Source organism: Neospora caninum, chromosome XII (assembly GCF_000208865.1).
Source record: "Neospora caninum Liverpool complete genome, chromosome XII".
Taxonomy (NCBI): Eukaryota; Apicomplexa; class Conoidasida; order Eucoccidiorida; family Sarcocystidae; genus Neospora; species Neospora caninum.
Window position 1 is genome coordinate 3,109,549 of NC_018398.1, and position 68,204 is coordinate 3,177,752.

Here is a 68,204-nt window from a genome sequence, read left to right on the forward strand (position 1 = left end):
TGCACTCACAAGCGGACTGGTCCGGTGATGGAGGATCGGTAGACGAGGACGTGAACAGATTCCCGCCGACGTCACCGTCACTAGTCAGCCCACAAAAAGGACGCCAACGACAAAGAGCTGTGTAGGTGCGATTCTGTGTGTACGGGTGTGACAGCCAGATCCGCGAAACAACTGTCACGTCTCGCTGGTCGCGCAGTTCCTCTCTGGAGGCGGAATTGCGCGCGAGGTCCTGACTCGTTGCGGCTTCAAGGCTTTCCTTCCACTTGGCCATTCCCGCAGCGCCAGGCTTCGAAACCGTCGACTCGCCAAAAAAATCAAGACAAACACTCTAGTCTATCCACGAAAAGGTCTAACACGCGTCTTTCTGAGTCGCAGTGCAATCAGAAGCCTCTTGTTTGGAACATTTCGCGTTTTCGGCACCCCGGTGTTCCCCTCGCGGGCCGACATTGCCTGCCTCCCTCGCAACTCAGTACATCGCCACGACGCCCCAAACGCGTTGGTATACGGTGCATACACTCCCGCACGCCCCTGCTCATTGTTCCTCTGGGCTCTCTCCATTCCCTTCCCGCCCTCGTCGCTTTCGCGTTCTGTCCGCGAGGCGCCCAATCTGCCGCAAAACACAGCTGCCGCTCCTGTGCCTTCGCCCACAACTGTCGCTCGCACGGCGCCTCGTTCATTCGCACCGCGCCACGTCACACACGGAACACCACGAGAACGGAGCGAGGTTCGTACGTCGCGAGCCCCGTGTGCGCCGCGCCGCCCTCTCAGCCCATGTGCCCGCCTTGCCTCATCCCGGCTCCAGGTGCTCCAGGATGCATGCCGGGGCCTCCGCTCCAGAACTGCCCCGGCCCCAGGTGCGCCGGCAAGCCCTGAGCCTGGGCCCCGGCGGGCCAAGAGGTCCCCATCCCCCCCTGACCTGCCATGAGCCCGTGAGGCGCCATCATCTGGTGCATCGGCATCCCAACCGGCGGCGCGTAAACGCCCGGCGCGGCCATCATGGGCGATCGCCTTCCAGGCTCCATCCGCCCGACTGCCTGGTACGGCCCCGCGGGCCGGGGGCCTCCAGCCGCGACGCCCATCATTGCGACAGAGGGATCTACGGGCGAGAACGAGGGACTGGGCCCGAAGTGCGCTCCAGGCGCCGGCGTCTTCATCCCGCCGTGGGGCGCGAAGCCAGACCCGCCAGGCGCTCCGGGATCGCCGGAGACTCCGAGAGGCGGGTGGTCGACTCCACTCGGCCCGACCGGGTTGGGGATCTGCGAGGCGTCGAATGAGGCGCCAGCGGCGCCTCCGGAAGCCGCCGCGCCGGGGGCGAAGTTCGTCTGCGGAGCCGAAGCGCCGGAACTGAACGCGAGAGGAGAGGCGCTGTTCTGCGTCGGCGCAGGCGCCTCCTCCTTCTTCTTCACATGGCGACTCGCGCCCGCCGGTCGAGGCCGCTGGCTGCTGCTCGCGCCTCCAGTCGCTGGGTTCGTCCCCGCGCGAGGCTTCGCCGAGCGACTCGCGGCACCGGAAGACCCGGCGCCGCTGCTTGGCGCCGCTGGGGCGCCTTCCGCATTCTGCGAAGCGCACAGGAAAACATGCACCGAGAACGGTGAGAGACAGCGCAGAAAAGGCGTGAGAGGTCGAGAGACCGTGGGCGCCCGCGCGAAGAAACGACAAGGGGGAGGCGCGCGGCTCCAGTGGAGGAAGAACACGGAGGAAACCCCCGCGAACGGAAAAAAAAGACACCCCCACGCATGAAAAGATCTAACCCGAGAGGGAGGACGAGCACGTCCGCCTGCAGAGGTATTCGCTTCAGGAGGTACGTTCATAGGGGGAGGCAAGTCGCATAATCCGCGCTCATGACTCTCGTGAAGGTCAGGTGAAAGCGAAGTTGCTCACCTCGCGTTGCCTTTTCCGCGGATCCGGGATGTTGAAAGAAGACAGCACCTTGCTGCACCACACGACAGGCAAACACAGACCGCGAGACCGTTGGTGCAAATGCACAGCCGCCTCGCCACGGGGGCTCGAAACCGGAAGAAGCCACGTGTGTGTGTGTGTGTGATCGACCTCAAGAAGAGTGTCAGCTCCGTCTCCGCCAGTGCATGTACAGTCAGGAAAACCGCATCTACGCCTCTACAGAAACCGCAGGACAGGCTCCGACACCCAGGGAGGCTCGGACGTGCAAACGGGTTGAACGGACCCCGACAGCCGGCGTCCGGGCGCGCCTGCGCACACCCGTGCATGCACTGTGGCCGCAGCGTTCGCCCAGGATCGCAGAGTAAGATCGACGCAAATAAATGCGCGCCCAGCGTGCCCGACGGAGGCTACAGCTGCCTCCCTCTGGCAACAAGCTGACTGGTTACGGCTTGCCGGTTCTTGTGTGCATGCGCTGGGCACGACTTACCAAACTTGGTCTTCGTAGGGGACATTCCGCTTTTGCAGGTAGCGCTGGACGGCGCGCGGCACCCAGGGCTGCATTGAAGACACGAGAAATGGAACGAACGTGGCTGTTCGGGGGAACATGACCAAAAGTTTGCCTCGGCTCGATCGATCGCCCACACCCTTCAGGGGTGTCCCGACACCGTCACTGAAACGCGGAAACGCCGCGTTGCCGGCCTTTTGCGTCTGAGAGAAAGGCAAGCGCCCGCCGAAGCTCCGTCCTCCCCCTCAGCGCAACCGAGACGGGGCGACGGTCTTTTGTCCGAGCAGAAAGTGCACGCCCTCGCTCGCTCACCGAGGTGTAATACGCGGCTGTGCGCTGTCGAGTGTGGTAGTCGTAGACGAAATCCTCGTCCAGCAGTGCCTCGGAGATGTCGGGCAGCGTCGGCGACAGCTGCTGGTTCAGGAACTGCGATCCACCCAGAAGCGAGCACACCCGGACAGGTTTTGCCAACATGGGCACACGCGTGTCGAGCGATTCCCCCAAGAAGCGCTTCAAGGCCTGCAAGCCATCCGCTCTTGGTCCTCACTAGCTCTTTTTGAAACACACGCTTCACGGCGCCAGTGTGCATTCGGATGCTCGTCAGCCGCAGAGCTGCCTACACGCTTGCGAGACAGCGGATTGTCCGTTTTTATTCCCCCTCTACCGGACTCTTTTCTTCTCGTTTCTTTCCTCCTGCGCGGCTTTTCGGATTCTCCTCGCTCTCAACAGGCTGCCCTTTGCTTTCTCCCCAAAGACGGGGAGGTATCGTCGTGCGTGCAAGTTGGTAAGACTGGAAGCGCCACCGAAGTCGCGAAGCCAACTCACCGCCAGCGGGTCTTTCGCGAAGCCTTTGTAGAGGTTCAAGTACATGACGCGTTGCTGGAGCTTTTCCATCGCCTGCTTGAGTTTCGCGTCGATGTCGTCGCTTTGCCGCTGCATGCGAAGAATGTCTTGCAGCAAGTGCTGCTCGTCCTCCGTCTGTTCGCCTTTCCCTCGCCGTTGGGCGCTACCGGGCGCCTGCGCGGCCCCAGGCGCCTGACTCGCCGCGCTGACAAGCTGGAGATGCTGCGTCTGAGTCGCCAGCTGCTGAAGCACTTGATGCTGGCTAGACAGCCAAGGGTCGAGGCCGAGGACGCAGCAACTCGTCGTCATGTTCTGAAGCATCGTCTCGACGGCGCACGACCAGAGCGCGGAGGTGGCGGTGAGCGCAGAGAGGCTGCCACAGCCCGCATGCGGCGCGCCCGGCCCGCCGACGCTCCACCCCGCGCCTGCGGTGTCTAGACACTCGAGCGTGAAATCGTAGGCCTGCTCGTTGTCGATCCAGTCCCCGCTAAGTTTCAGCGGATGCGAAATGCACACGGGCCGCGGCGGCAGCAACTGGCTCCGCAGCAGGCGCGGCAAGTCAGCGAAGCAAAACTGCTCGACGTGAGCTCCAAAAACCTAGAGTCACAGAGAGCAACGGAACCCTACGACGATCTCTGCGCGAGGCGCAGTGCAAACACGAGAGACCGTCCCTGCGTTTCTTCGGTTGAGTCCGCAACCCCTTTGTCAAACGTGAAAATACAGACATGCGCTCAGACACAGATCGATAACATGAGAGATACAGATGCATATGCACATATACATCTAAACAACGAGCTATACAGACTGACATGCATATATGTCGATACTCGGGTGCAAGTGGCGCAATATAATTATATATATATATATATATAAATATATAAATATACAAGTATATACGGTTCAAGGTTTAGATATATACATATATATATATATATGCACCCACCCACACACACACACACGGCGGACGCGAGGGCGACTGTGATTCAGCTTCTTTAGGATTCGACGCTTTTCGCCCTCCAGCCTTGAGTTCTCTCGTTCGGCGTGAGTGACGAGAGTCGCCCACGATCTTTAGTCGGCCCTTACTGCTTGCAACGCCGCGTCTGTGCGAGCGTAGAGAATGCCTCTGGGGTCAACGGTGGTTGTTCCGGCCTTCGTCGCACTTCCCTCAGAGGCGGCAGCCGCTTTCGAGGGGTTCGGGTCTTTCTCTGTCTTGGCCTTTTCACCCTTCTCTTCCGCAGGCACGAGCAAGTTGTTTGCCATCACGTGGGCCCAGACGGCGCGCAAAATGCCGCAAAGAGACAGCTGCTGCCTCCCGCCACACAGCGTTGACAGAGCGTCGCTCAACTGAGAAAGAAGACAAGAGACATGGCGCAGAAGAATTGGAACAGCCCAAGTCACGGCGCGGCGGAGACAGCCGAAGGCTTTCCGGCCAGATGCGGGGAAACTGAGGACGGCAAGAACGCGCGAGAGGGAGCGAAGAAGGAAAGCGAAGGCGAAAAGGACGACAGAGGCCGCAAGGCTCACCCGGAATGTGGGCGTTCGGTAGTTGATGAAGAAGAGAATTTTCAGGGGCATCTCCCGGCTGCCTTTGCGCTGTATGGACAGCCCATCAAAGAGCGAAGCTGCGAGAGAACTCGTCGTTCGACTGTCCCACACGACGCTCTCCTCGGGAGTCAGAATCATCACCCGCGAGAAGAAGGAGGAAAATCGGGGGGTGAAAACACTGGCGCCAGGACCTCCGGCGCTGTTGCTCCCCGCATTCTGCTCACAAGCACAGAAACAATGCCGCACGAGCGACGGCTTCGACTGGTTCCGAGCCGAGAGGGACTTCACCTTGAAACTGTGTGTGGGTCTCCAGATTCGAACCCGTGCAAAGGACGAGACAAAGCCGAGAGAAATCGAGACGGGCAGAAACAGCGAAGGCTACAGAAAAAGAGGAGTGAGACAAGCAAGGCAAGAAGCTCGGGGGAAACGCGCGCCTGAGCGGGTTCTCAGCCCTCTTCTCTTTCGCGTTCTCTGCCCCCGGCTTCCCTTCCCTCTCTCCCCCATCTCTTACGTCTTGTTTCTCCATGCTAACGGCTTTGATGTACAGACACCAGGAGGGCGGCGGGGTGTGGACGTCGGACGTTTCGACCGGGCCCACGCATGCGTTTTTCTTCCCTTCTTCGCCCGGAAAGCCACTCGCTGCATGCGCCGCCACGCGCTCGCCCGGGGCGCCTGCGACTTCGCCGCCGGCGGACTGCGCATTCGCCAGCGTCGCCGCAGAGAGCGCGGCAGCGAGTCTGTCAGGCTGCGGCGCATGCATGTCGAATGCGGAGTACGGTGGCGGTTGGTTCTCGTGCGTGTTGTAGATGAAGACACGGAGACGGCGCCGCGAAAGAAGTGTTGGAAGAACCTGAGGAGGAGGCAGAACCGGCGAAAGACAACTAGCCGGGAGTCCAACGCGCTGCCGAGACACCCCAAAAACTCCAGGCTCCCCACACGCCACTCCTACAGGCACGGCTGGGCCCGCAGGCGTCGCGTCTCAGGTTCCTTCTTGCGGGTTAAGCTGCCTCGGCTGCCTTGCACTTGTTCGACTTACAATGCGGCTACTTGTTTGCAGACAGGGGTAGCAGGTGTCTCGCAAACTCGTCACCAACTGCTCGACGGATTCGTCCATCTCACGCTGCAACTCGCCCAGAGCCGCGGATTCTCTGTAGAGTTCCGGGCACACCTCGCGCACCTGCGCAGTCGGACGGGGTCGAAAAAGGTGCGAGAAATCCAGCTAAAACCGCACCTTCTTGAAAAGGCCATCGCACAAACGACATTGCTACAAACGACGACAAACATTTGCACACCTTCTTTCAACATCCACAGACATACACACGCATTATTTCCACAACTACAGAGAGAGATGTATCTGCGCATATACGTCTACGGTGAGCACCACGACCTGTAGATAGGGCGATAGCAAGAAACAGCTGTGCACACGTGTCGAGATGCAGAGACCCGCAAAACCGTTTTGCATTTTTTTGACATTGATCTGCGGCAATGTTTCACCCTTTAGGCCCCCTCCACGTGTGTCTCTCCGCGCTTGCAAAAGGGAGAGTGCGTCCCGCCTTTCGCCCTTTTGTTTGGAACCATCCCGCCCTTCTGCTTGGTGCGGTGTACGTACACATTCCGGGACTTCGACGCACGGCACGAAACCGTTCCCCTTTCCCTCCCGTTTTCCATCGGAGAGTGGCGAGGCTCCTGTCGGTTTCCCGCCTGCGCCAGCAACGCTCTGTCCTTTGTGTCGAAGAGCGGAGGCGGTCCCTGACGCCCCCACGACGCTCGCGGGAGGCTTTCGCGCGCATGCAGAAGCCGAGGCGCCCGCCAGCGCCCGCGAGCTCGACGAGGGCGAAACTTCGTTCTGCTGCGAGGCTGGAGAAGCGCCGCCGCCGTCAGCGAGACCGGGGCCAGCGACGCCAGCTGAAGAAACCGTCATGGTTTGAGAAAGTGAGAAGGAAAATCGGGGGGAGACGAGAACAAGAGAGAGGAGTTCAAGGCGAAAAAGAAACAGAGAGGGCTGTTAACGAGGGAGGAGACGGCGGATACGGAGAGAGAGGAGAGGCCTGCTAAGGACGAACAAGGAGCTGAACAAGGAAGAGAAAAGGAAGGGATACCTGGAGAGGATCAAAGAAGATGGAAATGGAAACGAAGAGAAAAAAGAAAGGAGGGGCGAGTGTGAAGGAGGGGGAGAAGAGAAGAGAGTCTTCTCCTTCCCCCCCGAGGAGAGAAATCAGGTCGGAGGCGTTTCCGGCTCTGGAGAGGCTTCCCGGGGAAACGAAAATTTGTCTTTGTTTTTCAGACGGGAAGAAGAAACAATGAAGAGACACTTTGGTTCTGTCGTCGCACTGTTTACACCAAAACGCCGCAGAGAACGCCACGACAGCACGCGTTTTCTCGGGAGAGAGCAAACGTGGAGAACAGTCGACAGGCCCGAAGAATCCCCGGCGGGAAAAACGGTGCAAGACGAGGGATGCCGCGGAAGCTTGTTTCGGGCGAAAAACAGGAAACATCCACTTCTTGCATATCCGTCTAGCCTCGTCTCTCTTGTATAGCCCTCTCTCTCGAGCGATGCACGTGCATGCATCCGCAGTCCACTGTCGCCCAGGAGTGCGAAGATCCCAGACACGCAAACAGCCTTTGCACAACGAAAAAAAGCGCGGTTCTCTGGCGCCTGCTCTATTTGGGTGTATGTACACCTCAGACGCACTCCCGGAGGGAGGCTGAGGGCCCCGCTTTTGTTCCGTTGGAGAGGCTTGGAATTCGAGGGAAGAAGCTTCGTGGATAGCTCGCTTTCTTGCGCGCGAGAACAGCCTCGGGTCTGTCTCGTGCCGAGGCTTTCCTGCGACTTCGCGCTCCGCGTGAATCCAAGAAAGGGGTGCGCTCGCGCAACAGAGGGGGTGTCTCCGCTCACACGGACCGTGGCGGGGCGAGAGAGAACAGAGAGAGAGGAGAGCCGTTGTCTTGTCGCCCTTTTCTCTTTCAACTTTCCTCCTTCCCACTTCCTCAGTCTCACTGCCTCTTGCTCACTTCCCCTCCGCTTTCTGTCAGTTTCTTTCCCCCGCCTCAGGGGGGACACCCAGAGCAATCACACGCGGAAAAACACAAGAACCCTGGCACATTTGCCGCGTTTTCACCGTGGTTTTCCTCCCAGGGGAGAAGCGGGCCCTAGATGCGGGCCCGCTGGCCTTTTGACTCTCTGCATGCGCGCCTGGAGAGACATCTTCTCCTCGTTTCAGATACCTCTTCCACACACATATACACGTGTATACGTCTATGGGAATGCATCGCTCTTCAGAGGCCTACATATATATATATATACATATATATATACATATATATATTGGAGGCATGCATGAACATATCTACATATAGATATGCATGTGAAGCTCGATTTTGGTACGGAAGTGGTTTGGTGTGAGTGCTCGTTTGCCTCGCGAGCGACCGATCGACGGTGTCTCTCCGAAGGTGCGCTTGTGTGAGCACATTTTCCCTGGCGAGGTGGGGCGAGCAACGGAAAGGCGGAGAGCTCGTGCCGACGCTTTCTGTTTTGAAATCTTTTGATGCTTCTCGCGAATCTGAGAGACATCTCCACATCTTGCGGCGCGCGTCGTGCTCCTTGCCTTTTTTCATCCGCATATCGGTCCGTCTTCAAACACGTATCTCCGTCTTTGTCCTAAAGTACTACCCTCTCATTTTACACTTGCCAGGTCGCCTTTTGAACGGTTTTTCCAGTTTCCCGTCGCGCTGCTTGGATCTGCCTGCGCCTGGAAAAGCCGGCGATTCCCGATTTCTGCCGAAAAGATGTCGCCAGCATCGGCGTCTTTGCGACTGCTTTCAGCCGCATCTGCCGCTGCTTGGAGGCGCAGGACGCGAGACTCCCGCGGGGACGCGCCGGAAGACTGCGCGAACGGCGAAACGCAGCGACTGAGGGGAGACGCTTACGGGCTCGGCGCGAGAGACATCTTTCAGACTCCCTTTTCTCGTGTGCAACACGCGCCGACAGGTGCCTCCCTCGCCGAGACGAAGAAGGCGCGCTCGCTGGCCGGAAGCGGAGAGACGGAGCGAGACGGTTCCGGACAGCGACTGAGGATCAGGCGAGGAGCACCCAGGCCAGCGCGGCAGCTGACGCGGGGTGTATGTACGCAGCTCCGGACGCTCGAGTGCGGAGTCGGGTACAGGCGAGGGGTCAAGCGCGAAAATCAACAGGGAAGCGCACGAGCCTACCAACCGTCTGCGTGGTCTCTCGCTCCCCTGCTCGAGAGAAGAAAGACTTTCTCTCATCTCCGATCCCAGCGACTGGCGAGGGACCCGCCAAGCTCGTCACGCTTCTCTGCGGCTCTCTGCGCCTCGTCAACTTCGAATTCTTCTTGCTCTTCTGTCTCCGGTCCTTCTCCCTCTCGTCCTTCTTGTCCTTCGACTGCCTCCTCGTCGCTCTGGAGCTGGCTTTCTCCCTGGAATTGGAAACAAAAAAGGGATCCCGCGCTGGAGATGAACAGGACATTCCTCGTTTGCGTGCAGACGCACGACGGAGAACGCCCGGCTTCGCTGCGAATTCGCCAAAGAAAGCCTGATGAAGGACAAGGTACTCCCCCAGACGAAAACCCCTCTTTGCGACTGCCAAAGTCTTTCGCTTCAATTTGTTTCTCCCTCTCGCCTCAAAACAGCCACACTGGACCGCCAAATGCATCTGACCTTCCATATATATACATATAGATGTACCTTCACACACATGTGCAAACAAATATGCATAGAAGCATATACATATACATGTATATATATGCGCGCAAATATACATTCCTACGTATATTCATACAAAACCACAGATAAACATATATGTATATATATATATATATATGCACGTTTGTAGGTGGAGAGGAAGAAAAGCGAGCGGGGCGGTTTCCTTGGTGATACCTTCCCTTCTCGGTTCCTCGCATCTGAGCGTATATGTGCGCGACGTGATTGAAGCATTCTCTGGACGTGGAAGAGGTTTCCGGCTCATGAGACGCGTTTTGTGCCTTTGGTGTTCGCCTTTTTTTTGCAGGCGGAGGGCTGTTCGGAGTGGAGGCTGTCGCGGAAGGGACACTCGGTTTCGGGGACGCCGTTTGCACGGAGAAGCCGTTGCTCGTTGGCTCCTCTCAGGGGTCGTTCGCAGCGGAGGTTTTTGATTTGCGTGCGCTCCTCGAACAGAGACAGAAACCGTCGTCGGCCGCTCTCGGACTTGGATCCTGTCCCCCTGAACTGTGTCGCCCGTTCGCCTCCTCCGCCTCGTCCCCGGACTCCGCCACGAAAGGCGAGCAAGCGGCGGCGTTTGTGCCTCCGTTTCTCGATCTCCTCGCCTCTGCACTTTTGGCCAAACAGTCGGCGACAGCGTCGCGTTCGTCCCAGAGCGCCGCGCCGGTTTCCACCAAAGAGGCGCAAGCTCTGTTGGCCCTCGTGTCCCACTTCGCCTCTCGCGCGTCTTCAGAGACTGCCTCGTCACCAGGCGCGGCGAAGGCTGAGGAAGGCGAAGGCGCAGACAGCCCTCAGCGGCAGCTTGCGAGGCAGCTGCAGCCTTTCCTGCTTCCCCAGTTTCAGCACGAGAGCGAGGAGGATATCGAGACGCTCATCTCGCTCCTGCGTCTCGCAGTGTTGCCTTTGCCGTCGGGAGACTCAGAGAGCAAACGCGACGGAACGGCAAGCGACTGCCGCGCCCTGCGTCGCCCCTCGAAGACGCCGAGCGAGCCTGCACCAGCGCGAGTGGGGTTCTTCCCGCTTCTCCTGGTCCTTTCCGACGAGCCGACGTGCTGTCCGAACGTCGTCTTGGCCTTTTCGGACGAAGCGAAAAACCCGACGGCAAACCTTGAGCAACTGAACCTCGCGTACGTCCTGCTCGCCCCAGACGCCCCATCCAGTTCCGACTGCCATGTCCCTGGCGCCTCTCGCCCTTCCTCCTCGCCGACTGCCAGCGTAGACGCTCGAACGACTGGAGAGTCTACGCACGTAGCAGAAACGGCGGCGGGGTGTCTGGGCCCCGACCTCAGCGAGGCGGCTGTGACGCGGCAGTTGTCCCTTCGCGTGTCCCAGAACAGCTCGCTGGAGTCTCTCTACGCGCCGACCTTCATGAGGGAAGCGCGGCGTCGGCGCCGAAACTTGGGCGCCGTCTCCCGCGCATGCGCTTGTAAGAGGTGCACGCGCGCGCCGGAACTCTGTCGGAGTTTCAACTGCCAGTCTTGTCTCTCATCGGACGCAGCCGCGGGAAAGAACGCGAACCCGTCCGCCTCCTTTCGGCCCGAGATGCCTCCCATCGTTTGCCCCACCAGCCCCTCAAAGACCCGCGCCCTCGCCGACACCCCCATGCAGTGTCTTCGGTGCGGGAAAGAGGTGAGATGCGAGGGAACTAATTGCAGTCGGGGGGTGCGAAACTGAGTCCACGCTTACCTTTTTTCCGCGTTTCCCGCCGGTAAAGATGGAACTCCGATTCGCGGTGCCGGCTCGGAAAAATCGCGAGTGCGAAGGCGCTCGAAACCTTCGCAGGCGACCCGGGTGATCTCGGCTGTCGTTCTGTTTTGCGCGATCCCCATACCGCCAACATGCAGAAGCATCTAGCCCCGGATCCGAGAGGGGAGGGACAAGGAGACGAGTCGTGTGCGGATGGTGCACGCGCGTACAAGACAGAATTGCAACGGCGGATGCTGGGCATCTGTGCAGGCTTCCGAGGAGACCAAGAAGCGTTTCGAAGCGGCGGAGCAGAGCCTCTTCATGTCCCTCATGACCGCGGCCCACGTGGGTGCCGACGCGCGGCGGCGCCTCCCCTCGACTGCCTTCGACGCCCTAGCAGACGCTGCAGGTGAGAGAACGTTTTTGCCCGTGGAAACCAAGAGAGCGTCACTGGACGGTTCCTCTCCCGGACGCTACGCGTGCCGCACGCGACGTCCATCTCTCGCCTGGCTTGCGAAACTTTCCCGAGCACAAATTGTTCCACAACCAAACTGAGGTCGAAGAGGGAACGCAGCCAGGCAGGACGCAAGCGCAACACCACAAACCCGCAGCCCATCCGAAATGAGCATATCCACAAGAATCTATAAATGTATATAGGAAACGCATATTTAAGTATTCGTGCATCTTGTGCATTGGTGCGGTCCCACGAGCTCGCCTCTCAGCGGTATAGGACGGGAGCGTCCCGGCTTGTGGAAGCATCAGCCAGAACGGTATCCCTCCGCGTCCGTTTTTGTCCCCTGAACCGCCCTTGTTTTTTCTCGCCGTTGACTCGCCTTCGCCCCACGCGTGCGAGTCTTCTCACGTCTGTATCCGTTCTTCGGTCTGTTGAAACCAAGTCGCCAGTTTTGTCTCTCGTCTCGGTGTGCGGCGGGCGTGGGCCGCCGCGGTGCCTCCTTCACGTTCTCGTGCGTTCCAAAAGCGCCAAGGCGTCCTGGGCTTTCGGTTCGATTGTCGCAGTCGGCAGCGACGCAGAGAGCCGTGCGCTGATCGCGGACTCCCACTTCCTTCGTGTACGCCAGTTCACCCAGGGACTGTATCGTCTCGTTCAACAGGCGGCCGAGAGACAGGTATGCGCGCCGCAGCGTCTTTGACACTGTCACGTCGGGAGAGGCCGTAGACGCCCTCGTGGCGGTCGAGCTTTCGATCTACACATGCATGGCCTGTCGCACCCTCTTGGGTCGAGAGGGACTGAGGGCCGTCAGACGCAGCGCGCACTCTGGCTTGCCTTTCCTTCTCAGCCGCTTGTCTTTGCCGCACTCAGAAGCGCACGTGTCCAGCGACTTTCGTGATATAAAACGGGGATCGCAGGGAAACTGTACGGAGGCACGAAGGGGCGTTGCCGCCCGAAGGCGACAGCGGGAGAACGACGGGTCCGTGCGTTGTGAATCCGCGGTTCACCCTGCCTGCCGTGTGTCTTCGCAGACGAACCGGACGGCTGCCGGACCCACGCCGGGGCTGCTTGCTCGGAGCGAGAAGCCAGAGCTCCTGCGGCGGCGATGCGACGCTGTCATCCAGGCAACTCGATCGTAGGATTCTTGAGTTCCTTTTCTTGGCTTCAGCGCATGGTGGCCCAGCGAGCGGTGGTGCATAGGCGTGCTGAGTGTGCCTGCAGACATCGGTTTGCTGTGTTGCGTAGGCAGCTGCATGTGTGCATTCTTGCACGTCCGATTGTTCTTCGAAAGATTGTGAAAGGGGGAGCCGTGAGAAAGGCGGTGTGTCGCTCTCCCTGCCGTCTCGCTGCCGATACAACTCGAAGGGCTTTTCGAAACTTTGTGGGTTTTGTGTTTCTGCGAAGGGCCGCTGCAGGGGTTTCAACTCCCGCGAAGCGCCGCTGTGACCCGACGGGGCAGTGGTCCCAAAGTCCAGCGAGGCTCGTTTCGCGGTTTCGCTTCGATCGTTTTGCAATTGAACGTTTCTGCGTGTTTGGCTGTTCTCCACATTCCCATCACTCCACCTGTCCTCGCCAAGTTCCTGGCATCCCGTTTACTACCTACTTCAGAACAGGCGCAACGAGCTCAGGGAAGGGACAACGATATGGGCGCTCGCATTTCGTTTCATGGAAATCGACTTCTAAACCCTCAGTGCAGACTGGTCCAAAAATGGAGCCCTATCCTCCGCACAAAACGCCTGCGTGTTCAGTGCATATGCAGCGGCGAGTCGAGCCGACCTTTCCGTTTGCACGCCAGCCTTTTTAGCGCCCGTCCTCGTCGCTGGTTGTGTCTTCACTCAGGGTCGTGGGGTATCACCCGGATGAGGCCAGACTGCTCGAGAGCCTCGCCCTGGTCACTGGAGAAGAGGAGGACTTCCAGCGCGCCTACCGCAGGTGAGAGCGCACAACGCTCCGTTGGCTTGGCTGTGTCTCACGAGAGTGGTTCCAGATTGAAAATGCGTCGCCTTCGCCCGGCGTCTCTTCACTCGGCAATTCGAATGGAGGCAGTCGCCGCGCGTCGTGCGAAAGGCGCCGCGTGCTGCAGGCCGGTGTGGAGGTGTCCGCAATGTATCGTGTTGCCTTGCCACTGAAAGCCGTGTGGAGATCCGGTCGTAACATTCGTGGTGTTGCGGAGCTTAGTCGGGGCGCCGTCGGCGATGCTCCGCAGGCAGAGAGGGTCGGCTATAAGGGCGTCGCTTCCCGCATGTGTTGCAGCCTCGCTGTGGGCGTGTGCGAACAGGCGTCAGGCATTCTACAGAGGCAACGCAAGGCAATGCGTCCCGCCGTACGAAGTTTGGAAAAAGAGGCTGCTTGTAAGTCAAGCCTCCTCGAGCGCTGCTGCTTCGCCGCCAACAAGCGACGCAATGCGCGCTGTAGAATCCTCAGCTTAAAGCAGCGACACACAGCGGAGTCTCGTGGGTGCTAATATCCACTCTGCCAAGATATATGTAGCTATGTCGCGGGTTCGGTCTAATGTGTCCCCAATAGCGCTGTCCGGGACTCTGGGCGTTCTCTGCCTCTGCGGTGCGGGGAGCTTAAGGCCCTGAGGCCAGGCACGCGGAACAATGTGGGGGAAACACCGGACACACTTTCGACACCTTGGCGCCCGCGGAGCGTGGAAAGGTTGAGATTTCGGATCGTGATGCTGTCCCGTCCTGGATCGGGGCTCTGAGACAAAGAGGACACGCGCCGTGGCTACCCGAAATCGATCTTGCGTGGGCGGAGAGCTCCGTTCGGTCCGTTGCTCCGCGGCGGAGATTTTCCCGGAAAAAACGAGAAACGACGCTCTGTGTTGTTGCACCGTGTGCTGCATCGCTCTCCTAAGAGTTGCGTGCCTGTCCGCTTACGGATCAGCCAGAAAAAAAACACTCGTTAAACAGACTTTTCAGATTCGGCACATCCTACGGTTTAGAGGAATCGCTAGACTTTCGGAGTCGAGAAGCAATTTCCACCACCGCGGGTGCGCCGGCAGAGAGGCTTGGTTTGATGCACCGTCGCAGTTAGCCATGTTTGGACCGCGAAGGCGTAACAAAACCTGCGCGGTCGGGCGCAGTCGCGCGCAGCCGCCAACGTCCCTGAACTAGTTCGCACTACACAACCACGGGAACGGCGACGGGGTTTTCTTCCCACCACCGGTTTGTGCATCGGACGTCAGCAGAGAGCGGAAGTTTACGAGCGTTGTCCGAATGGTAGGAGCGACGAGTGGAGTGTGTCGCCTTCTGGAAATCTCGAAAGTATGAAAACAATCTCCAGGCAGGGTGGCGACAGGGTCAGACAGCGATTGTGTTCTCGAGATAAGAACTAACGAATCGGTTTCGGACGGTCTTGCTCGAAAATTTGGCGAGCCTGGGGTCTCCGCCAGGCAGTTCAGATCGAGAGACTGGCTCCGCGTCTCCGGCCGGATCGGCCCACATTCGCTCGGCCATCGAAACAGCATCTGCATGTAAACTAGGTAGTGGAGAACGACTTCTACAGCTGTTCGTCGGCGCATACTTGACCGACTGGAACACTTGGACGTGAATGCCCGTCTCGACTCCTCTCGTTACAGATTCGCATGCACCGAACATCTCGGGTTACGCTCACTCACGTTCAGCGTCTATTTGGCGGAACTACTGCGCGAATGGAAACCGGCTAGATGTAGTTGCAGTGCATCCTCACAGGCACACAGCGACGGTTCACACAGCGGAACCCAGAGCCGTTTTCCGGAACGGCCGATAGTGATGTCTATCGGAGCTAAGGTCGGCAAACGTAGATTCGTGCGCTGGACTATCGCATTCGACGAACGGCGTGCGGCAGTCGTGCAGCTTCCGCACTCCTGAGGCGTGGCTAGGTGAAACTGGTCGTGTTCAGGCGTGCACACGAACGCCGGCTGGACGTTCGTGGTGGCGCATGGCACTGAGATGTACTGCCTTTACAGTTTTGACTCACTGGAGGCGTGGGAGCATGAACCATGTCAGTCCCCTGAACAGAGTTCGCTTTGTGGCTACCAGGCCGGTACACCACGCCGCCTGTCTCTCCGAAACCAAGCATAGGAACGGGCACATCAAATTCGTGCGGCATTCGCCGACATTCGCCTCGTCACCTGACGAAGGGGGTTTTCGCGTCAAACAACTCTCATCCGGCCGTCGCCTCGGCAAGGCGTCGACCGTTTCGCTGGGCGAAAGTGGGGTACGTCCGTACAGACGTCACACTGTGATCCCAGAACAGTCCTGCACGCTTGGCGTTCTTTCCACGCCCACGAAATGCGTGCATGCGGTCGCAAAACGAGTGTGTTCGAATCCGCTGCCGTTTGCAGCTCGCCTCCCACAGCGGCGCCACGAATGGTGCGCACACCATCTGACCTGCTGTTTTTTTGTCCGGGTCATCGAGCCGCAGGCTCTTCCTCGGGGATGACAATGTCTGCCTCTCCGAGCTCCTCTGGCCCAACTTCGTTCGCTTCAATCCACGCTTCTTCGTTGTCTCGCTCCTGTCCCTGCGAGGCTTTCCTCCGCCCCCACGCGCGCCTCCGGTTCCGCGCAGTCCGGTGCGTGTAGACGAACGTCGCGCCTTTTGCGGCGATTAACACAGCGGCAGAAAACACCAACCCGACCGAGTTGCTGAGAGCCGAGTTCAGGTGCGCCGTGGCTCTTTCGTACGAGGCCAGCGCACGACGATCTGTTTTCGAGAGGACAGCGCGAACTTGGGCGACCTGTTCCTCATCGCCGCTGGCGCTAAGAATCGTCGTGAGTTTTGCTCCGCTGTTCACTTCGACAGGCGCTGGTTCGATGAGGGCTCGGTACACTGTGTCAACAACCTTTTGGGTTTCCGGCGCCTCTAGCCACAGGGAAAGCCGGTGAATAGAACTCACCATCCCAAAAAGAAACACAACGAGAGCGGATGCAGCTACTCGCTGAACCTTTCGCGCGCGTTCTCCGTAGCGCTCGAAACGCGACGCTTGCTCCTGAAGGCGGAGGCGCCGCTTGGCCTCTATGGCTGCAGGGCGAGGACAGAACGCAGAAGTGGACACAGGCAGAGTAGACACGTTTTTCTCAAGCGCTGGACAGTCAGCCAGGCGCGGAGCCAGGAAGCCCACGCGAGAAGCGGCTGACTCGATGCCACAAAACACACGCCGCGTGTGTGTGTGCGCGACTGCTGTCGTCCTGCAAAGCTCGGAGGTATTTAGGCGGCGCAAGACCCGCTGAAACGCTTCACACGCGAATCGAGAGGAACGGAGTGTGTGGCTACAGAGGCGCGCGGCGTTTTGGCGGCGGGGGAGGGTACGCGTTTTCCTCACCCCGTGAGCTGCACTGTGTGAGAGAGGCGCGTCCACGGCCCATCCTGTCTGGGACTGAGGACGGCAGGCGTGGAAACGCACCCGTCGAGAGCACGGCGACTCTGGGTGCGTGCGTGGAACCTGCGACTGGCAAGCTCTCACCTTTTCTGACGAGCACCGGCCTCTGGACTGAGACTGCCTTGTTCCGAGGTATCGCGACGGCGGGTTGGTTCGCCCGCGGACAGAGGACCAGAAGGCTTGACCCGGCTTTCACAGATTTGTCGGAGCCGCGAGTGAGCGGCAGGATCGGCGCGTTCGTTGCGGGGCCCAGGAGCGAGAGACCACGCCCGTACGCTTGCGCCACGTAGCCCCGGCTGCCACTGAAGGAAATCGCCCGAACCTCACCAGCAACTGCCGCCGCTGCGACGCCTCCTAAAAACAGAGACAGAGACAGGCAGCCGGACGTCTTTGGGGTGAAGCTACTAGAGGCGAGAAAAAGAAGATTCGAGAGGCCAGAAGATCACCTGCGGACGCGCGGGGGAGAACCTTCAACGGATATTCGTCGGCTGGGAGTCGATCTCCGCGACGCGCTCACACTCGTGAGTCACCGCGGAAACGTGTGCCTGCCCACGTGACGGAGCAGACGGTTTTGGGGGACGCATCCGCTGGATGCGTGTGCTCTCCAGCTGTGTGCTGCCTTGACCGGACCGCATCCTGGCCTCCCCGAAGCGCCGTCGCTGCTACGCCTCCACACCTGTCCCTTCCCTCTCTCAGTGGCGTACCGGTTTCGCAGACCACGGTCCCGTCGGCGTGCGTGAAGAGCGACAGCTTGGTGGTGATATTGAAGACCACCTTCTTCCGCGATCCGGCCGTGGCAAGCGCCGCGGCGTTCGCGGAGACACCCTTCAACTTCCCTCCCTGGCGTCGCCATCCACGCGCGCTCTCGAGCAAGTCCTCAGTCTGTTCGACTGCGTCAATCATGCTAGGTCGGGCGTATAGCGCGCCTCGTGGGCGGCGAGGAAGCGTCACCGTCGCCGCGCCTTCCTCGTCGGGAAGGTCCATCGTGGACGTTACCGACGGTTCGGCATGGCTCGAAATCGCCTGTTCCAAGCCGAGGGTTTGGACGGCAGCGCCATGTGGAGCCCCAAAGAGAAGAGGATCCACGACAGGCTGTGCGGCGTAGGCCCCGACGACGGCGGCCGAAGGACCAACTGCGGAGAACAGTAGAGAGTCCGGATGCCCGACTCTACGCGGCGGTCCCCAGGTGACGGAAGAAGGTGGGAAAAACGGTGTGAAGGCAGCAGAGAGGACAGCGACGAGTGAGAAGAGAAACGGTCGAGAAACCGCAAGCGCCAACATGGCTACCTCAGCCGCAGAAGACTTGTCCAAACGGAGGGAAGGCTGGGTTTTTGACAGGCGCACTCGACGAGCCGGTCGAGCACTCTACATCCGTGCAACTTCACCGGCGACTGTAAAAAAAACACTCAAACCTCAGGCTCGTCAGGAAAAACATCCTCGCTGCACAGGGAAACAGACAAAATGCGGAAGAGGAGAAGGAGAGTCGAAACAATCCTGAACTAGACAACTCCGACACGGCGCCAGCGGTCGCTGCGACACTGCTGTCGGAAACGGAATGAGTGGAAAACCTTCCGCCTACGGGCGAGTACCACTGTGGAAGAACAGAAAAAGAGTCGCCTTTGACGAAGAAAAGCGAGTTGCCGCATCTCTTGCTCGGAGCCTCTGAAAGCCGTCGGCGACAGAGCCCGAGAGCCGTTCAGCACACGGTTCGACGGGCAGCGCGAATTGGCGCCTTCGCAGTGGGGCGTGGCTGCGCTGCCGAACCCGTTCGCACAAAAAGACGTCTCTTTTCAATGAACTTGTTACACCAGATGAGACGATGACAGAGGACCTTCCCAGTGAGCTGGACACGCCGGGAAATATGCTGGAGCGATAGCAGGTTTCTGTCAGCATCAGGAGGAATTTTCGCACACGCGCTCTCTTGTACCGCTAGGGGAAGATGCAACGCACCGGCTGCAGTGCTCAATCTGATGGTTTCAGTGTCGAGGACTGTCGCGTTCGTCCCTGATGTTCTGTGCGTTTCTATACACCACTCGTTTCCTTCGTTTCTCCCTGTAGAGGAGACGCCTCCGGTCCTTCAGCGACGACGGTTTCCTCCCCGCCCTGATGCACTAGTCCTGGCAACCGACACGACGCGCGTCGATCCCGATGAGAGTCCGGGACACAGACTCGAGTGTTGGAATTCACGCATCTGTGATCTGTTACCCACGTCGTCTTGACCCAGCGCGACCCATGTTGGTACAGGTGAACGAGAGGGGATATAGGAATCCAGATCTCTTGGTTTGCCCTCTGTGAGCGACGTACCCACCCACGAATGCGTTTGCAACGCTTCGGGACAGTGGTCTATCTATAAATCGCCGTACGAAAAAAAAAAGACGAGAAAGGAAACCTTTGATCAGGTTTGAACCGTATACGCGGGTGGTCTCGCTGTTTGCACCGCTTCACTTCCGGTAAAGGCTTCGACGGGAAAACTGCGGGGTTCCCGTCACGTGCCGTAGCCGCTGTAGCCGCTGTAGCCCGCGTGGAAATTTACTGAACTTCTGTTGTTTGGAAACCGCATGCGTGTGAATGATTAGATCTCCACAGTAGTCAGAATCAGAAAGAACTCGCCCGACCAACATCAACGTTACGTAGCAGCTGCGAGCACTCTTAGGCGTCTGCTCACACTTCTCAAAAGGCGGGCCTGGAAGACACAACGCGATACAACGGTGGTCGCGTCACGGCGCGTTCAAGATCCAAAGCTCTCGTCTTCATGCGGGGGCTTGCAGGCAACGAAATGGTTGCGTTCGCTTCTAAGCCGCGTAGGATGGGGACTCTCGCTCCTCCTCGGCTACCTCGCTTCGACAAAACTACACTTTTTTGCCGCACACAACGCAGCATTCGAAGCGAGTTTGCGCTGTTCCAAATCGAGGCAGTTTGAGCGGAAATGACTGTTCGCGAACGGATGTGTGTTGACACTTTCCGCTGGCCACACAAAACCATCAGAAGCTTAGAACTGCGCGCCCCGGACCTGAGCGCAGTTCTTTGCACCTGTAGAAGGTGGACAGCGCCGCCGTAGTAGCCGCCACGTTCTTCGCGGGACGCGGGCATCAGCGCTGGGCCATTCGGTGACTGAAACCGAAGGAGAGACGTTTTCCTTTCAAAGATATCGTGTATCCGTTGTCAGTCTCGCGCTCCATTTAAACCGACTACCAACACTTTCGGTGAACGGCGATCAACACGAATAGTGTCAAGGGAGAAACACAAGCAGAGGATCTAACCACGCCGTTTTCGCCGGAGAGACGAAAACAAGCGAACAGACAAGCAACCGGGAGAAACGAGTCCGCCAGACTCGCGAGAGTCTGTCAGCTCCCTGCATATCCCAGTTGCTGCATTTGCCGTCTGAGCAGCATCTGCGTCACACGCGGATGGGCAAAAAGCGGGCCGGGGGCGTCGGCATCTTCTGCGAAGTCTGCCGCTCCGTTTCGACCGACAGGAAAAGGCCAGTAATCAGTACGGTCTGAAGGGAGAGCGAACTCTTCAACCAGGCACGTTCCGCACGAGCCGCTTGAACGAGACAGGCAAGTCGCCCCGACCCCGCCGCGCGCGTCCACGTCAGCGGGGCCGTCAACGCCCTGCTCACTGCAGCACGCAGCGTCGCTGAACCTTTCCCGTCGACTGCACAAACTGTCGCCGCTCTGGTCGGGCAAAGCAGGGAAATCTCCTCGAGGACACGCACACCGCCACTGCCCAAAGGCCGTTTTGTTCTGACGAGCAGGCAGAGAACGGCCGGTGAACAAGCGCTGGGCCAGGTACCCCTCAGACGCCCCAGAGGCGCCGGGAACGGGGTAGCTTGGCAGCTCAAACAAATGCAAACGCGGTCCTGAAAGCATTCCAACAGACAACCACAGACCAGCAGGCACGAGAGACAAAATCCACGCTCCAGACGCTTCGGCGGCAGAGCGCTTCGGCTCTGGGCAAAGCGGACGCGTCCAACTTCGCACCTTGGCAGAAACGTCGGTCGACGCATTCCACCGATTTTCCGTGGACGGGGCCTCCGACCCACACCGAATGCAGAAAAGGGCTGCAAAACAATGCTTGCCTGTGCGCAGGGCGGTAATGGTACATCGGAGTTCACGCGTGGGGAACCCCGGCAACGAGCAGAGAGCGAACGGAAAGCACACGAATCTCTACTCTAGCAGGCAAAGCGTGTTCTGGGCCCTCTTGGGCAGTTTCAAAAAGCCTTCCGCCACTGGAGCACACAAAGTCCCTGAAGCGCAACTGCCGAGAAGAGACGCGCTGACGCGTGGGACTCCGTGGCCGTTGCCACGCCTGTGGGCCTTGGCGAAGCCGTCGGTTCGCAAACGCCCCCGAGCGTACCCGGGACAAAGTTGTACGGCGTGCGACAGTAGTGACCGAGGGAGTGCAAATGAGGGATGTGCACCGTGTTAACGCTGCATCCACATGCCGACAAACAGCCAGCACTCAGAGAGGAATGACCCAACAGAAAAGAAAGACACAAGTCTGTTAACTACAGGGCCCATGTGCTTCTTGCGTCTGTGTCCACACGCATTCACCTCAGATCCGAAGAGCGTCTCGCCAGCGAGCAGCCCAGTGGTTTCTGTTTTTATGCCTCCTCGTCCTGCCGTACCCTTCCCTAAAAACGGCTCTCCTTCCGTATATATGCACATGCCCCCAGTTCTGTCTCCCCCCGGCCTGCCGACTCGAGCGTTCATCGAGCGAATGATCTGTTTTTACCGCTGGATGCCTCGCCGCCGTGTTCCGCCTGGCCGGCGTCCAGCAAACGGTCCCCCGCTCTTACTTTAGGCCAATGGGTCCGCGGCTTCTGTCGAGTCCACTGGCGTCGAGGCTGGTCCCCGCGGCGCCGACAGAACCCGCGGGCGAGAGAACGCAAGCTTGGAGAATGGACGCGCATGCAGACGACGTGGCAGTCATGTGGAGGCACGTCTCGACACGTGCGCGGACGCTCGCGTACTCCCCAGTCGCGAAGCAGTTGCTGAGCTGAGCAGACATGCAAATGAACCGGAATCAAGAACACTTTCTTGAGGCATCCGAGCAACCCGAAGCCAGAACATGCTTCCGACGGCACCGCCGCAGAAGACCATGCACGGGGAGCTGGGAAGGGCGAGCGCGCGAGAGACTGCATACGGAGCAGAAGGGACACGAGTGGCGTCGCAAAAACCCAAGACCGCCAGTGACTTCGGCTGGACCCGAGACTGCCACAAATGGTACGCGATCCAGGGGATGTCCCAGATTTTTCACACCCTCTGTCAGGCTCTCCTCCCGGCCCCGAGGAGGAGCCGGAAGGCCCGCACGCGTGTGAACGCTTTTTCCACGTGCACACCACGCGACCGTCGCTGCGGCCACACCGAAATTGTCCGCGGCTTCTGCGCCCTTGCCTCCAAGGCGTTTCACGTTTCGTAGGCGTACCTTGGAGAAACACAGGACGACGCGGGGCATGAATTGAGGGTAGCGCAGAGCAAACTTTGTCATGGCTGTAATGACCACGCAGATGAAGCAAGGCGTGAAGATCTGCTTCAGTTTGTCGCGGTGGACCTGGACTTCGTCCGCCGGCGTTTGTCGGCAGACCGCTCCAGCGTCGTCTTCGCGCTCTTCCTCGCTGTTGCCGCTCTCGTCACTCGAAAATTCAGACAGATCTGAGAATCGACGCCACCAATGCGCCGAAAAAGAAAAAACCAAAGCGACAGGTCCTCCGTGGCAACGCAAACGCGGAACGACCACATAAAAAAAGGAGATGGAAGGGAGAGAAGCATCCCGCAAGCTGGGAGAGAAATGAGGGGCTAAACACGACAGAGACACGAGAATGAAACCGCAGCCAGCACACCGAGGGAGAGAGAAAGGAGACGTCGCAGGGCAAAGGGGAAGCACAAGGCGGACCGCTCGCCAGACCCCAAGACCCCGCCACACGTATCCCGACGAAACACAGGCCTGGTCGCCCTCTCCAGTTGCGCGCCGACTCTCTGCTTCACACTCTGTTTGTCTTCCCCCACGCACCGCCGCACCTTCGCTGTCTGTTTCCTCTGGGTCACTGGAGAGGAAACTTGTCTCTGGCCTCGCGCCTTCGCCGGAACTCCTGTCCTCGCCCGGCGCAGCCGCGGAGGACGCGGGACCTCCCCACACTTCCCCCGCGGGCCTCGCAGTGTCTCCGCGGCTCTCAAAGCCAGCCGGCGACAGGCCGGGAGCGCCTTGTGGGGCGACACCGGCGGAAGGCGGGAAGGCGTTGCCAGAGGAGATCGGCGGGGAACGGCCGCGGGACGTAGCAGAGGCGGACGGGTAGCCTGCGGCGATCGGGCCGACGGAGGCAATCGCCTCGTACGCCAAGCTCTCCAAGGCGTCGAAGAAACCGGCAAAGAGCTGCAAACCGTGAGAGAAAAACAAGCAGCTGGGGATTTCCCCAAGACACGGTGGAACTCGGAAGCGACTATGCATGAAACCACACCATGACATATTTTTATATTTATTTCTATATCTATATTTACATGTATATTTATAGATGTACAGGCATGTATAGATTCAGAGATACAGGCAGATACAACTGTTTGTATGTGTGTTGCACGTATACTTTGTGTGGTTTGACGTGTCAGGCGAGAACCAAGTTGGTACACGTATGAGGGAGAAACCGGGGCAAGGGCGGAGACGGTCGAAGCACGAGAAAGGCCCTTTCTTTAGTTCGGGGCACTGGGCATCTGGACGCGCTTTGCACTTTTCACTTTCCCTCACCGTGGCGCCTGTCTGGGAAACGGTGGGAGCGAGAGCGCTGCCCGAGGCAGACGCGCCGTTAGTAGGCTCGGGTCTGTCCTCGGAGAAACAGGCGTCCGACCAGTGCATTCCCGACTCCGCTAAAAGATGTGGCGAGGAATACTCCCCCATAACCCAGCACAAATGCCGACTCAAAAGAGCACCACGAACTGTCAGGTGTCTGTAAACCGCATGCAGAATCTGCGTACGCAAGGTAATCTGACATGCAACACAGAACAAACACAGCACACACGAAAGGCCATGATGCGATATATATATATATATATATATATATATATATATATGCATGTTGCGTGCCTGTGGGCCAGGACGGAGTTCGTCGGCTGCTCGTTTGTTTCCACCGAGTCGATGCATTGACGGGAACTCCTGTAGGCTTTGCACCCGACAGACCGACACGGGACTCTCCACGCAGATCTTTGAGCAAGGGAAGACGTTCCGACGCACAGGTGGCCTTATGTATACCTCGATTCACGCGCATATGTGCACACGTGCAAAGCCAGCTCTGTCGCATTGTGTACGTCCACATAGGACTATTTGAGCGCCTCTGTGTACAGAATGCATCGTGCTTTGCGAGTGCGTCGGGGAGGCTTGCAGCCCTCGTCCGCCGAAGGCAGTGGACGGCGACTCCTCGGTGAGGGCATAGAAAAAACTGCCGTCTGCTTACGACAAACATCGGGTGGCGATGGAAGATTTGGAGGATCATCGACAAGAAGAGGCGGTTCATTGCGTCCATGTAAAACTCAACGGGACAGAGCAGGAGAAACCGCTCCAGCAGCACGCGAAGGACCTTTTCTGAAGGCACACGCCGCAGCGGAAGGAGCAGGGAGACGAGCAGAAAAATCGAACGAAGTGTCGACAGGAAGGTGGCGACGGACCGCCCGAGCCAGCGAACGGAGACACACAACAGACGATACGGAAACGAGGGGGAAAAGTGGAAACTGCTAGAGGCCCAGACGGCCTGAGGAGAGAGAGAAGGGAACGCAGAACAACCAAGTATGCATGCATGCACTTGTATATACATGTATATGTATATGTATGTATATCTATATGTATCTATGTATCTATGTATGCGTGTCTATGTATGTGTATATGCAGATGTATGAATGTGAGTAGAGGCGCCGCAAGAGAGGTGACAGAGCGCCGCGTGCCGAGAGTCCCCGTGAGTGACGACTGGAAACGGAAACGGACGGCAAACGAATGAGGACAGTTACCGATGTAGAAAGGAGGCGCGTCGTCGAGGACCACCCGAAAGTACACCTGCAGGACGGCGGGGACGACCTTGCATACCGCGGAGAGGCGCGAGGTGATGGGGAGGCGTCTGTGTCAAAGTCCGAAAAACCAGAAACGCCCCGAAAAAGAGACGAAATGCTTCTACACACGAACGAGTCAGCGAAGGTGGGACAGCGCCAGGGGGCAGCGGAACTACCAAACACACAAACGAAGGGTGATTTAGCCAAGCATGCGCGCACGCGACTTCGTCTTGCAGCAGATGAGGAGACAGAGACAGGAGACAAAGATCGAACTGTAACTCGCAACAGGAGAGACGACGCCCAACTGCGGCTTGTGTCGCGCGCCGGAGGAAACATGAGAGATGGCAGGGCTGAGCGTCAGGGCGGAACGAACCTCCAGAGAAGTTCGATGTTGGCGATAACTTCTTCGTTGTCTTCAGCCTCCCAAATCACGTTGCGGCCCCCTAGGCAAAAGACAAGAGAGACACAACAAATCAAAGCGTGCGGCACAAGCGAGGGGCGGGGGGAGACCGGAAAAACCAAAGGAGAGAGACAGAAAAGGCCGAGAGAAAGGGGAAGCCGAGAGACAGGTAAACGAGAAAAAGACAAACGAAAGGACCCCGGCAAGCGGCGCATCGGCAAGGCAGGCAACCCTGACCACTCAGGTTCGAGTGACGCCCCACAGCCGGCAAAAGATCGAAGCGAAGCTGGAGGCGAGACCAGGGGAAGAACTCAGATTGAGCGAAGGGTTCAAAAAAAGGAAAGGAAAAGATTTGAAGGCAGAAGAGGTGAACGAAGAAGATTTTATTTTAAAAGAGCTGAAGGAAGAAGAGTACAGAAGAGTACGCGGCGCACCACCTCTAGGAAAGAAGCTAGCGAGGCTCTTTTGACTCGGAGAGAAGGCAGCGCCCGGACTCTCCTGCGCATCTCGTCTCCACCACGACCCGTGAGAGAAGGCGAGATTCGTCCCTTTGTCTCCAGTCTACACAGCGTAAGGCTGGAGGCTCAGCGCACCGGTCCGCCGGTCAAGAAACTAGCCTAGCATCCAGTTTGAACCAGATCACTTAATGCAGTGAAGAAAAGACACGGATATGTGGACGCGTGTCTCGTTCGAGCTCTCGACTGAAGGTAGGAGATGCTCCCGCAGGCGAAAGAGGACGAAAGTCGTCTGTGGCCGCCAACGCGCTCCCACAGGCACGCCGTGTGTCTCTCCTGCACCATCTCAGGTTTTCCCCACCTGCTTCGTTGCGGAGGAGATAGGTTTTCAAGGCTCGCAGGAAGGGACAGGCGCCGTCGCCCGCAGCCGCCGAGGCGCTGAGCGCAGCCGCGCCTGAACAGACTTCCTTTGAGGAAGAGAAAAACGAGGAGGCGAAAAAGCACGCCGCCGCAGCCCCTTCCTCGTCGAATCTCTCAAGGAAGGAAGCCGTCAGCGGAAGGTCCAAGAGCGAGTGAAGAACCTCCATCAGCGTCGAAGGCCCTACCTACAAGCACACACACGGAAAGACGCAACAGCGGTGGAAAACCGTGCAGCAAAACTTGGCCGACTGCATGCACCGCAGAAGGGAGAGAAGCCGACGAGAATGAGGAGCGAGCACGAGAAAGAGAGAAGAGGTCAAGCGAAAAACGAAAAGGCCAAGGCGTCGAGAGAGAAACAGACGACGAACTCGGAGCACTTGACGATCACTCGTAGTTCTCGTTCTCTGTCTCTCTCTTCGTCTGTCTCTGTTCCTCTCTGTTTCCTCTCCCTCTCATTCTTATGTCTCGCCCTTCGTCTGTGCCTGCGTTGGGCATGCGTTCCGCGCATGCAGTCCCTCACGATGGCAGGTAGGAGCGGTAGGAGGAGACTCCCGGCGGCGCGCGGGTGGTAGGCGACGAGCTTGAAAATGACGGGGAAATATCTGAACCGCGCAAGACCGCACAAACAGCCGTTGACACGCAGCCGCCACAGGCAGGAAACACGGGGGCCCCATAAGAAGTGAAGACAAACGAAGAGAAAAGAAAAGACGAGAAAAGCAAAACGAGGCAAGAGAGACAGGAACGGGACGGAGAGAAAGCGAGAATCCCGGTGTTCCTCAGACAAGCCGACGGTCCACCAGGATGCTCCACACCCGACAGTGTCATCTCGACACAGCTGCGTACATATAAATATATATACATATATGTACATATACATATATATATATATATATATATATATATATATTTATATACATGCATGTATATAGGCATGTATGCTTATCTCCTATATAGCGCTGTGTAGGCACGCGTGCGTGTGTCGACGCACCTACGAGTGTGCACATACATACACATATATGGAGTTCTCTGTCTCTAGGAATGTGTATTTCTGTGTCTGACAGTGGAGCGGTGTGCAGGGCGGCAAACTGTGCAAAGGTCGCGTTTGCGCGGACTTGGGCAGCCTGTACCTGGTGAAGATGTTTGTTTTGACGACGAGCGCCTGGAGGTTGTTGTTGAGGAAAGTCAGCGCATTCATGCTTAGCAGCACGGAGCGATAGTGGAGCCCGAGATGGGTGACGTACTGCTGAACGAAGCTGTCGAGAGACAACAGCTGGTGCGGGTGGTGATGCAAGTAAAAGTGGAAAACACACGTGAACAGGTGCAACCCTCCGCCTCCCGCCAGCGTCCGCTCGCAGACCTACAAAAAGACAAAAAAAGCCTTGCACATGACTCCCACAAATCCGCACACACACTGACATACATATACACATCTATACATATATTCATATATATACACATATATGCACACATATACATATCTATGCATATATCTCTGCATATATATATATATATATATATTTGGGTGCGTAGTGTGAGCAGAGGGTACACACAGCTTGTCAGACCAAAGAGAAATACATCTGTATATATATATATATATATATTTCGTACACAGCATCAGAAAAGATCGACGTCCGTCGCCAGGCCTCGCCATCTGCAGGTAAACACTGTTCCACTGGGTTTTTCAGTATCCCGCTGTTAGGGTGCCTGTCCTGCCCTACGCGCTTGATGGTGGGGAAGACGGCGGCGACGAATTCGGCATCTGCTCGGCAGACGAGGTCCAGAATTCGCATAGCTTCGACGCCGACTGCATCGGACATTTGAAGATCCCAAACTGCCTCGGAGATTCCTGCGTGCTGGCCCAGACTCCAAACGGGGGAGCCGCCCAGTTGGACGCCATCGGAAAAGGGGTTTTTGTTTCGAGACACACCACGCTTTGCGTCATCACGCTCTCTCGCATTTTCCTCGTTCCAGAGACGGCCTGTGGGGAACGCTCCGATTTCTGTCTCCGCGCTCCCGTCTCGGAGCGCAGCCGCCGAGGCCAAACGCGATAGAGCCCGCTGGTCCTTGCTCGCCGCGCCTCGCCGCCACAAACTCCATTTCGACGAGAGCGAGGCCAGCGAGGCTTTCTCGGACTTCTCGCGCATGCGCACCACTTCCTGGCGCCTCAGGCTCTGCTGTCTCTCGACCTGCGCAAGCAAACGGAGACAGTATGTCGCGAGAGCAGCCAGAAGGCGACGATTCATCGGCAACAGATCCACCAGGCTGCCTCCGCCGCGCGGCTGTACGGCCAGCCTACCAGATACAGAAGCCGAAGATTGGGGAGAGGAATGAGAGGAAGCCGCTGCAGTGGAAACGGCTGCAGTGGAAATCGCTGCAGTGGAAGACGCCGAAGGAGGGGGATGCGAACGACGGGGCGCGGAAGACGCAGAGAGATTGGAAGAAGATGTGAAGGATGAAGGGTGACGTGTGGACGGACTTTCGCTCGAGGCGAAAAGGCTCGGGGATGGCGGCTCCGATCTGGGAAGGTTCGTGGATTTGGTTTGCGACGGCGGTTGGGAACTTCGAGCGACTCCTTCGTACGCCGCAGAGGCGCGCGACGGCTCAGGGGAGGCCATTGCCCGCTCTTCGCCGGCTGCCTCGTTTGCGCGCCCGTCCACTTCCTCCTGACCAACCTGAGGCGTCTCAAGGCTCGCGGGCATGCTTCGCTCGTCGAAGGTCATCGTCATCTGGACCAGGCGCTGAACAAGATCGTGCACGCCGTCCTCCCTCTGCGGCTCCTCTCCCTCTCTGTCCAGCTCTCGCTCGGGTCCTCTGTTCTCCGCTGCGTCTTCCTCTTCGTCTTCTTCGTCTTCCTCAGCAGGCGTCTCTTGCAAGACATGACTCGTGAGGCGCGAAGACGCAGCGCGAGACTGGCGATAAGGAGAGAGAGCCGACAGCGCGGAGGCGGAGGCGAAGGCAGAGCGGGAACTCGCTACGGACGGCCGAACAAGCGTCGAGTACGGAAGAAAGCCAAAGTGTGTGAGCTTGAAAATCGCCTCTTCACCAATCTGCTTGCGTCTGAGAACACGGAAATTCCAGAGACCGGCACCGTCCCCACACGCGCCCGGCGAGGCACAAATTCTCGCTCGCACAGACACATTCACAGAGACGCACAAATGGACACGCAGCCAAGTATACACACATGCACGCATTCCCATCCATGCATATCCTTATCCACCTGTACACATTAACACATATACACGCACACAGGCATACAAATATATGTATATATGTTTTTTACAAATGTACCAATAGGAATGTGTGCCGGCTGGTGTGCGTTTCACGTGACGCGTGGCGCGCGTCGGCACTCCCCATTTTCAGCGGCTTGCATGCAACCGTTGTTTCAACGAGTAAGAATGGTTTTTCTCTGTCGCTCGACTGAGAAGGCCTTTGCTTCGGAGAGACCCACCTCGCCAGCGCGATTTGCCGATGATAGACGGTCACCAACCAGGCGTAGATCGAGGAAAAAAACTGGACGTTCAACCGGTGATCGTCAGAGTAGTCCTCGGCGATGCACAGACACGTAAACATCTCTCTTGGGACACACAAAAGCCCGCAAACAGACGGATCCGACATGACCAAACAGGCCTCTGATATCCGGAAACGATGAAACAGACAGCTGCCGCCTTCCCTTTCTTGGACGCCAAATACAGCCATCCGTATGCTCCCATGTCCTTGGATACTCGTCTGTATAAACATTGCTTTATACTTCGACTTACATATACGCATGCATGCATTGACACTGCAGGTGTACATATATATAAATAAATGTCTATAGGCGCACATATGTGTTGTGGACTCGGATCCCGCACGACTTAGAGTTAGATGTTAACAAATATAGAAAAGACGCATTCTGCCGAAGCGAATAAGGACATCATCTGACCTAATCTATCCCCTTTGCGTCTTTCGCCTATTCTCTTGATCTTTTTTCTTTCCGGTTATTTTCTCTCAGCCGGCTCCTTAGGCTTGGACCTTTACAGTGTTGCACATGGCGACTGTGTATGGTTTCTTGGAGCACTCGTCGCGCCTCCGTCCGTCTTGCTACGTCTTGCTCACCGACAGGGTTTTCCGTCCGCCTCGAGCACGGCCTTTGCGCGTTTGGCTCCGCCCCACAGCGTTCGGAGGATCGTCCAGTGGCTCTGAGTCTCTTCCGTGGAGTCCCCGCCTTGAGGGCTTAGAAGCAGCGCGACGCCCCAGGCCTCTATGCGCCGCACGACGCGGCGCAGCGCGGCACACCAGACGGCTCCCCCCGTGCGTCTGCTGTCTCCGCCGCTTCTCGCCTCGAGCAAAGTGTCTCTGGCCTGCTCGCTGTGGGCGCCGCCGAGGCCCGCGCCCGGAGCCCCGGGGGCTGTGGGGTCTCCAGTGGGCCTGTCCCCAGGCGGAAAGGGCGAGGACGGATCCTGTCTTGGTCCTCCCGGCGCAGCTCCCCGCGAGTCGCCGACGTCCAGCGCCAAGCGGCGGCACTTCCCCACGACGGAAAACGCGTCCTCAGACGCGCAGAAACACCGCCGCAGGAGCGCAAGGAGACAGCTGAGTGCCGCTTGTCTGAGGGCCAGAGGAGGCGTAGGCAGACCCGCACACGACGCTGAGGCTGAGCAGGCGCCGTACCCGACCGGCGGCGCGAAGATGAAGAAGGGTGCGCCGCCTCCAGAAGACGGATACGGCGCGTCCAGGTTCTCGCGAGTCACCCCACTGCGAGACACGTCGCTCGAAACGAGACGCGACACAGGCGGGAAGTGAAGACGGCCGCCCTTTGCTGGGACGTCGCCCTCGCCCTTGGGCCCCGCACGGCCCGCCTCGCCCAAGGACGAGAAAACTGACGTCGGGCCGCGGTCCTGCGACTGTCCGGGCGACGAAGGGAAGAGCGATGTCAAGATGGAGCCCCGCGACGCTGGTAGAGGCCGCAAGGTCTCCGAGGCGGCGAGCCGCGAAGACAGCGAGGACACATCCTGGCGAGCGGACCGCGCGCATCGAGACGGCCCGTCGTCCGCGACGCGTTCCGGTGCGCTAGGAGCCTTCGCCGAGAGAGCGGGATTCGGGGCGTCCGCCACGCCACCTTTCTTGCCGTCGGCTATTCGCTCCAGAAGACGAGTGAGCGTCGTGCCGCCCTGCGGAAGCCCGGCGGAGTGGCCTGCACGGGCGAAACGGTCTGCGAAATCCGCGGCGTCGTCCTCTCCGTCGAGCTCCGTCACGAGGCCGGGAAGGGTCACCTCCGCGGTCCGTGCGTGCGGCGAGGAGACCACCCAGGCGACCAAGTTTTCCACGTTGGCCACGAGCAGGTCCGCAGGGTGCAACTCGGCGAGGAGCCCGAGGAAGGCCCCCAGCTGGCGTGGACTGTACAAGGCCATGTTGCCGCCGAAATTCGTGAAGAAAAACCCCGGGAGGTGCCCGAACGCGGCGGCGGCGCCGTCAGGGCCCGCAGGCCTCGCGCTCGGCTCCGCGACCGCGCCCGGGGAGCCCAAGTCTCCAGAGGGTCCGTCGGCCGGGGCGCCCCGCGCGGCGAATGGCGCCGCAGCGTCTCTCTCGCCCTCGACGTGGACGTCGAACGAGACGCGCAGCCGCGCAGGCGGGTCCGCCGAAGGGAGCGGGGATTCGAAGGAGGTGGAGGCCGAGACGACGGAGAGAGACTGCCACGCCGCGGGGGGACCTGCGGCGGCGGAACCAGATCGAGAAGCCGCGAAGAGGGAAGGCGGCGAAGACGGCGAGATGGCTGCGAGGGATTTGATGAGCATCGCCGCCAGCAACCGAGTCGGTAGGTTCGCGAACTCGGAACTGCTGACGAGAAGCGCGTAGAGATCCAGCTCCACGCGATGAATCAAACACCGGAGATAGGAAGCCTGCGTACAGCACCCAGAAATGAAACGCGTCCAGACGCGCATCTGCCCGCCGCCAAAGAGGAAAATGAGGGACGGCAGAGTGTAGCTCGCAACAAAACGCCTGCTGTTCTACTCCACGACTCAGCCTGCTTGTCTTCTCCATCCTGCTCCAGATGCCCGTTTCGATTCGGCCCACCTGCGCAGCATGAAACGACCCCGCGTGAATCCGGCTCATCTGCACCATTTGCCCCCCCTCTGTACATATTTACATATATATATGTACATATACATATATATAGAGAGAGCGAGAGAGCGAGAGAGGCACGGGGAAAGCCCGACATGCAGTATCCAAGTATGGATCCATCTGTCTATCGATATACATATATATATATATATAGAGAGAGAGAGAGAGAGAGCGTTTAGGGTTTAGAGGTTTTCGCCGCTGGTGGTGAGTCCGCTTCGTGATCTGGAGGTCGGTTTGTCGGGGTTTTCCCTTACGCTCGGATTGTGGGAAGGGTCGGCGATGAGCGCAGGGGTGAAGATGTTTGTGAGGAGGAACGCTTGGAGGTGCCGGAGCATCGCTGAGACCTCGTGCATCGAGGCAGATGCATGCGAAGAAAAGGCGGAAGCGTGGCTGCGGTGCTGGCGCTGGAGGGCGGCGGCGAGGCCCTCGAGCGCCGCAACCAGAGAGGGTACGAAGCCGCTCGCCGTCGTCATTCTGGAGAGGGGGGGAGGTACGAACTAGAATGCCGGCGAGGAGTGAAAACAAACCCGGGGAAATTTAGAGAAAAACGCAGGGAATTCGCAAAGAGGCGAAGACGAGAGGAGAGAGGAGAGGAAAGCGAAACAGGGCGGGAGTCTGAGTAGCAAGAGACGACGCCCGAGCAAAGCGGGGAGACAAGAAACGGAAGGAAGGAAGAACACACAACCAGAAGGCAAGAGAAAGACAAGACAGATACAAGGCCAGCATGATTGGGGGAAAGTGGAGAAAAGGGAAAGTAGATACAAGGGACAGCAGATACAAGGGAAAGTAGTTACACGCAAAGTAGAAACAAGGAACGTAGATACAACGAAAGTAGATAGAAGGAAAATAGATGGGAGGAAAGTATATGGGAGGAAAGTAGGTAGAAGGGAGGTAGATAGAAGGAAGAAACGACAGGAAGAAACAAGGGGAGAAAGAAAGACGGGAAGGAGGACGGAAAGAAAAGGGACAAGGAAGAAGGAATTCGAGGTCACTTCCCCCGGCGGCCGGGGCAGCGTGCGTTTCGCCTCGACCGAGGCAGCCTCTCGACGAGCGAGAGGAGAGGGCGAGGCGACGAGAAATAAGGAAGAAAGACCAGAGGCCTACATCTTGAAAGAAAGGAGAAATGTGTAGTGAGGAGACCGCGACAAACGATGGGCATTTTCCTCTAGCGACGTAGGACTCGCACGAAGCGCAGCGGCTCAGACACCGAGAAAAAGCAGAAAAACGCTGAGAGACAGAGAACAACCCACCGGCTCTCTCTCGCGGAAACAAGAAGCTGCGGAAACACAGACAGACACATGTCCTTTACGCCTTGAAAGAGAGAGAACGCGAACTCTAACCTTCGCTTCTCAGAGGCTCGCGACAGTAAGCGATGAAGCTCTGTTTTTATCCTGGCGCGCGCTCGTCGAGCTGTTCCGCTGTGGTGTGCTGACACTGGAAACGCATGCAATAGCTGAATTCGCCAATATAAGAGAGGATAACGTGAATTTCTTTGATTGGTCTTTCGTTTCGACGAACAGAGGACCAAAGTGTCTTTGGAAACCAGGCTCGGGCGCGAACGGAGCTTGGTAGACTTGTACATGCCGTGCATCGGCTCTCTGTAACACCAGCTTTTCGACAAACTCGCTCTCACCGTGCGACTCTCTTCCTCGTTTCTTCTCACCGAGAAAGCGCACACCTCCTCTTTTCTTCATCTGTCAAGGACACCCTCTCTCTTCCTCTCTCTCTCTGCTTTCTTCTTCTCTCTCTCTGCTTTCTTCATCTCTCTCTTCCTCTCTCTCTCTGTTTTCTTCTTCTCTCTCTCTGCTTTCTTCTTCTCTCTCTTCCTCTCTCTCTCTCTGCTTTCTTCTTCTCTCTCTCTGCTTTCTTCCTCTCCCTCTTCCTCTCTCTCTCTCTTCCTCTCTCTCTCTGCTTTCTTCTTCTCTCTCTTCCTCTCCCTCTTCCTCTCTCTCTCTTCCTCTCCCTCTCCCTCTTCCACTCTCTCTCTTCCACTGCCTCTTCCTCTCTCTCTCTTCCTCTCTCTCTCTTCCTCTCTCTCTCTTCCTCTCCCTCTTCCACTCTCTCTCTGTTCCTCTCTCTCGCGCTCCTCTTCTTCTGCCTTTTTTTATCTTTCCGTTGTTCTCTGTTTTTTTTCTCTCCGCTGTGTGCCTCTTCGATGTCGTCTGCGTCGGCATCGTCTCGGAGACTTCACGATGGACTTTGACGCTACAACCGCCGCACGCTTCCTCTTCGAGGAAGGCTCCGAGAGTGAAGAGGAAGATTTTCTTTCGGACTTTCTCAGATTCGACGGTAAGCTCTCACCAAAACCAACGGTATGCTCTGTTTTCACAGGTGGATACGGACGCCCGGCGCCTCGCCAGCGATCCGTTACAATATTTCTCCCGTTGGAGTCTCAGCCTTAACGCAGCGGTGACGATCCATCAATGCACCTAGGCTTCTCTTTGCCCCTCCTTTGCTTTCTCACTCTTCCCTCGTTTCCTTTCTCTCTCGTCCCCTCTTTTCCTCTCTGACTTTTCCTCCCGTTTCTCTTCCGTTCCTCCGTTTTTTCCTTTCATCAATTTGTTCTCTGTCTTTGAAGTTGAAAAAGCCAAACTGAGTACGAGGAAGGAGACGTTCGCGCTCGTCCGGCAGAGGCACTGCGCGCGGTGTATGGACACCTGCGCGCAGTAGAAAAACGCTTTTTCCGTCTTGCGTCTCGCGAGGGATGCCTGTCTCCGGTTCGAGCTGCGCATTTGTATGCATGCAGAGCACAGACTCTCTGCGTCGAATGCGTCACCGGGAGCTGCGGAGTCGCTCCAGGAGTCAGGGGCGCTGCCAGAGGAGACACCTCAGCGCGGAAGGCTCCTCGCACCCCGAGAAGAAATTGTCATTTGGTGCGTCGACTGCGGCTCAGAAAATCTCTTTCGCCAATCAACCTCTCCAGGTCCAGATGTGGGCGGCGACAGCTCTGAGGAAGAGGCAGAAGGGAACCATGAGGCGGGAACGTCTCCCTGGACGGTGAGGCTCTCTGCAATGAAGAGAGAACGTGGCGCGAGGCGGCCTTTCGCGACAAATCAACATGCATGTTTGTATATGTACCGGCATGAAGGAAGGTGGTGGTGTTACTCTCTATTAAAAACGTAAACCACTCAATCAAAGATACATATACGTATATGGGGGCGAGATGAGTATAGACGTCAACCTACATGAACGGGTCTCGCCGGACACCGGTCCAAATACATACACCGTTACATATATGTATATATATTAGTCCACTTTTGTCTACATACGGGTGAGCCCGTCATCCACATATATTCGTCCAAATCGATAGAAATCAACATTAGATCGAAAGAGACATGTGAATGTCGTTTAAAAGCTCTCTACCTCTTTATGGGCGCGCGTGTATGTGGACGTCGACCGGCGGCAGTCGTCTGTGCCACGCGAGGGAGAAAGAGCGGAACGAACCTCACGATGCATCGTGTCGCGTCTGTCTTTGCTTCCGCGCTTTGGCGTTCAGGACATCATGACCGCATGCACAAATTTTGTGAAGCGGAAGATCGTCTCGGGGCAGCGGCTTATATTTGGGCTATTTCTCTCGGGGACCGGCGCCAGCGCCAATGATCTCGCTTTCCCCCACATCTCCGCGGCACTCCCTGCAGTCGACGAGGTGGATGTACACACTGTCCAGCGTCTCCAGGCTCTCGCTCGCCTCACCAAAGACGAATTTGTCAATCAATTTGGAAAGCCTGTCGCAAACACCCCTGAACGTCCCCCCCTCGCTGGTACACAGTTTACACAAACATGCATATATATGTGTATATATAAATATATTTATTTATGCACGTTGTTGTGGGTGAGTATGTAGACGCACATGAATCTCCATGCGCATGTCGCTGTTTCAGTTTGTCTCTCCAGCACTCTTCGTATATATATATATATATATATTGTATATGTAGAGAGGAAGGGAGAATGGTAGAGATGCAGATAGAAAAAAGCAGAGAGGTGTATAGATATATACATTGATCGATAGATGCACTCAGAGTACGAGGTCAGGAGAGAGAGATATGTATACACAGATATCGGTATATATATAGATTCATATGCAGGTATAGGTATATGCGTGGCTCTACATTTGTCTGGATTCGAGATAGGAATGACTGTGCGAGTCTGCCTGACCCGGTGTGCCAATATTCGTCCTGGAGTCTAAATGCTTACACACGTCTCTGTAAAAGCATCTGTTTACTTCGAAATCTCTTTTTTTCATGCATATATTTGTTTGCATCGTGATGTATCTGCTTGTGTATCACCGAGGGCCCCTTCGTGTGGGCCGTTGCATGTGCGTCGTTGCCTCCTGTCTGTGACTGTCCCCCGCGAGAGGAAGGAACGCGTCGGCACGCACGAGGGACGAGACGGTTTTGTCGAGTGTCTGTGTCTTCGCAGATGTCTTCTGGCTAGTCAGTCACGCCCTCAACGCTGCGGCAGCTCCTCGCCGACGCGGATCGAGGCATCATCTGATTCAGCAGCGCGTGGTTTTCTTCACTGACGACGACCGTCCGTGCGCAGGATACTCTCGAGAGGCGAGTGCTGCAGCCCGCCAGAGACTTCGCGACTTGCGAGAAGACGGAGTCGAATTTCTTCTCGTGCCTCTGGACTTGCCAGGTACACTGCTTTTTCCATGCGTGCACATGCAAAGCAAGAGACACCGCGGCAATCCTCCTTTGGTACACAAAGCGACGCACAACCCCCCAGGTCTCAACGTATACACAGAGGCACGTGCAAGACAAAGGCATGCAAAGACATATATATATATATATATATATGCGGAGATAAAGAGATCGATTCTTTTCATTGGTGTACCTCACGCAGACAGGGTGTGAGCCGTAGTTTCTTTGCGTCATTGGAGGATGTCCATTTGAGGCGTGTCTCCTCGGAGAGGCGCCTTGCTTGCGACGGCGAGGGGACAGGAGAGGTGCGTGGTCGGCTTTGTTGACAAGTCTTCTGCTCGGCGATCTCTCTTTTAGGCAAAGCGTCTTTTGCCATGGAGGCGTTTTGGCGCGACGCGTTGCTCCTCGCGGACGCGCCTGAAGACGGCCGAGAGGGCGAAGCTTCCAAAACGCAGCCCTCGACGGTGGATTCGTACAAGCATTACGTGCGCCTGCGGATGGCCGAAATTCGGGACAACATTCGGTAGGGCGTTCCGACGTTTTCTTGGCAAGTGCCTCTGCGTCTGTCGTCCGTCGCACCCAGCCACACCGTGTTTTTTGCCGGTTCCCGGTCTCAGCCGTAGTTCGCGTTTGGGTCTGTTTACGTGGCGTTTTGTCTGCTGCTTTGTGTCCCTGGTTGATTCCCGTATTTTCTTTCAGGTTGCTCGACCGCTCCCAGCGCGTGTTGTCGGTCCTGCCGTTCCACCTCCGGCCTTCCCTGCAACTCCCGATCTGCCTCTTGAGCTCTGTCCGCGCTCAGGCGCTTCCGAAGGCCCGCGTCCTCACCGCGGACGCGCGTCAAGAGCCGCTCCTGCCGGGTCGATCCGTGCACCTTATTCCCGCGGATCTGGGACCTTCTGGAGAAAAGGCGCGAACCGCGACCGCGACCGCCAGAAAAGACCGCAGACGGCCGTCCACAGACGAAAGCGAAGAGCGCGAAGAAGAAGCAGACGCGCAGGGGCGAGAGGACGACAGAGTGAAGGACGAGGAGGACGAAGGCTGTCTGATGAGACGACTGCAGTTGCTGGGGCCCGACGCAATCGGATATTACACCGTTTCTGGAGGAAAGAAGATTGGGCTCGACTGGAAAGACATCCAAACGATGAAAGTACGAAACGCCCTCCGTGTCTTCCCTTTTCTTCAAAACGTTCGTTGCGGCGTCTGTCCCTCTGGGTGGTCTCTCTGCGTCGAGCTTTTGCTCTGAACTGAGACGGAGTTGTCACTCGGTGGAGATGCGCGAAGGACACACTGAACCTGTGGCGCGTGTCATAGCCGAGTATGAAAGCATGCCCGTTCCACAGGACACATTCCGTTACCCCTCTCTCCAGATGTAGCCGTTCATTCAAACATATAAACATATATATATATATATATATGTTTACCGGTACACACAGGCATCTAAACATACTTGAATCAACATATCTCGTCACATACCTAGAACTAGATGTGCGCATCTGTGCACATATCAACACTTACCCCCATGCGTGTGTGCGCAACGATATATAAATATATATGTATAAATGTATATGTGTATAATAGTACCTACATATATACATGCGTATGTGTATTTATTTAGCTTTGTAAATATATATGTATATACGTCGTTATGTATATGTACCTTTTTTCATGGATATGTGCATAGCTGTATACTATGCATTGTGATTACGTCCGTTTGCATGTACGGATATCTGTGGACCTGACGGGGATGCCGCCCTTTCCCCGGCGGGGGTTTCTCGTCTCTTTTGTGCCTGTTTCAAGGATTTTGGATCTCCTGGGCTGAGCCTTCTTTGCTGCGTTTCCGCCGCCTCTCTCGCCTTTGAGATGAACATGGGAAGCCCTCTTTTCGTGACGACAGCTGCCGCTGCTGAACGCGCCGCAGGGGCGATAGACGGCGCAGAAGCCCGATGGGAGCAAGAAAAACTGTTTTCGGCCTTCGTCATGACTCTCTGCAAACGCGAACTCGTGAGGAAACACCCCCAAATGCACGCATGCATGCCACGCCCTTCCAGGACATCTTATTCCTCCACCTACACGCATATGTATATTTGTATATGCATGCATTTTTTTATGCCTGCATAACCAACACTTATTTCTGCTCATGCATACATATATATATATAGATGTACATATATATATATATATATATATATATATATTATATTTGTACGTGGATGCGCATGCGAGCATCTGACGACGAGGTGTTTCGAGCTCGCTGCCTCTGTACAGATATGTATATCTGCATAGATATCAAGAGATACAACTGGGCGAGGCAACCCACCTCTCTGCCTACCGATGTATCTCTCCATGTATCTATTTACATATCCATCTAACTACATCTATATATATATATATATATGTACATACACAGGCAGCACGCCTTCTACTCAGACTCACATATGCATATGCCTCTCTCTCACTCTCTCTCTCTCTATATATATGTACATATGCATGCGTAAAACATTTTTTTGTTTTACCCGAACCTATCTAAATACATGTATGCCCATATGTAGTTAGGTATATCTTTAGGTGCGAATATGTTGCTGTATGTGAAGAGGCTAGCGATGAGGACAGCTGATCCCTCAGTGTGCGTTGAGGGACTGTCCGGTAGACGAGTCCAGGATCTGAGAAGAGAAAATTCCTGTGCAAATGTTTTCTCCAGGTTGCCATCGCGCGCCTGGTTCCCAAGCACGGCTCGCCGGTTGCGCTCGTCGCTCTCCTCCCACAGGTCAGAAAACAGTTGGATCGAGAACCCTTGCGACTGTTTTCGCTGCAGATCTGCCCAGACATTAGCTGCGGTTTCTCCCTGTATAGTCACCAGTACATTGATTTTCCACCCCTTTGCTTGGAGACAGTCTCTACGCATCTATCTACCTATGTATGTTCAATTAGATATGCATGGAGGTAGTTTTCTTCACGGATGTGAAGATATGCGTGGATACGATCTGCATGTGTGTGTGGGTGAGACCGGTCGTCGATCGGTCTGTTTTTTGGGGGCTCATCTCTGGTCTACCGCCTTGCCTCGGAGAGGTTTACGGCCAACGTCTTTGAACCGGTCGACACCGCCGCCTCGTTGCTTGGTTTCCATTCTCTTTATTTTGATTTGCTTCAGCTCGAGGAAGTCGACGAGGCGGGCAATACCTTGCAGGCGCCCGGGTTGCACTTGCTGCGCCTGCCTTTTGCGGAAGACATTCGCGAAATCGACCTTCCTTGGACCTCTCTGGTGGGCTTCCAACGCCCAGGCGAGCGCGGAGACGCACGAGAGAGAGCCGCATCCAAACGCGAATGCGAAATGCAAATCCAAGCTGCAGTTCGCGTCCTCAGCGGTGCGTCCATCCGCCAACTTGCGGTCCTCCACACAAATCCACGCAGATGTAATTATCCACACAAGGACTCCCCCTCTTTGCTGTTTCATGGAGAGACGTGGGCGCGTCTCTCCTTCTCCAAGTATATATATATATATATATACGTTTGTTCACATCCGTCTAGCATCATGTGTCTCTGTATGTGTCTATGCAAGTACGTACCTATATATATGTATATATGTAGGGCGGGATGAAGGTAGATACAGATATAGGTCAGTGAGAGATATCGGTGTGGATGGTGTATGCCTGCGGCTACAGTAGTTTTCGCCGGCTTTGGAATTGTGGGACAAAGAGCGTTTTGTTCTCCGTTCCACACTCTCTTAGAAATATCTTTTTCTCTGGGAGGGCGTTAATGGACGAGGCGCCGCAGGAGACACGCAGAACGACGCGAGAGAACGATGCGAGAGAGAGGCGAACGTGGACGGTTTGGGCGGCTTTTGCGAGCGCGTTTTCGGGTGTGTCTTTTGAGGATCTTTTCCTGCGTTTCAGCTTTGGGAGTTGAAGATTTTCATCCTCACCAGCTGAGCAACGACGCACTGCAGCGACATTTTGCCATCATCGAGGCACTCGCCCTCGGTAACTCAGAGGCCGATCTTCCGCCGCCGACGCTTGTCCCCGACTCCGCCATTCTCGAAAAGGCCGGGATCAAAATTCGTGAATGGAAAGAAAGGTAAATTGCGTGTGCGAGGCGAGGGCGAAGGCTTCATCCTTGCGGCACGATCCTTTCCATGGTCCCCCCGCCTCATGTTTTCATGCATCGCAAGCTCTGCATTTCGACGCACAGACCGCCACGGCCCCCTCGATGAAGAGACAGATAAATGGCTCTACCCAGAGACAGGCAGATGAAGGAGGGATAGAGAGATAGACTAAAGAGCGAGAGAAAGAAAGAGAACCAGAAGGGAGAGATGGAGAGAGCGAGAGGGCGAAAGCCAGAGATAGCGGCATAGATTGAGAGGAGACAACAGAGATATGCGGATAAGGGTAGAGAGAGGGCCATGCGGACAGAGAAAACGAGGGAGCGTGATGGACAGAACGGGAAATCAAGTGAGTTTGTGATGGGTGTGTGGAATGCGTTCCTACCAATGATGCGGTGCACAAGGCATTGGCAATTTCTGCGCCGTCTGCGCCCGCCCACATAAATGCGTGGCTGGGCACGTAGAGGTGATTACACAAATATGCGGATATTCAAGCGTCTATATATAAACACGCGCATGATACGTTTGAAGTCCGAATTGTGTATGGAGGATATGTGCAGGCACGGCAGACGGTGAGAGAAAGAATCGATGTGGCGAAGCAGAAATGAAGACGTCAGGGTCTTTTGGCCGGCGATGTCTTGATGTGTACGCAATGGCACTTGTGCATGCATTAGGTGCCTGTCCCCCCCCCCCCCTGCAGTGTGATTCACCCGACGCTTGTCCCTCAACTTTTTCTCTTTTTTCAGCGTGTATGGAACGGCTGACGCGGCGTTTGTGCCGCCGACGCCGCGCTGGGCGTCTACCGCGGCGCCGAGGACGAGCGTGAAGAGAAACTTGCCTGCAGGCGGCGCGAAGCAGAGAGACCGCGAAGTGTTTCCTCTTCGTCGCGCGCCTGGCCAGGGCCCTGGGGATGAAGAGGGCGATGCCTCCGCGGTACAGCCTCCGACAAAACGCCCCCGAAAAGGCGACGGCGGCGGAACGCGAACCGGCGACAGAGGTACCGTCGGAGACGACGCGTTCGACAAACTTTACCGAGAAGATCGGATCTCCGCACTCACAGTTCCGCAGTTGACAGCGTGGATCCGCCGACACGGCGAGACACCGAAAGCGAGGAAAGCAGATTTAGTCCAGCAAGCAGAAACCATTTGGGAAAGCGAGAAGTGAGACCACACACACGCGGGGGTGTATGTACACCGTTAGTCGGGAAGCCGACGCAGGGAAGAGGCGGGAACGGCGAGAAAGCGTAAGGAGAGGCGATGGGCGGACGAGAGAGGTCTACGACAGCTCTCCACAGAATTACAAACTAAGCAAGTGAGAGCTCTGAGCGTCTGCAACCCAATAGATGGGCGGGGGCAATGCATTGGAGGCCTTGGACGGTAAAACAGGTATGCCGTTGCGCAGGTTTACATGGCGCGTTATGGATCTGGAGAGAAAAGGTTTTTCCGTGGGAGAAATTCGCGCGTTTCAGAGACTTCAAACGAGCAGCGAACGTGTGTCGCTTTCCTATCTCTTGAGGCGTCTGCCCCGGTTGGTCGCCTGTCTCTTCCTTCACCGTTAAATCGTTCCGGTTTACGTTGCGCGTTCTTCTGTCTAGTCCTCTCGTCTTTCGTGCCAATCACGTTTTGCTATCCAGCTACCTTATGTTTCAGCTTTCGAATCGTTTGCCCGCGGGACGCAGTCGCCTTCCTTCTCCATCTCTACATTTCGATCTGATTCCATCGTTGCGTCTGCCTCTCCCTGCGCGTTTTCCTCTCTTCTCTCATCTGTCGGTCCTTCTCTCGCTTGTCTGTTTTCTGTATGGCTTCTGTCCTTGCGCGTGTGCTCCTCGTCCGGGTCGGCTGCCTCTCTCGTCTCTCCTTCCAATCTCGTTCCCTCTTTCCTCGGGTTCTCGCCACTGGTCTCGTCCGTTTTGGTGTCTGTTTCCTCCGCCTCAGGCTCTGCCTCACTCGCTTTCTTTTCCTCTCCCTTCCTCTGCATGCCGTTTTCCTCTCCCCCGCTCTTTGTGTCTTTCTTCGAGTTCTGTGTTGGCTTGTTCATTTCTTCGTCTCTCGCGCGCTGCCCCCGACAGCACTCTTCAGCTGATGCATGCGTCGAAGCCTCGAGAGGCGACGAGGCAGAGAACGAAGACAAGAGAGAAGAGGAAGAAAACGAGGAAGAAGAAAAAGGAGAACAAGAAGAGGAAAACGAGAAACAGGCTCCCGGAACCGATGCGGCAGTGGGGGCATGGGAAGCAGGCAACGAAGGGGGAGCGGCAGCAGCGAGCGGCGTGGGACTGACAGAGAAAGAAGAGAAAGAAGACGATGAGGCAGAAGGCGAACACGCCTGTTCCGGTTTCTGCGCCATGGTCTCAAGCGTCCGGAGATAGGCGAGAGCCAGGGACTTCGCCTCCACCACTGACGCGATATCTGCTGTCGCCGGATACGCCTGATCGACAGCAAAGCGAAAAGGAACAGGCACACGCAAAACTCACGCAAGATGGCACTGCATGCAGACGAGGCCGAAACAGCAGCAACAGGGGAGACGACGGAGCCGCGCACAGCCCGGGCGAAACCGACACGAAGAGGCGCCCCCACCAGCTTTGAAAGCGTGCAAACGAAGGAAAAAGTGAAAACGAAGAAGCTGCAGGGAAGCGCATGAGAGCGGTGGGACCGCGGAGGCGACGCGAGGCAGACACCAAAAGAAGAGAGGACGAGCCCAAAAAAGAGACACCGGTCGAAACGCACAGCGCGAGAACGAACAAAGGCAAGAACGTGAGAAGGCCGCGTGAGATTTTGGTGACTAGGAAGATACAAACGCATGAGAAAGAGGCCAGGTGTGAGACACAGAGACACGCGACGATCTACCCACAAGTGTGAAAGAAGCACAACTTGGTTGTCTGTATTTCATAACTGGAGTCATATTCAGTATCTAGGTATTGGAATCATATTCAGTATATAGGTACGACAATGTCTCCGTTTATTGGATCTGAGTGAGAAAAAGGATGGAGACACCCTCGGGGCTCTCCCGAAGGAAGACAGGGCAGAGGGCGATCTTGGTCTCAGCCGAAGCCTCGAGAGCGTTTTAGGCACGCCTCAGCACACACGGTGATGGTGAACCGGTGGTAGGGGCACTTGGGTAGGATGTTTCCCGTGCAAATGCCCCACGTTTAAAGAAACTCCACGTTCTTCGATTTTCCACAAACTCTGTCGCTTCGGGTCCTGATCTGCGCTTACGAGAATCGTGCCTTGGGGACAGAAACCAACCGCCTCTAGAAACGCCGACACTTCCGCCAGCATTCCCTTGAACCTTTCTGAAAAACAGAAACGTTACCACTAAACACAGATTGACCCCGCAAAACCGTATCCTGTTTCTAAGTGGAAAATGCGGAGTGCGAAGAGGCCCGGGGTCGTATGACGCGCGTGGCACCTCCCCCTGCCTGTCTCTGTTTTGTATATTCATATATATATATATATATACACGTGGACAAATGCATCTTTGCACATAGACATTTATACAAGTGCAAGTGAAGAGGTATGGCTACGTATTGTGATGCTCTCGGGTGTACAGCTGATTTTGTTTTTATTTCTACCTGGTAGTCTCCCTGCCGCCTTTCATTTCCACGGATAGCCGTATTCACCAAAAGATTGCGATGGCTAGTGAGAGATCCCTAGAGATGGTGATCCACACCTTTTACTAATTAGGAATCCGCACATCAATAGGTATGTGGAAATGTGTGAAAATGACAGACCGCAGCAAAGGAGAGAGAAACTCCTCCATCTCAAAATGTGCACGTACGTATATATATATATATATATATATATATATCGACAGATATGTATAGACATGTAGAGAGAGACTTGCTTATGCATGTACCTTCGTATCTACAGATTTTTGCGTTCGCACGGTCAGGTATATATAATCTGTGCGTTTATGCAGGTATGCTTGCATGTTCAGACCGCAATAGGAGAGTCGCAGTAGTAGGAAAACTCGAGGAAACGTAGACGCTTAAACGGAGGTCCCAAACGCAGAGAGCAGCGTTGCCTTTGCCTACCTTCAAACCGCGGCGAGCGGGTGTTGATGCGCGAGTACCGAGCCCGAACTTCCTCCGTAGGGGCAGATTCCAAATTCGACAGCATCAGCTGAACAGAGCGAAAGGAAGGAGGAAATGAGAGCACAAGCAAGCGGACATGCAGACAGGTTGGGCCCGAATCGAATGGCGGGCGAGGAGATGAGAGAACGCGCACAGAGCAGAGACCTTTGAGTCGCGGCGAGCTGACGGTCGACCACAAACGAAACAGGGCGAAACCCATGGACAGGCAAAACATACACACAGCGGCCGGGCACGTTGAAGGATCGTGAGATGCAAACGCTCCGAGCGAAGAAGAGAAGAATTTGGAGACGACGCGCAGGGGCAGAGGGTAGCGCGGCAAAGACGCAGAGAGCGGCTCATGCCAGGGGGGAAAACAGCCCAGCAGAAAATGGGGATGGGAGTGGACAGACACCTCAGAAGTGGATCGTTTTGTCCCTCTGCATGTGTGTCGCTCACCACTAGAGTTCCCAGTGATTTCTGTTTTTCCGGGAGATCTGTCGGGAGGGCGTAGGCAAGGCGCTCGAACGCCTCCCCGAGAACCTTTCTTTCAGCGACCCTGTGGAGCAACGCCCCCGCCGAGGAGGAGGTAGAGGCTGAAATCGCGTCCTCTCGCTGTGTCGCTCCCGCATGGCTCCGCCGCGCGTCAGGTGTCCTTTCTTCCCATCCAGATGCGTTTTCATTGCTGTCCTCGAATCCCAGCGCCTGAGCGCTCTCTATTTCCTGGTTTCGCGTCGGTCGCTCCAGAGGCGTACAGAGGTCGTTTCGCCCCTCTTCGCTCTCTGCATGCGCCGGGGGTTTCTCGTTTTTCCAAGTTTCTTCCGATCTCGCCGAATCCTTCTTTACATCGGCCTCGCTTCGCGGCGCCTTCTCCTCACTCATGCGCCGCCACCAGGCTCGAGCGCCAGCCTCGTCCGTCACCCCTGCTCGGCCTTCTTCCCGCCCCAAGGCGAGGGGGGGTTTGGTCGCTGGCGCTGGTTGCCAAGGCGTCGACGAATTGGGGGAAAACGGGGCAGAAAAGACGAAGGAGGAAGCGACGCGCCCGTGGGGAGGCTGTAACAGCGAGGCGCCGCCTCCCTCCTCCGCAGGCAAAAACTCGGGCGAACGCGAGGGAGAAGACGCGCGAGAGGAGGGAGACTGCGATGACCCCTCCGGTGGCGAAATGAAGGTGAAGAGCTCTTTGTCGACAGGGGAGGCAGGACCCGATCTCTTTCCGAGAAGGGCTGAGACAGTTTGCAAAAGCCGTTCCAGACGGCCGAGGGTTGCTGTCTGTCTCCGAAAGAGCGCGAGCAACGCTGCGTCCCTCTGGTCGCCGCTCAGGGCCACATGGGCCGGATCGCTGGTCTCCTGGAAACACGCAAGCGGATTGCTTCTTTCGATTCGTTTTCGGCCCACGGCTTCTCTGGTGTGTGGCGCCCTGGTAGGGTCTTCGCTGTCAGCCTCGCGAAGGATTCCCTTCCGTCTTTTCCCCTTTTCGCCGCGCTTTATTCCGGTCGCTCCGCCATCCTGACCAAGCCTCGCAGCGGACAATGAGGGTATGTGAGCAGACGATCCACTCGGCCGATGGGAAGGCGAATCCTGGGGCCTGCTGACGCCTCGCGCCTCCTTTTGTCGATCAGCCAGTCTTCCGGAAGTCCCCCGAGCACCCCAAAAAAGCCTCCGCGGCTTCTCTGGGAACACATCTGCTTCGTCGTCGTCGTTTTCCTCTTCCTCTTGTTCTGCCTCTCCCTCTTCCTCTTCTTCCTCTCCATCTTCTCCCTCTTCTTCCTCTTCTTCCTCTTCTTCCTCCTCTTTCTCTTCTTCCTCTTCTTCTTCGTCTTCTTCCTCTTCTTCCTCTTCTTCCTCTTCTGTTTGGTTCTTTCTACAGGGGCCCGACGATCGGGAGGCCTCAGGGAGTGCAGGCGAGAAGAGAGATTGGCCGAAGGAGAGAGCGAAGGGACTATTTCTCTGAAGAGAAGAAGTGAGAAAACCAAAGGAAAAACAAGTCAGGGAGGGAAGGTTGAAAGACGGGTCAGGCGCCAGTTCTAGAAAATGCGCGCCACACTTTTCTGTCCCGGTGAAAATGTCGATGCACCTGACGATGCCGAAGTAAGTCAGGAGGTACACACCATTATCGGTCCACTCGAAATTCTTGAAACGCACAGAACACAAACACAAAAACAAACATCTGCCACACACAGACATAGAAAGAGAACCACACACGAATACCCTACACAGGACGCCCTAAGCCGTAAACTCCTAAACATATATAGATATATATACATATACACATACATATATAGATATATATACATATACACATACATATGTATATATGTATATGTGTATATATGGGCAGATGTTGCGAGAAGAGCAGGACACAATCAGTTTGGTCTGTGTGTACACCTTGTGCAATGGAGTGTGTAGGTTGACAGGGCAACAGTTATTTTTGCTTTGTTGGCACGAGGCTTGGCTGCTTTTTGTCTGGTTCTTCTCACCGAGAAAAAACGAGTCAGGGCGGCAGCGCCTGCCGCAACGAGAACAAGGGAAGAGAAGTAGAGAAACCTGCTTGCGCCGCTTCCGTCTCTTCCTTCTCCTTCTCGGCCTTCGCTGCTGGTGCCTTGTTGCACTTCGCCTCTCGCTGGCGCTCTGTCAGTTTCCGGCCAGGTCGCCCAAGGCGCTGAGGCCGTAGTTGCGAACGGATAAGGAAGTGCAGAGTGAGAGGACGGCAAAGCGTCGCCTTTGTGCGCCTGCAGAGGCGCTTCGGATAGAGAACCTACGGGCTGGCCACCAGGAGGCGAGAGCTGAGCATGCGCGTCAAAAGAGGAAGCGAAATGGTGAGGAGGAAGGGACGCAGAGAGGAGACGAGCTCTCCGAAAGGACTCGTCAATCTCGAATTGCGAGAGGCCTTTCTGTAACAGAAATGTCCTCTTTGAAGCGTCGGGAGCCGAGGCAACTGCAGACTCCATAAAAAAAGAGATTTGACGTGTACACATGTAGATATATCTAGACGCCAATACCTCTAGAAATAGATCTCATATATATAACCGTCTACTTAGCCCCTGACCATATTCATTGTCAAGTCGATATATATATATATATATGTATACAAACATATTTGCGGTTTGGCAACTTTTGTGCCGCTTACACTATCTCGCGCACGTCGATCGTCTACAGATTCACAGCCGCTATACAGACAGCATAGATACAGATATAGAGAAACAGGTATTTTGGCCATTGCTGTTTCTTTAGTGTTTCCCCGCATCGTCTTTCTACAAGTAATGAGAGTAGATATGAGCTGTTCTCCCTCTCATCTCCCCGCCTGCGCGGGAGGTGTCGCCCGTGCCGCCGCTTTGCCTTTCTCGTCCACCGACTGTCTTTCGTGGACCGGTTTTCTTTTCCTTTGAGTTCTCTCCTTTAGCTGTCTCGTCGACTGTGTTTGTGTTTCCGATCGCTGGAGCACGCGAACTCAACAAGGCATCTTCCCTTCACACCTCTCTGCTTGCTCCAGTTAGCGTACACTCTTTATGGTTTCCCTCATTCCGATTCACCCAGAGACAGGGTTCCCTGCCTTCTTCTGTTGCATGCGCGGATTTTCTGTGAAGGCTCACCGGCGGGCTGTTGAAGGAAGCTGACGGCGCTGTTGATTCTCTTTTCGTCGTCGCGCTGGCTGTTCAAGTAGTTCGCTTCCTGTTCTCGCTGTCTCTCCGCCGCGAAAGCTGCTTGTGCCGTGGAACCCGCAGAAGGAAACCCCGAAGAAGCAGTCGAAGGGAAATTCGAAAGATGCGCGGAGGAGGCACGTCCGCCATTCGCATTTGAAATTTCGATTTCTCGTCCGGTTTCTGCTGGCGGCGGTTCAGCTGTTTTGCGTTCCCTGTGGGCGTTCGCTGTCGCCGCGGATTGAGGAGGGTTATTACCCTCCTGCTCTCCGCGACCTGCCGGGTTTTCGTTCAGACCACCTGACCGGTTGCCAGCGAGACCCGAAGAAGGACGGGTTGGTTGTGGAAGACAAGGGACGGGGGCGAACGGGGTCTGAGCATGCGACGGTAGTGAAGGATTCACGTAGATCGAAACAGTCGGAGCAGCAGGGACACCGAATGAGCCGGGAGGATAAAGCGAAGGAGCCGACGAGGCCGGCATCGACACGGACGAGGCAAAGGAAGCAGTTGAAGGCGTTGAAGACGGAAGAAGAGACGAGGATAAACCACGCTTCGCACCAGGCGGAGACGTGGATCCCACAGAAAAAGGAGGCGGGGACGTCACAGGGATGGGAGCGGCGGAAGAGGAAGCAAGATGGCCAGAAGAGGAAGAAGGGGCAGAACAGGTTGACGACGAGGGGGAAGAAGAGGAAGAAGATAGAGACGAGGTAGAGGAAGAAGATGGACGAGGATGGGGAGAAACAGATGCCGGAGGGAGAGCGGGCAAAGAGGAGGGTGGAGGAGACGACGAATCGGCTAGAGATGTCGGAGAGGGAAGGCCTGAAGTGGCAACCGAAGCAGCCTCAACGGAGGCTTGAGCCGTCGCCAGTTCTGCTCTATCCATTTGGTGCCCGGTGCACGAAGAAACAGGGCGGTGGAAAGCATCTGAGGAGCAGCGGCTAGAAGAGGCGCGAGAAAAGCAAGGAAGCGGAAGGCAAAAAATGAACACTGACCCAGCTAGCTGTGTTTAGAAGAACTTGCGGCTGAGAAGGCAGCAACGGAGAAGTCGAAACGAGCGAGAAAGGAACACAGCAAAAGGACGGAAGGATAATACCGGCGAAGCGGACGGGGACGGAAACTGTTCATATCCGAGGAACGCCACCGACGGCATGACGACAGCCGGAGAGTTGTGAGGGAAACTCAAGGCCACGGGCGGCCACGAAATTCGCTTGACACGCGGAGCAGGCGGCAAACGAAAGAAAACAGGAACCGAGCTCACGCTGCCGGATCCGAGAGCATAAGGCGGGAGGGAAAACGGCAATGCAACACAACGGCGAATTGGGGCGTAAGTTGGCAGACTCAAAAACGAATTTTGGGAGAAATCGTCAGGAAGCGGAGCGACAACGAAGGGATCGAACCGAAGCCCGTGAAGGCTGAACGCGGAAAAAGGCAGGAACGAGAGGGCGAAAACGCCGCAAAACCGTTCTGGGCATAGAAAAGGCACGGCACACGGCGCGGATCTGTACCCACAAGCGCTGTTAAAAACCAGCGAAGAGACGCTGATCCACCGGGGAGGAAAACGGGCAACTGACGATGACGATGACGATGACAGAATCTCGCGAGCGACGTTGTGCAGGGGTGAGGATCTGAGAAGAACGAGAGAGGCCTATCGCGAGTGAATCGAAGTCGACTGCCGCGCTATCCCTGTTCGTAGCTCGTAGATTATGCGCGTATTTTGTGGTTTCGGGACAGAGCGAAAGGCTCTACGAGCGAGCTGGAGGAACCCGCAATGATTACGCGGCGCAGTTGAGACCTCTGTGGACAGAGGAGTTGATCTGCCACGGACTGCGGGTATCTGCACATATCCGACTGCAAACTATGGAAACGGAGGCAGTCGAAAGCTGCGAGCCTGCAACACAGGGAGGTGACCAAAACGCGAGGGACAAACTGGGGCCAACCGAAGGCGAAGAAGAAAGCGATTATGAACAAGAACGCGAGTCACGGAACAGAGCGGAGCAGAGAGCAGTGGTTGCGCCTCCTCTCGACCGCGAGGCAAAACCGCCAAGTTTTTGGCAACGGCGGAAAGGAAGATCGAACGAAACGCCAGTCTCTAACGAGCGGCAATAAAGAGAAGGGACACCTGACTGATACCAAGGGGGGTTTAGGTAGAAACAGGAATCGTGGATATCCCGAGCGAGGATTCGGCGGTTCCCAGGAGAGTGCTTTAAAGGGACACCAAGTGTACAAACACCTTCGAGTGCCCAAGGGGGAGACATGACGCCCAAGCGGGCACGCGATCCAAGGCACTCTCGTAAAAACGAGGAAAGAAATAGACCGCCAGCATTTCGCTAGGCAGGCAGTCCCCAAAAGACAGAGCAGGAGGCGAGAGAAGGGGCCGAAGGGGAAAACCGCGCAAGTTTTTGGCTAACTCTTCGATTATCGCCCTTGCCCGGCGTCGGATTAGACGCGCGTGGAACCGCCAAAGGCGCAGCAGAGCCGCGGAACCTGGATGAGGAGAGACACGAAAGAGAAAAGAATGTACAGTCTAGGGGGTAGTCTACTTTTGGCCAGAAAACGAACCGAGAAACGATGTGCATCCACACCTCGGGGCCAGCTGGCTAAGTCGAAGCTCCTCTAGCCAACTCGATAGCTGCTTTACGTCTCAAGCTGTACATACACCCTCAACAGCGAGAACAAAAATAATCACCCCGACAACGAGCAGACGGAGCAACCGCTAAAGGCGTTTCGCAGAAACAAGCACAGACCAGAAACCCAAGTGACCACGTGTCCACAGTCAGGGAAGCGATAGATGCTGAGACCCTCAAAAAGGGGTACAGCGGAAACGAGAAGTACGCGATAAATGCGAGGATACTGGCAGTTACCACATAGACAGGAGGGTAAAAAGAAAGAGAACGACGAGAGTGGAAAGCACCCCGCTAGGGTACGGCTGGCCTCGGGGGTGTTGCAGGTGCCCCTCCACTGAGATGCTTCAACGTCGAATGTCAAACTTCAAAAGTGTAACAGTGAGCGAGCGACGTACTTGCATCACAGAAACATTTGAGTCGATCTGGCAGTGCATCACATACTGCAATCAGCGTATGTCTCTGTATATGTAATACACACGCATACATATATAAACCTTAGTGGAAACATATTCACTTGCATATCCACATCTATTTCCAGGATCCTGTGTTTGAATGTGTGCACTATGGTGCTGCTGATGAAAGTTGTCCACTGACGATGAATTTGAACAATTCTACATTTCTTGTAGATGTCTGTAAGCTGCACAGTAATGCATAGCTTCAGTTGACATACGTCTACTTCGATACACCTGTATCCATAAGCAAAACTTCTTTGAATAAAGATGGATACGTTTTCAGGATGTTGCCGTAAAAAGTGTTTGAGGCCATTCCACCTCGAGGTGAAAACTTGTTGTCGCCTGTAAAACCGGCCATCCGTGTTGTGAAACTTAAGGGGACCGCGTGTACCTCGTGACATCCTCTCTACAGCGCTTCTCGCGTGCCTGCGTGTGGCAACAAGAAAAGCTTTAGCTTCGACCCCTCGTTTTTTTCCGAAAAAAGTCCATTCTTTTACGCTCGGCAAGACATCCGCAGTACCGTCCCTGTCGCTCGCAGGGTCCCTATTCAGCACGTGATCGTGTTCTCTGGCTGTACCAGATTCCACCCATAACCGGTTTTTGTGGCAGCCTATTTGGCGAAAAAAGAGGTGCCACACGAGCGAGCGGAATCCGCGGCACCCGGTGAACGGATTTCTCCCGAAACGACTGGAATTCACCGCCCACGAGAACCCCCCCCCTAGGGAATCGTGCACTTTCTCGCCAGCCCCCCCAGACAATCGCGACGTGTGTGCGCGCCCTTCGTTCGCCAGTGGCCAGGTCTGGGGCCGATCGCGTCCTCTCTCTCAGCCACACCACTTTCCCTCCCTTCTCACAGAGCCAAATGGACAGCAAACGGCAAGTGCTTCTGAAACCTCTCGCCGGTATTTTTCGAAGGAGAGAACAGCCGTTTCCTCCGGTGGAAAAACTCGGCAACCCAGCCATCTTCGGGTGTATGTACACCCGGCTCGCGGCAACGTCTACACCAGTTAACCTAGCGCCGTGTCTGTACACGAACCAGGCGCCCGTGTCCCCCCGAGGATTCTGTGTTTGAGTCGATGAATTTCGTTGCTTTTGTTTCCCTTCTTGAGGGCTCTTTCTGTAGTCTACTATCTCATTTTCCTGGGATTAAACGCGTTTCCCCGCCTGGAAAAATGTGACCGGGGCGCTGTCTCTGACCACGGGATCTCCAGCTGGACACCGCGCGACTCAAGGGTGTGCAGCGAGAGAGACGCGGATGCCGACTTTCGATAGCGTGACGACACGGACTTTGACGTGCCGAGGCGCAAGCTGTAGCGAGACGCCCACGAGCGAGCGCTTCCCTAAGATCTTTTTTCCTGTTTTCTCCGCTCCCCTGTTTCTGCGGCGTGCCCCGTTTTTCGCAGGAGAGACAGGAGAGTAGGGGGATGAACACGCAGTTTCCTCGTCAAGGTTTTAGCGCGGGGCTCTTCCCGTCAGGGTCGGCCTGTTCCCTGCGGAGCGGCGCTTCTCACCCCTTCGGCTTTCGTTCACTCCTCCAAAGACTGGGCCTCCTTTTATTGAAACTTGAGTCATTCTCTCTCTTCTTCTGCCCCGTGTGACTGCTCCGCCGTCGATTTTTCTTCGGTCTCCAATCTCTTTATCCTTGCGGGATCCCCCGTCTCCTTTGTCTCCGGTGTCTGCTGTCCCTCCCACCCGACTCTCTTGCCCCTTCTCTTCTTCGGCGAGAGCATTCCACTTTCCCCTTCTTGTGCGCTTCCCCACGATGTCTCCTACCCCGCAAAAGCCTCCAGGATCTACTCTTAGAGCTCCTTCCTCACTTTTTGCCTCTTCTTCACCGGCTTCTTCCTCGCCTCTATCTTCTTCCACCTCTTCCTCTCTTTCTTCCTCTTCTGCCTCTTGTTCCTCTTCTTCGTCCTCGGCTTCCTTCTCTCTTGCGAGTGTTGAAAACGTGGTCTGTTTAGCTGAAAAGGCTGCAGAAGAGGCAGAAGTTGAGGCGGCGAAGGCGCGAGAAGTGGCGAGAGAAGCGATAGAAGCATCGCGGAGAGGCAGCGTGGCTGCGCGCTTTGCGTCCGACCAAGATTCAAAAACAGAAACAATCGTCAGGGAAACAGATCGCGTCGTCGCGGAGACAGAGAAGGTAACTCGCAAATAGCGCGGCAGGCTACATCACTTTTCATGCATCCATCCATAGATACATACATACGTGTAGAGATCTACATGTAGGAATGTGTGCCTGGATGTGCGTGCGTACCGACATACGCACAGATGGATTGATTTGGATGAATGCACAACTGTGTAATGCTTCTCATTTGGTGGTTCTGCTACCTCGCAGTTTGTCTTTTTTTCCCCACCGCGAACGGCCAAATACCTGCTTATCGCTTCTTACTCTTTCTGTTTTCTGTGCGACTGCTTCTTGGGAGACTTCCTGATGTGAAATTCTCTTTTGTGCCTGTCTTCCAACTCCCAGACCCACGTTACAGCCGCGCGCCCTGTGTTTTTCAGGTGGTTGAGAAAGCAGACGCAGCTGCGCATGCAGCAGAGGTCGAGGCAGCTGCGGCGGAGAGGATTGCGGGAGAAATCGAAGAGAACGTGTCAGCCCGGCGAGAGTCTCTCGGCTCGAACCTTCCCCCTCTCCCTCATTTCCAGGGCGAACACCTGCGCCAGGGGATGCCGGGGAAGTAGACGGAAACCCGCACGCCGAGGTGCCGTACATACACCTGACGTGGCCTGTGAGGGCGTTTGCGTGATGCCTCTGGCTGCGGCTGCATTCATCTCTCACCAGATGCCAGGCCACCACCATATGCTCCACTTTACCGGATCTGAGACAATCAGCAGAGAGGAAAGAAACTACAAAGGCTGCTCGCTGAGACTCTGAACGCTTCGTTTTCCAACAAAAAGGAAATGAAAAAGAGAGGAAATCGCCGAGGCAGACAGAGAGCTACCTATGCACCCGCGAATGGTGGGTGTCCTGTGCCGATTCACGACACAAAGTAGATCGACATACATTGATATAGCATTTTCATTCATTCGTACATTTATGTCCGTTTACCTGCATGCATATGCATTTGTCTATCCGTGTGCGCGTGTGCGTGTTACTCAGAAGAAGGCCTTTCTCCACGGCGCGTGAAGGCGCAGGCCTCATGTCCGTTTGCATCTCTTCTAACCGAGTTCCTCTCTGAATCACAGTGTACGTAATTATTTTTATATACATTTCCGCACTAGTCAGTTCTTGCTGTTGGTCTTTCGGTCAATACATACATGTGTGCTATGTATGCATGCTCAGTTCGTTTGTGGAGACATCTGTGGGCACGCACCTGCGATGAGTCTACATGTATGCGACCGTGGAGGCGTGTAGTGCCGCAGGTACCCAAAGCGAATTGGGAGTTGACAGCCTTTTTGAGGTTTCGTTCGGTCCGCCCTCGGAAAGGCCATCCATAGCGGCCACGCAGACGTTCGTGGGTTGCGCGGCTGTTGTGTGGCGTTCCTCTCCCTTCGGGAGTAGCGAGAGCAGAACGTCTCAGGAAAAAAGAGCGAGGGAAAACGACTGAGGGCTCGAGGCGCTTCGAGGACGCGCTGTGTCCGTGGCGGTCGGGGTTGGTCGGGAACGTCGCGACAAACCGGCAGGGAGAGGACGACACGAAGGAGAGACTGCAAGGCGACACACTCTCCGGAGAGGCAGAGAGGGGAGGCATCCACCTCAGGGAGAGGTGGACTGTTTCGGAAGAGATTAAACGCTTTCTGAAAACAAATACGGTTCGCGGTTTACATTGGCGGGCCTTGGTGCGGAGGCGCGGAGACGGACCACACAACATCTCGCGGCGTTTGTCGCGCCGCAGATGAGGCCGAAGGCCAAGAGACGCAGTGAAACGGCGGCATGTCAGTAAGGACCGAAAAGATGAACTCAGAGCCCGAGACGCCAAAGAAACTGTCGAATGGGGCGCCGGGGAAGCCCAGCCGCAAAGGGGGGAGAAGCACCGGCCGCCTGCGCGACAGAAGGCGGCCAGAGGCGCACAGAGCGAAGCAGCCGATGACAAAAGCGCAGACGGAGGAGACAGCGAGCGCGCGGACAGCAGGACGAGAAGGAGACAGTGTCGCAGCAAAAGAGGACAGACGAACAGAGCTGGAAAGCTCGAAGGTGACGGAATCGAAAGAAGTGGAAAGAGAGGCCGAGGGAGGAAGAGAGAGAGAGGGCGGAGCTCGAATTAATTCTCAAACGTCCTCGAGAGCGACACGGCAAGGGAAGCAGCGGGAGGAAGGTACGAAGAGAGGTGCGCGCAGTCGACAAACGAATGGGGGATCGACTGTGTCTCTGGGGCTTTATTTTGCGGCGGCAGGCCTGACGCCGGAGAAGCCGTCGGGCAAGAAGTCGCGGAACCCGAGGAGACGCGGGCTGCATGACAACCCCTCTATCTCTGTGTCACGGGCCCCGCGCAGTCTCTCGCCTTCTGCCTTTCCAACTCTTCGGCCTGTGGACGAAGCCGATGCTTCTCGAGAGGACTCAGCCGTCTGCCTGCACGCGCCGTCGGGGACAGAAACGGAGAGACGCGTGCGAGGAGGCGACGTCGACAGGCATGAAGGAAACGCCTCAGAACAGCCGGCGGACGCCGCACGAGACAATGGTGCAGCAGGAAGAGGTGCCGAAGAGGCAGCTGGTGAAACAGGTGGCGCGTCCTCGCGAGGGAAGGGAACAGGCGCGGGGGGACGCGAGGCGGGCGGAGTTGGAGCGAGGGAAGGGAGACATCGCCTTGCGAGAAAGCGCGCGTGGAACGCAGACGCGCCACGGGGAGGCGGTGGACCCAGACCCGCTCAAACCCGGCTTGGGTCCGGGTTTTCTGGAAACCAGTCCGGCGGTTCGCAAGAACTGGAGAAGGGCTGGAACGGGAATTCGCGAACGCGGGCGCAGGGGCGGCGCCCTAGCCGTGGGTGCCCCGAGTGTCCATACACCCAAGAGACCCGCGAGGAGGCGTTTCGGCGCGACTTGCGCCTCATCCGACACCAATTTTACTCCGCGGCGAGGCGGGAGCAAGCGAAGGCGTGTTCCGTTTCGCATGCGAGCGAGGCAGAGGGTGCCTCGACTTTCCGAGAAGAGAAAGAGCAGGGAACGCGCCTGGCGCCGGCCCTGGATCCGCGGCGGCTGAAGTATCGCGGGCGGCGCATCCAAGGTGCGGAGCGGCGGTCTGAGGTGAAGGCAAAGATGCTGGTTGAGCGGCAACTGAGGCAGGAGCTGTTCGGCGACCCGGGGAGTCGAACGCCCGTTGTCGACCGTGACGCAGCTCTGCGGAGAGAGACGGAGAACGACGATGGCAAAGTCGAGGGCGGCGAAGCCGAGGGCGAAGCTGGAACCGAAGGAAACGAACTTCGGGAGAGAGAACGAACGAACGAGGCAGCACGGCGCGGAGTCCCTGGGGCGGCAGAGGCGGCCATGCAGGCAAAGCCACGAGGCGAAGAAGCTGAGACAGAGGACGGAGACGAAGGCGAGCGGTTGCAAGGCAACGCGGCGGGAAGCGAAGGGAGGCGAGGATCACGAGCATCGAAGAGTGACGCAGAAAAAGACTGCGAAGCGGGAGCCGAGAGGCAGCCGGAGAGAGGAGAGACCGCCAGCCCACCTGAAGCCACCGCACGCACGGAGAGGGACTCGGGAGGCAAGAGAGAGGACGGCGAGAACAGAGGGCCTCGAGGAAGAAACGAGGACGCAGAAAGGCTTCGCGAGCAGTTGAGGCTGAGTGAAGATGTCCGACGGTACGAACTGTGCAAGCAATTGACGTCACTGAAGAAGCGCGCGAGTGCGCGTCTCCTCTCTTCCGTCTCTCCCGCCTGCTGGCCTCTTCCTGCTTCCTCTTCTCCGCCGTCGCCTGACGGCTACCACTCGCCTGCTTTGGGATCCGCCTTCGGCACACGCGAAGAATGCGACAACCGGAAAGCCCCAGCGGCAGCGCAGGGACCGGAAACGCGCTCACACCCGCCTGCCGCGGGGCCGAGATTCGTTGCGCACTACGTCGACATGGTACGCTGTCAGCGCGTTCTCGTTTCCGAACGGAGATGAGTCAACAAACGCGGGAAAATCAAGGGGGCTGAGCGTTGGGAGCATCCGCCGGCTCCTGTGTGTTTTCGCGGCTCTGTGTGGGCGCGTCGGGAGTTCGAATGCGGCTTCGTAGTTTTTTTGTGTCCTGTCGGGGTTTCGAAATGACGATGGACGCAAACGATGGTCACCTCGTGGGTGTCGGACTGTGAGAGATATGCAGGGGCGTTCAAGCGGCGGTCGTCTCTGCTGGCTTGGGCACAGTTCCCTCGGTATCCATTCCAGCGTATTGCCTTGTACGTTGAACCTAAACGCCAGGCGATCCCTATCCTTTTGTGCGCTTCGCTTCCAGAAACCTTTCGTTTTGTCTTTTCGTCTTCGTCGTCGGTGCCGCCTGTGAGAAACGTGTCTGCTGGCTATGCCCTGTCTTCTACTCGTTTGGATGCTTCACTGGCCTTTCATCCTTCTTCCCCCTTCTCTCTTTTCTGCCTTTGCTTCTCCGTCTTTCTCCTTCCTCTTCGTGGCTTCCTTTTCTTATTCCTTGTCGTCCTCTTTCTTCTCTTTTTTTTCTTCTTCCTCTTCGTCTTCCTCTTCGTCTTCCTCTTCGTCTTCCTCTTCGTCTTCCTCTTCTTCCTCTTCTTCCTCTTCTTCTCTTCCTTTCTTCTCGTCCTTTGTTCCCTTCCTTTGTTCTCTTTTCGTCCTTTTTCCCCCTTTCTTCTCTTCCGTTCTTCCTCTCCTTTTCGGTTTCCGATCTCCTCAAACGTGCCGGCTTTTCCTTTTTGCGCGTCGTGTTGTGGGTTCATTTGCATTTCCGTCTTCATTTTGTCCCTGCTTGTGCTCTCAAGAGTTTTTAGGAGAGCGCGTGTCTGAGGCGTGAGAAGGGCTGATGCCCAGAGGCGTTTCCGTGTGTGTCTCTTCTCGCTTCGTGTCAGGTGACAGGCGAGGACGACTGGGAGTCAGCGTTAAGCGAATTTCTCGTCAGCCTTCATCGTCTCCAAGTACGTTTTCTCGTGCCCGCGTTTCAGATTCGCCATGCAGTTCTCGTTCGCTCTTTCGTCGCTTCCCCTCGTCAGAATCCGGCTGTCTTCTGCGTCTTGGCCTGCATGCGCGAGCGTTTCAGCGCCAGCCTAATCTCCTACAACCTCAGCTACCACACGTTACACGCCTATCTGCGAACACATCCACATCCGTATATATCAGTTTTTCGCAGATGCATACCTATATCTATACGTGTCTATGTACATGTCTACGTTCCTGTCACTATATTTGTGATAAATATGCAAACCGCACGTACAGGTTGATGTGCATATGTATCGGCTTACCCACTGGATCCATCGGTAACTGTCGAAATATAAAAATGCTGCACGACGTCTCTCTGTTGGTTCGTGTTTTTGGTCCCCTCAACGGATTCACCAGCTTCGAGACCGAAGTCACGTTCACGATGGCGGATAGATTCGTAGACGCAAATCGCAGGGGGAGACCCAAAGACCAGGCTCAGATGCAGCTGGAAGCTGTGGAAGCTCTGGGCGCTTCTGTTTCACGTGCTCGTGTCTCTGGCCATGTGCGCGCGCCCTCGCCAGGTCCGTTTGTTAACAAAGGCCCCGCAGAAACAGGCAACTCAGCGTCGCTTCGTTCTGGGGCTGAAGGCTGCACTCGTCGCCCTGAGGGCCAAGAAGGGGACAGCGAGAGACGAAGACCCGGACGAAGATCCAGCCGAGAGGAAAAAGCCGAAGCTGATCATCCTGGCGGCCAACTGCGAGCCGACAGTCTCAGCAGGCAAGCGAGAACCCGCGAACGACCTCTTTGAGAAACCAGAGAGCGAAAACAACGTTACGTCTGAATGTTTGTGTTAAGATGCCGGTTTCGCGTCTCTTCCTCTGGACTCTTGTCGATGAGGAAGGCGCCTCGGCCTCGACACGCACCGAATGTCTACCTGCTCAGACAATCCGCGTGTGCTGCGCTGTCCCCACGGGCTCCTCGCGTTGTGTCTCCTTTTTCGTTTCGCGTCGCCCCGCGATTTTCCTCCTCTTTTCAGCAAGTGACGGGGACGGGATGTTAAAAAAACACTTCCGTTTACACATATCTGCAGCAACACTAGATGCCAAAGACCTACATATTGGCATATGCGTGTATATACATGTCCAATCCTGGTCTCATGCACATGCAAGTAAACATATGGTAGAGTGCGTTTGTCTCATTTTGGAGGTGGTGCATGTGTATTCGCGTCCATATATATATATATATATATATATATATATACGTGTATGTAAGTGCAGTTCTGGGGAGTCAAGTGTGGCAGTAATTTATATGCTTTTGCTGGGGAGTGTATCCTCCGGGTTGGACGACTGGTTTAGATCTTGAATGTCTGATCTACATTCAAGAGTCAATGTGCACTTATCTTGATAGGCGTAGCGCCTGCAGGGGGTGCAGGTGGACTTAGCGACGGGTGCGATTTCAAGCCCTAGTGTTCCCGTTTTTCCTTCCTGTGTTTTGTTTCGGGTTTCTCGCGTGCATTCTTCCCTTCGATTTTCTGCGTGTGTGCAGGAGGTTTGTCGGAGCTTATTGAGACTGTTTTGGCGACCGCCCGCGCGCACGGCGTCCCCGTTGTTTTCTGCGCTTCTCGGAATCGAATAAAGAAGTGGGCAGAAGAGAGGACATCGAAAGACACAGATCGGCGGTTTCACGCAGAATCCGCGGCCAAACGTATCCTCAATTCAACCAGAGAATCATGTGTGTACACAAGCGTATATGCCACCTCAAAAACTACATACGTATTCTTCTGTATCTGCGTATGTAAGCATACATCGACATGTCTGTAATAATATATATATATATATATATATTTATACATGCATGTTCACACATCTGTAGCCATATACATATATGTATGTATGTATGTATGTATGTATGTATGTATGTATGTATGCGTGCATATGTATAAATGTTTGAGACGAGGGACGTATACATTGTTTGTATTTTTTCAGAGCTGTGGGCAGCACTATGAGGCAGAGCTGTGTGACGGTGAAGAACGAAGCAGGACTTGAGAAACAGCTTAAAGATCTCCTCCGTCTTGCCGAGGCGAAAAGAGAGAAGTGGAGAGAATTGCACGGGAACGGCGCCCAAGCTGCAAGGGAACAGGACGGCGGAGACAGGAGGCTGTGATAGGGGACAAAAAGTTCACATCGGCGAGAGGGAATGGGCCGCTCGTCGCCGGCGTGGGACTCAGTGTCGCAGTGTATGCGCCAGGCATGCATCTTGCGATGAGCAAAGACGCCGAGCCGAAGACAGATGAGAGAAGAGAAACGTTTTTTCCGACTCAGCGAGTTGCACCCGCCAGAGAGGCAAACATCGCGCACATTGAGAAGGGGGAACCGCTGCACAAAGCGCACAGGCTTCTCAATCGGTTTCGATGGGAAAAAAAGGCGATTTGTGGTTTTCCTTTTCAGCCGCTCCACGTGAAGAGGTGGTCGTTTTGGGGGGAGGGGAGCATGCGGTGAACTTTCAAGTGCCCGATGCGGGATGAGAAAGGATCACAAATCATCCAAGCAGAGCCAATGCAGGGCGAGCAGCGTCTTTTCAGAAACCTCAGGAGAGAGGGTTTTCGTGATCTTCTTGAGTTTCTTTGCTATTTTTCAGTCGCGTGGTTCCCGTTGGCGTTGCGCACTTTCCTCTTTCTTTCAAGCCACGGGGCGTCAAAAATGCCGAAGCGGCGCCCGCTGTGCCTACACTCAGGGTCGCTCTCCTGCGGAACAAACGAAGACAGTTTCTGTGCTTCGAGGGTTAAGCGGGACTATTTCTTTTGTTAAAAGCAGGAGAGGCGGAGGCACCAGAAAAACACTTTTCTTGTCTTCTCTTTAATGAGGTGGAACCTGCGTCGAATTGCACAGTTCGAAAAGTGTTTGTCACACTCGACGTCGTCTAAACGCTTCTGTGTCCGTAAAATATTGACCAGAAACGGTAAATTCACGAATCGGAAACAAGTCTCGCTTCTCCTGTGTCGTATGGAGAACGGTGAGTGTGTCTATACATCTGCGTCGGCGAGTTCCCGCGAAGCCTCGACCTCGAAAGGGAAGAGAGTCTGACGCTAAGTTTCTTTAGCCTTCCACTGAAGATTTTTCGAAAGCGCGCCACACCTGAAGCCTGTGGAACAGGTTCCAGCTTGAGGTGATGTTTTTCTTCCGAAATGACGCGCAATTCACGTCCGCGCTTGGCGTCTTTCGCCACCTCATTCACACTTAACCTCTGGCACAGAGATGCCTATATGCATATATGTATACATATAAATAAAGATAGAAGTAGATAGATATGAGCCGGAACTCCAGTGGATGTACACACTTTAGCTGCGGTGTGTGATCGAATACTTCGAAGCAAAGTGGCATGAGTCTGGACTGTGGTATCCCCTACCCGCGGGGTGGGACAGGTTTGCTGTTGAGAGCCTTCTCAGCTGCAGTGACACGTCATGCCCATTCTGGAACACGCGAGCGACAAACACAGAGGCTGTCGAGCAAACGCCGGGAGGCTCGTTGGCTGTCTACGTGACGGCGGCATCTGCGGTGTACGTACAGTCCAGCTTTCCTACCAGAAGCATGCTCCTGAATGTCAATGTTCAGGTAATGCATTACCACGGGACGACTAATTTTCTAGCTCTCGTGGAGTCTAGCCACCCGTGAGACATGGTGCTACGGCTTCGCCGTATAACTACCGGAGAGGCGACGAGCGAAGTCGGAACCCGCAGACACAGACAGGAGTAGGTGCATCGTTTTGAGGCTTCAGGTGTTAGGTGAGACGAGAAAAAGAGGAAAGTATTTAGACTTGAAAGTGAGATCTAAGGTTGGGATGTCTGTGACCCATTTACGGTAACCCGCGAACGGCCCTTATTCGCCCTTATCCCGCGGCTGGCTGCATGCGCATGCTGGGCGAAGAAACTCGCATCGCCTCGCGCTTTTCCCGCCTTTCCCTCAAATATCGTGTAACCAGGCCACATATGTCCAGTTTCCTCCTCTTCGAAAGTACTCTGGTTGTTCGTGGGAAATCAAGTTTGGTTTTTGTTTCTTCTGGAGAGCTCCTGTTGCGTCTTCTTTTCCGCGGGGCAGCTTGACCCCACATCGCGGGCCGCTGTTGAGTTAATCCACTGGTTGACTTCACGCCGGGCCAGCCGTGTAATTCTGATTCGTACACAAATTCGTTTCGTCTTCTTTCTTTTCTTGCTTCAACCAAAACGCCACTAGTCGAAATTCTTGTTTCTCCCGAGTCGCAGAGCTCCGCGTCGGCGATCAACTGCCCAGGAGGGAGTCCGCGCTGGTTCAAGGTCTCAAGAGATACGCCTTTCTGCCTGTTCTCCAGTCGCACACAATTTTTGCCGAGGCTTTCCAGAGACAGACTCGAAGTTCAGCTGTGCGTATCTGTGTGTTTTTGGCAATAGTTTTTTGGATGGTGGGACCACTCGGCTGCAGCTGAGGCAAGAAATGGTGGCCGTCGACAACTGAGAGGCGGCGCTCTCTTGAAGAAGACGTACGTGGAAGAAGTGGATCCTCGTCAAAATCGTGTGGTATTTCATTCAAAAGCTCTCTCAAGGACTCGGCATTTTCCGAACATACGAGGGGCACGGAAGACTCCGAAGGAGGGTTTCTCGGCGGTAGGCATGCAAGAATTTCAAAACTCTGTTCGTCGGCGTTGTCCTTCTCGCTCGTGATGAAGCGCGATGCCCTCGCAACGTGAAAGTAGAACGAAAAGCTTATTCGCGGTTTGAACACACGAGAATGCCCCTTGTGTTTACGCCGTCGTCTCCTTTATCCGCCGTGCGACACCGCCTGATCCAAGGATCTCAGGTGTGCGTACACCGTGAGGCTTGTTCACTCGGACCGGCGTCGACTGTTTTGAAACGTACCTCACTTCGTACGGCCTCGATTACCCCCTTCGCTTCGTGTTCTTTCTCTTCTTTCTCTTTTCCATCCTCGACTTCATTTTCTTCCTCCGGCCCATCACCTGTCTCTCCGTTTTCAACTTCGCGTCTTCCACATTCTGTTGGCCCCGGCCTTTCGCCTCGGGCTGTCTATACACCTGAATCGTGGTCTGGTTCGCTTCTTCTCTCATTTCCCACCATGGCGTGGCGCAACACCAAGACGGGGAAAGCCCGCAGTGGGCCGTTCAGTCGTCCTGTGGCCACCGTGGCGACAGCAAATCGACAACCTCCGAAACGCGCAGGAAACGCAGTGAACAACGTGCCTCTGCCTCCTACGATGGGGTTGCCCCTGCAGAAGAAGTTTGGACAGCATCTGTTGAAGAATCAGGCAGTCCTTGACAAAATCGTTCAAGCGGCAGACATTCGGTCGTCCGACACCGTTCTTGAAATTGGACCTGGTGCGCAACAAGCGGGGGGAAATCGAGAGAAATCAAATCAAACATAGTTTACGACGTTGCCAGTCTCCATGCCTGGGTGTGCACGAAACGTGTGCGGATGGATATTTCTGCGCCGTGCGACGTTTTGTCCAGAGAAATACCCATGTAACGGGCCTCCGCGCATCTGTATTGCGTACGTGTCCCGCAAGCAAACTGCTAGTGTACAGTTTTTTATGCGTGCTTGCTTCTGTGTATACACTGCGGTGTATCTAGAAGGTTATTGAGACAGAGATCGAGCCAGGCAGTACTGTGGACACCGTAGCTTTTTTGTACTTGGGCGTCTTTCTAGGTGTACATACACCGTCTTAGGGTGGCTATCTTGTTGCCGTTTCCGTTTCTGTGCGTAGGTACGGGAAATCTGACAATGCGTCTCTTGCCCGTGGCTCGCGAGGTTGTCGCTCTGGATGTTGACGCACGCATGGTTAGCGAAGTGAAGAAAAGAGCGATCAGCAATGGCTTCATGAATCTCGTCGTCCGGCACGGGGATGCTCTTCGTTCTGACTTGGGCACCTTCGACGTTTGTGCCGCCAACCTTCCCTATCAAATTTCGTCTCATTTTCTTCTTCGTCTTCTCGCGCATCGACCGCCCTTCAGGCAAGTGTCCGAATCCCGTCATAGGTCTTCATCGTAACGAAAAGAACGGCATTTTTGTCTCACGCGGCACTCATGCATTGCCCGTGCCTTGCAGGCGCAGCAACCGCCCCTCCAGGAAAGAGACACTTCAACTGTGACAAGGTGTGCTGACCCTGAGGACGTGTGCAGGGTGCGGCGTGGCTTCATCGGAGATACTTTGACAGATGACTCATTATAGCGTGCTTACATATGTATCGGCTTGTATAGATACATATATACATATTGTTTATGCGTGTATATATGTATATATATACGTTCCTCTACAGATCTACTTACGCATTTCTATGCATGAATATCTGTATGTATATATATATATATATATATATATGTTTGTGTTGGGTTTTCGGACGATACTGGCAGTTTGTGGTACGGGAAGCAACGCGTCGTCGGAGGGCTCATTTGGACTGTATGTGAATTTTCACTGTAAATTCGAAAATGTGTTTCGTCTGTTAAGCGTTCTCGTGGTACCATCCGCTGTCTGCCACGTGGCGGGATGATTAGTGCCTCGATACAAAGAGGCTTGAAACTGAAAACAGTCTGACGACGCCAGCCAAAGAAGCTGGAGTCTTCTGATGGTGCGCAGGGGTTATGACCGCCTGAGAAAGTGGTTGGTTGCGAGTGTGTTTGCGCTACACATGAGTACCGCTGCACGTACACAAGGATTCTCATTCAGTTGAGCATTTCCTCGCCGTGGATATGAAAGGCTAGTACTTTAGACCTGTTAGACAAGGAGTGTGAAAACCGAAGCTACCCTCCTGTGCTGCGCCCTCTACCGTCGACATCCTTTTGCGTCGTCCCACCTGTCTTCGTCAGCTGGAACAGCACGGCCGAAAGTGTCTCGTATCGGCGCAGTTTTTTTCGTATTCCCCTCAATCTGGCATGTTTGCCCCCACTCTCTCGGTTCCCGTATCCCAGAGCGCAGCCTCCGAGAAGGCGCGGACAGCGTTGTCTGTTTTATTGTCGATATAGTGGCGGGTCGTTTGATCTTCTGTCCCAATCCGCGTCTTTTTTTTCGGAATTGACTCTCTTTCTCCCATCCCCCCTTTCAGATGCGCCGTTCTGATGTTCCAGAAGGAGTTCGGCGAGCGGCTCATGGCACAACCCGGAGACAAGAACTACTGCCGGCTCGCGGCGAATGTTAGTCTCTTCTGTACTGTCCAGCGCGTGTGCAAAGTGGAGGCAAAACATTTCACGCCGCCACCCAAGGTCGACTCGGTCGTCGTCAAAGTCGTTCCTCGACCTAATCTTCTGGATGTGAGTCGCGTCTCAGTTCTAGGCTCCGCGCGCGGCCTCTCCCGTGTGCTCGTCCGCCTTCCTGTGGGGTTTGTGTTTGCGCCTCTTGTTTCTGTGCTTCCGCTGCTGAATCGAATTCGGTGGAGGTGTTGTGGCGGCGACGGTGTCAAAAGGACAGTTACACGTTATCTCGAGCCTTTCCGCCATTCTGCGCTCGCCTCCTCAGGTCGACTTCAAGGAGTGGGATGGTTTGATGCGGATTTGCTTCGGGCGCAAAAATCGAACGCTGCACGCTCTGTTTCGACGGTCATCCATCCTGTCCATGCTGGAGGCGAACTACAAGACGTGGTGTACCCTCAACAACTGTGCGCCCACGTCCCAGCCGTTCCGCGACTTCTGTTTAGGTGTCCTCAGCGAGACTGGTTTAGGCGAGCGACGGAGCGTCACCATCGACATCGACACATATTTCTCTCTTCTTCTCGCCTTCAACAAGAAGGGAATCCACTTCGTCAACGTTGCCAACCTACCTGCGGGCTCCGCAGGAAAAGCAGCCGGCAGCGGGTCGGCGGAGAACTCCATGGCTGGTGAGTGCTCGGTGTGTGACGTCCCGAGAACGGAACAGAAAGCGATGACAGGTTTTGTCATTTCTTTGTCGTGTTTGGTCGGTGATTAAGATACACCAGCCTCGTGGGGGACGCGGTGAGCAGCGGGGGTGGGCGAGGGGAGCGGGAACGGCACGGGTTCCGATACGTGACTTTCATTTGCGTCTTCGATTCGCACCCCACAGAGTCAGCTGCCCTCGGAATTCTCGTTCCGTAAGTATGCGTGGGAAAAGGATACCGTTCGTTTTGTTTCTCTGTCGGTTGTTCAGGCATCGATGAATTCTTCTTTTACGACGAAGAAAAAGACAAGGGTGATGACGACGAAGATATGTGAGTTTCAGGTAGCACCGCGCGGCCAGTGCTTTTCCTCTCTTTTGTTTCACATCTCATCTTCGTTTGCTCTCCTTTCTTGCGCGCTCGTCTTTTCGATCTTTGTCGTGGTTACTACTTCCCTCGGTGCGGGTGAGAATAACACCAGTGGGGAGGAAGAATGCGCATCCTCCGTCTCTACTTTTTCTCAGTTTCTCGGTCTGCTGTGTACATTGGCTTGAAGAAAATAAATGAAACAAGAAATCCAACAGGGATATTTGAATTAAACATTTAGATCAAGTGGGGCGTCGCCGTGAGCTCTTCTGTTTCAACCGTTTGTTTCTAGGGGAACTTGCTAGGTTTGCCTCGTTCTGAATTCCGCTTCTTCAGTGATGCCGCGCCGTGCAGGCAATGTCGTGTACCTTTCGCGGTCCAGCTAGGACGTCTCGTCGGAGGGACGAGCGTCGGTGGAACAAAACGGAGTTGGGACAGTTGTGAACGTGGATTAGCGACATGGGGATGTCACTCTTTCCCACTAGCGATATCCCCAGCTGTCAATCCGTAACAAGCCCACAAAGCTGTTACGGAGTTATCAGGCCATCCGAGCGGCAACTATTCGTTAGAAGCGTGGAGTCTCGGTTGAGGCCACGGGATTACTCAAATCATTACCTATCCACTAACTACATTTCGAGTCATAAATTGTTGACATAGCAACATTCGGGTATTCAAAGCTCGAATCGCATATGACTGGCCGCAGTTGCATGCGGATCTGCGCATGTTCGATTGTAAAGTGCGACACGCCTGACCCCGTTTACATGTGTTGCGATATACTTTTTTCGGCCGAAACCGTCTGTGTCCATCCCTGCGTGTCGGATGTCCCTCTTTTAGCGGCACTTCTCCGTGGCAACCTCATTCACGCACAGGTGTTTCACGGGAGGCACGAAGCATTACCAAAAAACAGGTGTTCTTGTGGAGACGCAACTAGAGAATGTGAATCGGTTCGACAACGGGCATTCTCCTGAGAACGAGAGGTCTTGAAGCTGAGGAGTAACCAGCAGTCAGGGGAAATTTAA

The 68,204-nt window shown here is 55.7% G+C and overlaps 9 protein-coding genes across 9 annotated transcripts; 5 read left to right on the plus strand and 4 right to left on the minus strand.

Annotated features, from left to right (window-relative positions):
* Nucleotides 1–764: 764 nt before the first annotated feature.
* On the minus strand, nucleotides 765–6,713 carry NCLIV_064110 (RSC6/BAF60A ortholog with a SWIB domain, related; the record flags this gene model as incomplete). Its single annotated transcript, XM_003885962.1, has 10 exons — nucleotides 765–1,556; nucleotides 1,882–1,933; nucleotides 2,387–2,454; nucleotides 2,717–2,830; nucleotides 3,230–3,844; nucleotides 4,331–4,591; nucleotides 4,772–5,008; nucleotides 5,304–5,642; nucleotides 5,829–5,969; nucleotides 6,402–6,713. 10 exons carry the CDS (start codon nucleotides 6,711–6,713, stop codon nucleotides 765–767), a joined length of 2,931 nt encoding a protein of 976 aa, XP_003886011.1.
* A 1,865-nt stretch (nucleotides 6,714–8,578) lies between these two features.
* On the plus strand, nucleotides 8,579–14,074 carry NCLIV_064120 (conserved hypothetical protein; the record flags this gene model as incomplete). The annotated part of the gene is made up of 7 exons (XM_003885963.1): nucleotides 8,579–8,915; nucleotides 9,819–11,137; nucleotides 11,465–11,603; nucleotides 12,212–12,321; nucleotides 12,677–12,780; nucleotides 13,485–13,577; nucleotides 13,924–14,074. 7 exons carry the CDS (start codon nucleotides 8,579–8,581, stop codon nucleotides 14,072–14,074), a joined length of 2,253 nt encoding a protein of 750 aa, XP_003886012.1.
* Nucleotides 14,075–16,044: 1,970 nt separating this feature from the next.
* NCLIV_064130 (conserved hypothetical protein) lies at nucleotides 16,045–18,294 on the minus strand (the record flags this gene model as incomplete). Its single annotated transcript, XM_003885964.1, has 3 exons — nucleotides 16,045–16,655; nucleotides 17,098–17,367; nucleotides 17,718–18,294. The coding sequence occupies 3 exons, from the start codon at nucleotides 18,292–18,294 to the stop codon at nucleotides 16,045–16,047; spliced, it is 1,458 nt and encodes a 485-aa protein (XP_003886013.1).
* Nucleotides 18,295–20,357: 2,063 nt separating this feature from the next.
* NCLIV_064140 (KIAA0415, related) lies at nucleotides 20,358–32,890 on the minus strand (the record flags this gene model as incomplete). The annotated part of the gene is made up of 16 exons (XM_003885965.1): nucleotides 20,358–20,875; nucleotides 21,373–21,446; nucleotides 21,815–22,014; nucleotides 22,444–22,670; nucleotides 23,037–23,388; nucleotides 23,755–23,991; nucleotides 24,458–24,585; nucleotides 25,005–25,111; nucleotides 25,417–25,486; nucleotides 26,260–26,503; nucleotides 26,839–26,920; nucleotides 27,446–27,675; nucleotides 28,037–29,375; nucleotides 29,767–29,892; nucleotides 30,414–32,194; nucleotides 32,672–32,890. 16 exons carry the CDS (start codon nucleotides 32,888–32,890, stop codon nucleotides 20,358–20,360), a joined length of 5,934 nt encoding a protein of 1,977 aa, XP_003886014.1.
* A 1,719-nt stretch (nucleotides 32,891–34,609) lies between these two features.
* Nucleotides 34,610–42,320, plus strand: NCLIV_064150 (putative ATP-dependent DNA helicase II, 70 kDa subunit; the record flags this gene model as incomplete). The annotated part of the gene is made up of 11 exons (XM_003885966.1): nucleotides 34,610–34,706; nucleotides 35,164–35,414; nucleotides 35,914–36,178; nucleotides 36,837–37,055; nucleotides 37,418–37,583; nucleotides 37,760–38,207; nucleotides 38,858–39,061; nucleotides 39,759–39,824; nucleotides 40,209–40,422; nucleotides 40,951–41,131; nucleotides 41,903–42,320. The coding sequence occupies 11 exons, from the start codon at nucleotides 34,610–34,612 to the stop codon at nucleotides 42,318–42,320; spliced, it is 2,529 nt and encodes an 842-aa protein (XP_003886015.1).
* A 474-nt stretch (nucleotides 42,321–42,794) lies between these two features.
* Nucleotides 42,795–49,743, minus strand: NCLIV_064160 (conserved hypothetical protein; the record flags this gene model as incomplete). The annotated part of the gene is made up of 6 exons (XM_003885967.1): nucleotides 42,795–43,580; nucleotides 44,369–44,445; nucleotides 45,187–45,274; nucleotides 45,682–47,352; nucleotides 47,700–47,728; nucleotides 48,813–49,743. The coding sequence occupies 6 exons, from the start codon at nucleotides 49,741–49,743 to the stop codon at nucleotides 42,795–42,797; spliced, it is 3,582 nt and encodes a 1,193-aa protein (XP_003886016.1).
* Nucleotides 49,744–53,698: 3,955 nt separating this feature from the next.
* On the plus strand, nucleotides 53,699–54,618 carry NCLIV_064170 (conserved hypothetical protein; the record flags this gene model as incomplete). The annotated part of the gene is made up of 2 exons (XM_003885968.1): nucleotides 53,699–54,073; nucleotides 54,439–54,618. 2 exons carry the CDS (start codon nucleotides 53,699–53,701, stop codon nucleotides 54,616–54,618), a joined length of 555 nt encoding a protein of 184 aa, XP_003886017.1.
* A 1,213-nt stretch (nucleotides 54,619–55,831) lies between these two features.
* On the plus strand, nucleotides 55,832–59,808 carry NCLIV_064180 (conserved hypothetical protein; the record flags this gene model as incomplete). Its single annotated transcript, XM_003885969.1, has 3 exons — nucleotides 55,832–57,940; nucleotides 58,888–58,953; nucleotides 59,536–59,808. 3 exons carry the CDS (start codon nucleotides 55,832–55,834, stop codon nucleotides 59,806–59,808), a joined length of 2,448 nt encoding a protein of 815 aa, XP_003886018.1.
* A 4,248-nt stretch (nucleotides 59,809–64,056) lies between these two features.
* NCLIV_064190 (putative dimethyladenosine transferase) lies at nucleotides 64,057–67,156 on the plus strand (the record flags this gene model as incomplete). Its single annotated transcript, XM_003885970.1, has 6 exons — nucleotides 64,057–64,315; nucleotides 64,702–64,871; nucleotides 65,043–65,089; nucleotides 66,037–66,241; nucleotides 66,447–66,804; nucleotides 67,092–67,156. The coding sequence occupies 6 exons, from the start codon at nucleotides 64,057–64,059 to the stop codon at nucleotides 67,154–67,156; spliced, it is 1,104 nt and encodes a 367-aa protein (XP_003886019.1).
* Nucleotides 67,157–68,204: the final 1,048 nt, after the last annotated feature.